Source organism: Lepisma saccharinum, chromosome 29 (assembly GCF_977018435.1).
Source record: "Lepisma saccharinum chromosome 29, izLepSacc3.1, whole genome shotgun sequence".
NCBI classification, from domain to species: domain Eukaryota; kingdom Metazoa; phylum Arthropoda; class Insecta; order Zygentoma; family Lepismatidae; genus Lepisma; species Lepisma saccharinum.
Genome location: NC_139257.1, coordinates 48,287,628 through 48,355,700, shown reverse-complemented (window position 1 = coordinate 48,355,700; position 68,073 = coordinate 48,287,628). Strand labels below are relative to the sequence as shown.

At 39.0% G+C, this 68,073-nt stretch overlaps 2 protein-coding genes across 2 annotated transcripts; one reads left to right on the top strand and one right to left on the bottom strand.

The window, feature by feature from the left end:
• Window positions 1-25,091: 25,091 nt before the first annotated feature.
• On the bottom strand, window positions 25,092-38,157 carry LOC145981485 (metabotropic glutamate receptor 4-like). The gene is made up of 6 exons (XM_083114715.1): window positions 38,147-38,157; window positions 34,396-34,631; window positions 28,990-29,103; window positions 27,332-27,486; window positions 25,225-25,534; window positions 25,092-25,120 (listed from the first exon to the last, which is right to left on the bottom strand). Exons 1-6 carry the CDS (start codon window positions 38,155-38,157, stop codon window positions 25,092-25,094), a joined length of 855 nt encoding a protein of 284 aa, XP_082970841.1.
• Window positions 38,158-39,875: 1,718 nt separating this feature from the next.
• On the top strand, window positions 39,876-63,604 carry LOC145981201 (uncharacterized). Its single transcript, XM_083114325.1, has 7 exons — window positions 39,876-39,954; window positions 45,567-45,699; window positions 49,249-49,377; window positions 54,156-54,263; window positions 56,032-56,284; window positions 60,286-60,431; window positions 61,674-63,604. Exons 2-7 carry the CDS (start codon window positions 45,579-45,581, stop codon window positions 63,233-63,235), a joined length of 2,319 nt encoding a protein of 772 aa, XP_082970451.1. The 5' UTR covers window positions 39,876-39,954; window positions 45,567-45,578; the 3' UTR covers window positions 63,236-63,604.
• The last annotated feature ends 4,469 nt before the right edge of the window (window positions 63,605-68,073 follow it).

Sequence of the window (68,073 nt, the reverse complement as noted above, 5' to 3'; positions counted from 1 at the left end):
GATCAGGATAGGAAAGAATACCGAAATATGTTGTTTTATGTAAAGTAAATTAGCAAATATGTAAAATATGTAATATCCTGGCAAATATGTAAAAATATGTAATATAAAACTTATTCAAAATCATGCCAGTTATATTTATTTATTTATTTATTTATTAACGCCTTGTTTTAAATGGCGGAGTTAAGGCCGTACAAAGCCTTTTCTTCCACTCAACCATACACATAAAATTATACATTAGCTATTATATTATACACGAAGTACATTAAGTCGTTTCACATAAGTCCACACACACACATTATACTCATACACACAAGTCTTAACGCCCTGAATATAACACACAAAATACAAAATATATAATACACAAAATACCATATTGGAATGCAAACTTTAAAATTGTATAGTAGTAATTACAAAGTATTTTAAGAATTAATGCACTTGCATATGTCCTTTGGTCTGCTTGACAGGGGAAGATCTAAAGAGAATTCTGAAGAGAGTGGCGAACACGTCTGCTAAAGGAAGCGACGGAGCTTACTGTTCTAGTGCTTTCTGGCAACTGATTCCATAGTCTTACAGCCGATACAGAGAAAGAGTTGGAGAAGAAGTTTGATAATTCGTTGAAAGTTTTCTGTTCAAGGTATGTATCTGGAAAGGAAAAGAACATGTAATTACTAGACCTCCGATTTTTAGGTTCTAAAAAGTGTGCTTTCAGGTTCCTAAAATAGGCTCTAAAAATCCTAAAACAGGTTCTAAAAGCTTAAGTTAGGATCGAAAAATCTTGAAGTACTCTATGTGATCAAAAATATCCGGACACCAGTCAAAATGTGTGTTGTGCATAGTAGGCCACTCTGTGGTGCCATCTACAGTGAGGCGAGGCAAGCAAGGGACCACTACAGGCAACATAGTGCACAAGACAGCAGAATGGGTACGTTGAAGGAACTTACAGACTTCGAACGTGGTGAAGTGATTGGGTGCCACAGGAGTATCAAGTCAGTGCGCGAGATATCCACCCTCCTAAACATCCCGAAGTCCACTGTCGCCGATGTGATAGTAAAGTGGAAACGTAATGGGACGTGTACAACCTCAAAACGTTCTGGCCGAGCGCTCATGTTGACAGACAGAGACCGCCGAGTGTTGAATAGGGTAGTACGAGAGAACCGGCAATCAGCGATCGCCACCATAACACAGGAATTCCAAACCATGGTAGGATGTAATCCTAGCAGCATGACTGTGCGACGTGAGGTATACGACTCGGTTACCATGGACGAGCGGCTGCCCATAAGCTCCACAACACCCAATGAAATGCGACGCGCCGCCTCGCATGGTGCAAGGAGAAGCGCAACTGGTCGTTAGAACAGTGGAAATCCGTGATGTGGAGTGACGAATCGTGTTATACCATGTGGCGATCCGATGATCGTGTGTGAGTGGGGCGAATGCCTCATGAACAACATTTAGCATCCTGTGTTGTGCCGACAGTGAAATTCGGAAGAGGTGGGTTGACAGTGTGGGCATGTTTTTCCTGGAAGGGACTTGGTCCCCTCGTTGCTTTGCATGGTACTATCTCGGCACATCATTACGTTGACATTTTACAAACGTCCATGCCGCCTACCATCGAAGAACAGTTTGTGGATGATGATTGCGTGTTTCAACATGACGATGCGCTCGTCCACACTGTGGGCCGTGTGGGGCGGTGGTTTCAAGAGAACAACGTCCCACTTATGGCCTGGCCTGCGCAAAGCCCCGATTTGAATCCCATTGAACATCTCTGGGATGTTTTGGAACGCCGACTTTGTCCCAGACCATGCCGACCAATATCCACTGCTCTTCTCATCTCGGCACTCCGCGAAGAATGAGCCTCCATTCCCCAAGATACCTTTCGCCACCTGATTGCCAGTATGCCTGCGAGAGTGGAGCCTGTCATCATTTAAATGTCTATATTGTAAACAATACCTAAAGTAAACATATAAAGAATTTGAGTAAATAATTCGGGATAAGGGGGGGGATGGGAACTCCTCTGTAAACGCACAATTTTTGTTAAGAGAAGAAGACTGCAAAATCTACTTTTGACTGTAGGAAAACATTGTGATTCTGGATTACATCGTTTGGACTTGGAAAGAAATGTAAAAGAAATCTTGTAGGAACGTCACGTACAGTTGCGTTTCGAAAGGGAGGAGTTAAGTACACTTTTCTGGTAGTCGGCTATCATTTTGCCTTCTTTTCCTACCTTTGACGTTCTTTTTTAAGGAATACTGAGCCAAAGGGGGGTTATAACCACCACCAACTTACCCCCTTGGGCACGCCACTGGTCACGTATGATAGGTTTGGGTAACGCGCTCCCTGGGTAAGGTAGGATGCAAGGTCAGTTCTGTGGTGTGTTCGTCCAATCATTCATTTCAACGTCATGTTTAGCACAACAACGGTTCGAAATGGAAATTTTCACGAAACGGAACGCTTTTTTTCTTTAACTTATTGTTGTTATTTTTTGTCTGGTTAGAACGACGAGTGTTCTCGAATTTTCTTCCCTTTTTACACTTTAAACAGACGAGAATCGTGGATTGTAGTCAGCTGTTCCAACTGGGGAATTTTTTAAAAAAAAATAAATGTACATATCCTAAATATTCTGTCAATATTACTTATTATAAAATCAATTTGTGCTTGTAAAATATACGAGGGTTGGGAAGTAAGTCATGGCAACCCAGTAATCATTTAACAATCGAAGGATGTATTAAAAATTTGTTATAAACAAGTGAAAGAGTATGCATTATAGATATTTTGTTGGTTGGTAGGAATAATGAAAGAAAACCCAAGCAACCCTGTGACATACACATGTATTAATGTACATGTTGCAAAAACCTGCCTGACCCTGTGACATACACATGTGCACATGTTACAAAAAATTGTCTGATTATGACAAACCTTCGAAATAATCTCCCGTTAGTTCCACTTCCTGTATATGTAATATGTCGTTAACAGATTTTCAATAATGGCTATTTTTCTTGCAGATGATAGATTTGCATAATTCTCTCTAATAGGTAGAAAGACAGTGTCCTAACCTAACCTAACCTAAAGTGGGGAGGGGAGGGGTGAAATCTATGAATTGGGGAAAAGGTTCTGCACGTGTCACACTACCGGTAGCGGACTCGTTGCGCAGGTGGAATCCTTTTGCCATGATGGCTTGGTGCCGGTTGGAATTGAAGACCCCGGTGCAAGAACCAGACAGCTCCAAATTATAAAAGTTTTCAGGAGACACGAAAAACTGAATAAAAGAATGAATTGTCGAAGACGTAAGGGACATTCTCGTGCAATAGCTAGAAGCAAAAGTAACATATTGAAGTGTGCGGTCTCGATAGGAACTGCTGCACTCCGCTGAGTGGCCGAACACTGAACTATAGCCGCTGCAAGAACCATACTGCTCCAGGAGCCGTCTGCGATGATGTGCCGACAGAAACACGCCAGACAACTCCTTTTTCATTCCTACTACGCAACACATCTGTGGAGCTGTCTGATTCTTGCACCAGCAGATAGAGATTTATTTCATGATGTATTACAGCAAAAAAACAATTTTGATCAAAAAGTGGAGCTGTCTAGTTCTTCCACCGGTGTCTTCAATTGTGGTCTTCTTGTAAAAATAACGACGGATGCACCAGCGAGTTGTCCATTGTTCATATATCCTTAGATACCGTTGCATTAGTGTCTCACAATATCCGAGATTAGTGCTTGCTGTAAAAACTGCAGTGTCATCTGCATATACTGCGACTGTGGTTTTTCCTATTAATTGGCATATCCGCTTTAGAATTTTTCTAAAGAGTTATGCCATGACCAAAATGCTACCGTGTAAATTGAGAAATGTTCATTTCACATACCATCATAGGCGCCGACTCCATTGGGCTTGAGGGGGCTCGAGCCCCCCCCCCAATGTTAACGATGTGGGAGCAGAGCCCCCAAATGATTTTGCTTAAGAGGATCTAATGTATTATTTTGCTTCTCTTGTAAAGTTTACTCTGAATTGTGCCACATGAACTTAACTTTAGATACACATTTGAAATGTTCTAAACCATCAACTTTGGGGGGGGGCTATAACCAGAGACAGCAAAACACAAGACATATTACTATATACTAAGTATATAATTATGAGTATTTACTAAAAAGAGTTTCAAAAGAAGATGTGCATGAACTAGGAGAGTGGATGGGACATTCGGGCTACAAATGGCTCTCACATGACATTCAGAACGAGATCATTGATATATTAGGGAGATCTGTTTTGCGCTCCGTGGTAGCAGATATTAAAAGTCGGGAATATTTTCCTATTATGGTTGATGAAATTTGTGACATATCCATCCGTGAACAATTAACATTTTGCATTCGAACTGTGAAAATGTTAATATTTTTTAGGAATTCATGGACTTTTACGAGATTCCGAACACTGAGGTCAAAACTTAGAAAAGTGAAGGAGTGAGGCATTAATTAATTTATTTCAGTGAGCAGATCCGACTCAATAATTTTGACAAGTCGGCGCCAATGGATGCCATGGCATATTTCATGGCATTTCTCAAGGATAGAACCCGTCCAATTTCCGTAGAATAACCAATCAGAAGCGACCTCTAGGTCACGAGTGCAGCTGTAATGGCGGCCGCGTGAGATGTAAACAATGCATCACTTCACATTTTTAAAAGCCGATAACTATTCAACCGAAAGGAATAACGTTTCGTATAAAATGTTATTAGGTACAAGACAATGGCGCTGCTTAAATATATACTTTACAACGTTTACTGTGCACGCATGAAATAATATTTTAGTTGTTTCAATTGTAAACACCGTGCACTCAGCATAGATGGTGTAACTCGGCGTGCCTTTCATGCTGTATATGTTATACACTGTAATCACAAAAGCTAGCCGAAATTTTACATGAAATGTTCCCGTGTAAAAGTACTATCTGCTATAAGATTTTTGGAAGAATTGACATATCATTTATGCTATCAGAAGTGCTGAAGGAAATGCTTTCGTCTAATGCCGGCCTAAGGGTGATAGAATAGAGCCCCACAGCACTCCCGCTGTGGCGTAGAGGTTGCCCCATTAACCTTTACTCGGCCAAAGGGTCACATGTGACCCATAGAAAATATAGGCGTAGTCGGCCGATGGGTCACTGGTGACCCATCGTGCTGATTAAAAAGTTCATGTGCTTTTAGGACCTTCATACTTGTATGTGAGGTTGCAAACGCTGACAGATGTTGAGATAAAACTTTGAAATGTCATGTGGAAGAAAAAACGCCAAAACGCCTCGGCGAAACCGAAACAATGTTATAACTCGTAGACTATTTGACCAATCTACTTCGGGTAACTTTTGTTTTGCAGCTAGAACATCAGGACATGCAACCGTGCAGGAATCAAAACGACAAAGCCAATAAGCGAGGTTGGGTGTGCCGCGGCCTTCAACTTTCAATGAAAATATGATAAAAATGGGGAGTTTGCCCCACTTTCCCCGCTATTTTGGGAAGGGGAGGCAAACTTTAGCCTTATTTTCAAAGAATGGTCCTTCTCAACCGAATGAAAGTCATTTCATGTTCCTGGGTGCATTACATTATCGAATATGTGAAAAAACTCCCCATTTTTATGATTCTTTCATGGAAAGTTGGGCGCCGCGGCCCACCCAACCCCTCTTATTGGCTTTGGCGTTTTGGTTCCTGCACGGTTGCATGCCCTGATGTTCTAGCTGCAAAACAAAAGTTACCCAAAGTAGTTTGCTCAAATAGTCTCAGAGATATAACGTTTTTCTGAAATAAGTGTAAAATTTGAAAATCGCGCGCAAAGGCGGCGGCCAGAGAGAAGTTACTTTCGAAAACCAGCTCGGCGGTCTAAAGGTTAAATGTTACTATGGAATTGTCTTCCCATCAGGAAGGATCCTTGCTGATTCATCTTGTATAGAAGTCCTTCCAACCAAACTCTATCGAAGGCCTTTTCAATGTCCATAAAGAGTCCAATTGTAAAATAATTTTCGATAGAACTTCACCGCGATCATTAAAGCCAATGGCACTTAAATGGCAAATGTTCTAAACGAGACATCCTTATTACGTTCGTCTTTGTATACACAATGACCTAGTGCAGTCGAGAACCACGTTGGCTGACACTTCACATTATTGACAATCGTTCCTTCTTTGTTATCCTCTTTGCAGTAAAACCGGATATTCTTTCAAACAGTAAATGGCAATATTGCCGAGGTGAACTTGAAAGTGTCTCTTGAACGGCTCCAACCGTTATTAGGTCTCGATAATGTCGTTCTACTTCCAAGGTGATTGCGAAAGTGACAGAGGGTTGGGGTTTCCCAAACAATCACCTCTTGCAGCAAAGTCAACAATTACAATTTGAAGGTAAAGAAGATTCATGTTAACAATGGAAAGATCGAATTTCCAAGAATAGAGTCGCCTTGGTGATTCGGCGTTCTTGGTAAATTGTGTCATGATGACGCCACCGACGGTCCCAGGTTCGAGTCCTTCCGTGGGCACGTGAGTTCCTTTGCGAGCGTCTCTTCAGCAATTGCATCCAATCATGGATCATTCTCATCGTCGCGATGATATAACGACGCCAGGAGTACCGGGTCCGATACCCGGTGGAGGCACATAGTGGTATTGATCCCACTTTAAACTGTAGGTCCAGTCCCGATTAGGCTTACTGTGTATAAAGTGGACTTAAAACCCGGAATCAACCAACCAATCATCGTCGGATCAGCCAAAAATGGCAAAAACGACACATATTAAGAAAAATACTACTAACCAGAGGCGTCTCGTGAACGCATGCGTCAATTGTGGGAAAAAGGACAGCTTGCTCTGCGACATGAATGAGCATTTCTACATTCTAATTTCTTCATATAGGAGAAGTACTTATTTTACACGAGAGCGCTGAACTAAGCTTATATTACAGTTCTTGGATCTGAAGTGACGTCAATTGTGAGAAAAGAATTATTACTTTCTTTCATCTTTGTATGGTATGTACAGCTGAAAAGGCTCATACTGGAAATAAATTCTAATCTATTCTACCCTCTTAGTCCTAACACACATGGGTTCATTTTGATTATGGCAAGGGGCTTGGCTCCATATAATGTGACGGAAGCAATCCGATGGCGTAGTGGTATCGTCGTCGCCTTGTAAGGAGGAGCTAGTGCCGATTGGCCTATCTGTGTGTAGAATTACCAATTCAAATTGATCAATCAACATTCGCGTATCTTTGCTCTTGACTGTACTTCTGTATGGCACGCAGTCGAGTGGATATTTCGGATAAAAGATCATGTAATTACTATTTTGTTCCTCGCTGAAGATGGCCTGTTGGAGGGAGGTGCGTTTCTCTACTTTGTACCACATCTGGATTCTGTGTTTTCGCCGACCGCTTTCTAACCATGTTTTAGCTAATTTTGAAATGCTGGTCGATGTAAAGATTTCACTTTCCTGTCGAAAGCAATGTTTCGCCTGCATGGCTCGCAGTGAGATTGTGTGTGGGTAGCGTGTTCGTTAGAGAGAAAGCGGAAATCTGGGCATAAGGAATTGTCGTTCGTTGGACGATACGCGGGTTTTTATCTTGCCGATATTGTGGAATGATCCGTACGCTCTGGATAGTAATTACCTCATTTAAGCGATGGTAAATCTGTTCACATCCACTCATAGGAGGAGTTCTGGAGGGGCCAGGGGGTCTGGCCCCCCAACTTAAAGATGACTAAAAAAATAATACATGATTAAGTTCAGTAACTACATTTTTTTTATGAAGCCATACCACAAATCTTGACGTTTGGCATGATGGCATGTGAGGTAATTGAGCCGCAATATCGGGTCTTAGACGATTTGATTGTGTACAGTTTGAAGAAAGAAAAACGTAAAATGACTTTGTGTTGAGTCAACAGTTACTGCTGAGGCATCAAAAGAACTTTTCAATTTAATTTTTCTAAAATTTCTGAAGCTTACTATTGTACCGTAACTTCTTTAAAGTAATACGAGTATCGTATCAATAAAAAATTAATGAGATGCAAAATGCAATAATCGTAATGTTTTGCTTCTTTTAAAACTGACAACCAACGTACTAATTAAAAATTGTTTACTTAAGCGAGGATATTTAACATTTTCAAATGTAAAAGGCCTAAAACTAAGTGTTTTTAAGTTGTTGTTGTTTTTATTTTTTAATTTCCGGGGGAAGGCCTCCGGACCCCTTATACACTAGGGGATATTCAATAACCCTCAGGTACATCATATGCTTCTCCCAGAGTCTGCCCCCCCAAAGCAAAAGCTCAAACTCCGCCCATGCATCCACTAGGACCTAGGCCAAGAATGAGCCGAGGGAGAGGGGGGGGCGTTGGGGCTTGAACCCCTAGGAAACTCTTTAAGACAGTAAGGCTAATACGAAAGCATGAAAAAAAAATATGTCTGTAATTGTTCATCTCTCTACACATCCACTCGCACACACACACTATCGGCCTATATATGACACATAGGGGCTGCGAGATAATCTTGTACCGGCGTGAGGCCATTGATAAGTACAAATAATAATTATTATGGTTATTATTATACAATAATAACTACTATAAAATAATAAAAATAAAACTATTAATATTCTTATATTCTTGGGAAGACTTTTCTACTTGATTCATCAGATGAAGAAATGTGCAACATTACTTGATTTTACATTTTGTACAGTTAGTGTACTGAAATGCATAGTTATTCTATTTTGTTATTAACTTTTACATACATACAAGAAGAAGTTTCAATAGTTAGGAGATAAGTTAGCCATTAAGTTGTGTTGTTTGAACTTTCACGTAAAGTTCTATATGTTGGAACTTTGAAAACTGTGGACTCAATCGTTCTTTGGGTTAAATGGTAGAATGTGAAGAAAAACATAGCCTGGTTCCTGCATTTTACACTAAATTAATTGGATCTAATAAAGTTTAATTTGTTATTCTGTTGGAGAACTAAGTAGCTGAACTTTATTTCTGCTATTAACAATAAAAATACAATTCTGACAAAAGATTGATTGATTTGGTGTTTTAAGTCCACTTTATGCACAGTAAGGCTAATCGGGACTTTTTTTCTTTTGAAATTTTCTTTATTGAAAGAAGCTAATTACTTACACAGAGTTTACATTTGGGCGTGAATTTCAAAGGATGACATGTAGGAAATTTGCATACAAGGCTTTACAGGTTATCTGATCATTTTGATAATATTGTTCACGGCCATAGAATTTGAATGACAATTTTTGTACATAAGGTTGGTTGCCAAGCACATAATAAACATAATGTCCTATGAGAAATTGCCCCGCACGTGTTCTTGTGAGAGGAAAATACTGAAACTCTGCAGTTAATATATGGTTCACCGTGAAATCGTTCGGGGATCTGTGGCATATGATTCCAAGTAACTTCATGAGGTGTTTCCTACTGGACCTACAGTTTAAAGTGGGATCCGAACCACTATGTGCCTCCACCGGGTATCGAACCCGGGATCCGTTGGTTACAAGGCGACGACGCTACCACTGCGCCATCGGGGAGGCCTTCTGACAAAAGAAATTAGAACTTCAAAAGAACTATGCTAATTTAAAGGGGATTGACCTGACCCGTTCGAAATTAACTCCCACCAGAGGCGTCTCCTGAACGCATGCGGTGCATGCTGCGCATGCGTTAATTGTCAAGAAAAGGACAGCTTGCTCTGCGACGACATTCATAAGCATTTCTACATTCTAATTTCTTCATATAGGAGAAGTATTTATTTTACATGAGAGCGCTCAACTAAGCTTATATTAAGCCCCTATCACACGGAACTGGATTTCTGGTAGGAATGCCCTAGTTGGCGCTGAACTGACTTTCTAGGTAGCAATCATGGCCGCCTGGCTGACTGCTTGACTGGTTTGGAGGAATAGGACATGTTCTAATTGCTACTTGCTTTCATCGACTGGATTCTGTGGAACAGCCAATCAGAGCAAAGTTTCGCCATGTGAAGATAATCTGTGAGTGTGCAAAGGAGTGTTTTTGTATGTAGTTTCCGAGTGTTACTCCAGCAATGTATAACGTATACAGCACGAAAGGCGCGTTGAGTTACAACATCTCACGGTGTTTACATTTGAAACAACAAAAATATTCTTCCATACGTGTACAGTAAACGTTGTAAAGTATGTATTTAAGCAGCGCCATTGTTTTCTACCTAATAACGTTTTATACGAAACGTTATTCCTCTCGGTTGAATAGTTATCGACTTTTAAAAATGTGAAGTGATACATTGTTTACATCTCACGCGGCCGCCATTATAACTTCCCTCGTATGGGAACAAAAGTCTATCGACAAGTACACTGATAAGTATCGTGTGAGGCGAAAACTAGCAAATTGGTAGTCAGTCCAGCGCCAACTAGGGCATACCTACTCGAAACCAGTTCCGTGTGATGCGGGCTTTACATTTCTTGGATCTGAAGTGAAAGAAAGTAATAATTATTTTCCTACAATTGACCCATGCGTCACTACAGATCCAAGAAATGTAGTATAATCTTAGTTGAGCGCTCTCGTGTAAAATAAATACTTCTCCTATATGAAGAAATTAGAATGTAGAAATGCTCATGAATGTCGTCGCAGAGCAAGCTGTCCTTTTTCCCACAATTGACGCATGCGCAGCATGCACCGCATGCGTTCAGGAGACGCCTCTAACTCCCACCTCCCGTTCAAAAGAAGATGAGCATTTTGATGGTTTACACAGAGAAGGGGAAAGGGGCAAAGAGAGCAAGAGAGAGCGAAAGAGATAGATAGATAGAGAGTATGTGTGAGAGAGAGAGATGAAAGAAGATAATGAAGAAAAGGGATACAAATAGACCTTGCACTTTATGCACAGAAACAATAATTGGGACTTGTCCTACATTTTAAACAGGGACCCGAATGACTATGTGCATTCACCAGGTATCGTACCCGAGACCCGTTGATAACAAGGCGATTACGTTACTCGTGAAAGACATAGATATAATCTTCGCATCCATGGGGCCACAGAAAAGCTGTCTTCGTGTGAGCCTGCCCCAAAAAAAATATCTTGCTCCATATGTCCATATGTCACATGCGCGTGCAGTCCGGTACAGCAAGGCCAGCAGCATAACTTTTGGTTTTCTTTATTCCTTCCGTGTTGTCTCAACAGATTCAACCTGCAAGCCTCCAAGGTTCGTCCTTTTCCGATATGGGCCATCAACACCCTCTCGCGGCGTGTTGACAAAACATCTGCGTAACATCACCCTGGCCATCCTAATGCCACCAAGGGCCCGAAAAATCAACAGGCGACCTTGAAGGATCCAATGGGAGGATACGTTGTGTGGAGGCAAATTATTTTTCCCAATCGGCAAGGGCGGAAAAAAAGCCAAAGTGGCATCGCTTCAGTCTGTTGATGTCCTCAGTATTGCGAACTGCACAATTGAGTGTCCAAGTGTACTGTATACTGTCAGCGATGTAGCAAGCTAGTTTAAAATTTATATTTATAAATAAACTATAAAGTTTCGAAACACAGGAGAAACACAAAGATATGATTACTGACATGCGGATGACATATTCTATGTGAAGATAAACGTTTCAGGGCGTTCGGTGTCCATGGACAGATCCGCCAAATAGAGTTGGTAAAACTCGCTGGCCGCGGTCACACTCTTTTCAAGCTCTTTGCGAGGTGAAAAGTTACGGTTTTTCAGGCGGGTGAATTTCTATTTGTTTGCTTCATAAACTTTAGTGTTGGCATTGTTTACTATTTACTACGGAAAGAACTACATGGTGCCAAAGTGGATTTGTGTGAAAATCTTGAAGATAGTTTCAATCATCCGCGATCGTCTGTTGCATTAAATACGTTTGACAACAGACCAACTGGAATTCGAAAAAATGAACAACTTCGCCAGGACATTCATCTTTCCCCTAAGAGACGTTATGGAAACAGTATCAGGTAGAGTGCTAATTGTTTTCAGTATAACGTACCATGTAGAAGCAATGAATTCTTGGTTTTCTTAATTTTTCTGGATCTGCTTCCCCAACGGATAATGTCACCGTACGCCAGTGTCACTGAATTTATGCACTTGGCAGGGCAGAGTTCAAGAATTCTTAGTTGCTCTAGGTAAAAAAAGAGAAAAACAAAAGAAAGCATTCGCTTGTAGTGTTTTACAAATTGCTGTTGTGGTAGAAAATGCCAATTTGTACAGGCATCCTTTTCACGATTAAGTAGACATTAGCCATACGGTAGTCGTAAAAAACACAACCTCCAACATAGGTGCATTACGCATTCCATGAACATGAGTCGTAAACAAGGGTGGCCTTGTGAGGGAAAGGCTTATCGTGACGAGAAATGAGTTAATTTAGCAACATGGTAATGAGTTGTGGTGAAAGTGTTTTATGAGCCTGTAGCTAAATGTACTCCGACTTGTAACTGAATAAACGTTTTGTTGTGTTTGACCTTCATGTCACTAGTATTTTGTAATGGAGCTCAGTTATATTGTCAGCAGGGACAGCATAGTTATAATTAGGGAGCAGAAGTTGATGACCTTAAAAATATAGGTATATGACCTATAGAATGTCCTTAAAAAATGGGGGGAAAATGATGTAGAAAATTACCATTAAATTTATTAGTTTCCGGTTAAAAATTGAAATGAAAAGGGAATTAAACAAAATGCAATCTTGCTTTAAAATAAAAGGCACCAAATGATGCCACATGCACTGAGTTTGCCTCAGACGAACACCTGGTGGTTTCCCCCCACACAACAGGACTGTCATCGGTTCGGTTCAACATTTCTTTTGCTCGTAAATTGCAATCCGGCGAGATATAGTATATAGGGCTATGTTCATCTTGGTGAAAAGACTCAAGAATATTACCAAAATGAAAGAAATGACAAAATATGACGAAACAATACACCGAATATTGCGAAAAATTACTGGAAAATGCCGAAAATCGGGGAAAATTACCTAAAACCTGAAAATTGGCAAAAAAAATGCACTTTAAAATTACCTTTTTTGGTTCTAGACGAAGTGTAATATTGTGTATATTTAATGGGCATCGTGTCCGAGATGTCAGAAAAAATATGACATTTCAACTTCCGCTCCTTAGTTATAAATATGGACCGCATTTTGCACACTAGGAAAAATTAGAAATTTCATTGAATTAGGGTGTTGGGGACGTTATACCTGAATTTCATGTTGTATACAGCGTAAGTCAAAATGATGTTTACGATTTCGTTCATTTCTTATACGAAAGGTAATGAGCTTTTCTTGCATATGTAATTCTTTTATGGAATATAATCTCAAAAAGTTTTTTTTGCTTTCTATTGCAGACTCGTAGTTGCGCTGTCGGTCACCAGGAGGCAGTTTAGTCACAGTGAGGAAAATGGCTACCACTGTACAGCAGAAAGCGTTCTGTTCTCGATTTTCGTACCAATAAGTCTGTCGTGCTTGTTCAGCGACATTTCCGAACAAGATTTGGGGTTGAACCACAATCTGGCAAGTCAGTTAGAAATTGGTACGCGACATTTGAAGAAACTGGTTGCACCTGTAAGGGACCGGCCGGCCTTCAGTTTTCTGACTGTGACTAAACTGCCTCCTGGTAGCCGACAGCGCAACTACGAGTCTGCAATAGATTGATTGATTGATTGATTTAGTTTATTTTACTTCGCGTTTTGTGCCTCTTGGCTAATTTGCGAAGATGGGATGAGTGATGAGAGGATGAAATTGATGAATGGACATTCACAAACAACCAAACCCGAGCGGGATTCGAACCCGGGACCCTTGGCGTCGAAGCGATGTGCTAACCACTTTATTTTTTTTTTTTAAAGGAATACCCCTATTCGGCAGTATCCCCCGTCATTCACACATTCGTACACTTTCACTTTCACTTTCACACATGTCAATTTCCACTTTATCCACATTGTTTCTCATTATTCGGACGAACACAAACATCCAAGCCCGAGCGGGAATCGAACCCGGGACGCGTATTTCACATTGAAATAGAGATTGGGGGCGTGGTTTGTGTTTGAATGCTCCCTATTGGCTAGCAGACTGCCTCAATGATATAGGATAGGACACTGGCATTTATTTAATTGACTTGTGAGAACACTTTCTGTAAACCACAGACTACAAGCAGAACCATCTAGTGGGAAAAATGCAACGCAATCGGATAGTAATCAATACTCGCAAAGCGAATAGACTTTCTTATTGGAAATAAAAGCGGCAATAATTCTTAAAATGTTGCATGAAAAATTCTTATACAATTATTTAATATATTGGGTCATTTTCAGCTTTTCGTCAGATGCAAACAAGGAGAATTTTTAATTCTTAATTTAAAAATCTTTCAAATCCTTGAGTTGCGCCAAAACCTTAAGCGCGTGGCTATTTGTTTTGTAAAAAGTTGTTACAAACAAGATATTACATACTGGAAACAACACAAGATGAAAAGAGATGAGTTTCAAAACAGAAAAATAGATGGCAGCACAAGGTGAAGGAATATAAAAAAGTCGCTGGAGGATAAGTATCGATTTAGTGAAAGTGAACTATAACAGAAAGGTGTAGAAAAGATCAAAGCAATGTATAAAAAGTAGCTAATAGATGGGAAAGGAAAATATAAGTGGTTTAAATCATTCAACAAGTTCAAACCTGTAATCAATTGTAAGGCACGCCATAGAAGTACTCAATAAAGAAAAAAATAGACCAGCCAACCAGAAACTTCTCCATTACAAACCACGCCCCCAATCTCTATTTCAATGTGCACATGTGAAATACGCACCGGGGACCCCTAGCGTTGCAGCACGATGAGCTAACCACTCGGCCACAGGGTCCGGGGAGTCTGCAATAGAAAGCAAAAACTTTTTGAGATTATTCCATAAAAAATTTCATATGCAAGAAAAGCTCATTACCTTTCGTATAAGAAATGAACGAAATCGGGAACATCATTTTGACTTACGCTCTATTTTGAGATATATTCTGTTTATAGTTCATATTATTACATAAAATTATAAATTTTCTCTAGTTTTTATTAACACATAACATATTTGTGATTTAGTTTTTAAGTTCAGTTGATGAACAGATAGACAAATCGGGACTAGACCTACAGTTTAAAGTGAGATAGAGCCACTACGTGCCTTCACCGGGTATCGAACCCAGGGTCTCTTGATCACAAGGCGACATAAACACTACCCCATGGAGGAGGCTCTTTTCTTTATTAACACGCCACTGAATACATTCACTTTGTGAGAAAGCAAAAGTTCCTAACATGTAACGATGATGACCAAACATGCTGCCTGTGTGTGTGTGTGTGTGTGTGTGTGCCCCTGTAGCAGATTACAAGGCAATGCAGGAGGTGAAAGTGGATCAATTAGACGTTGTTGTTCTCCCTTCCTGACCTTGGCTCCAAATACAGATATCTCACCATCTGATGGACTGGAATCCTGGTTCTCAGCTGACGAAACAGCAGGAAATCCTGTCTATTTATTTACACCAAAGCAAAGACAGCTATTAGGAAATGCATTGAAGGCCCTGATTCTTCCCTCCCAACTCTCTCATACGATGATTGTAATTCTAGTAGCATTTCTTATGGAACGTTTTGTATTTCTTCTGTCTGAGCTCAGAAGAATTGAAAATCATTTACCAGTACCAATGGGTATCTAAAGGATGACTGTGGACCTTTGACCAGTGATTTGCAGTAGACTATTAGTTTACGTCTACATGCGTTGTCTACACGTAATCTACGCGTAGATTACATTGGCTTGTAGTTTACATAGACTACGTAGACAACTAAAGTGCATTAAAATTAATTTTCAAGGGTTTCATGAAGGGAAAGTGACATTTTCAACTATATTGGTTTCTAACGAACTGAAAAGAATCCTATTTACAACAAAATTTATCTTCTTTTCTATTATCAACTATGGAAGAAGATAAATAGTATGCAAAAAACAACAACAGATGGCAGTCGTGAGGCAAGAGTGGTCTTTCCCCCATAAAACACTAGAATATGTCCTATATTAGGTTTTTCCTAGGTGAGAAATTGTTCGAATTTGGAAGAAAGAGTATGAAAAGTTCTCTTCACACATCAGCAACTGATACGCAGTATAATTTTCTTTTAATTCCACGGCGCTAAATGATTTGCAGGCGAAGGAATATCGCCACGCCAGTTGGAATTGAATTTGCTGCTGAGGCACTTACCTACTGGTGTTAGGTGGCTTGTGCGGTGGGGCTTCATCTTGCTGGAAAATGACAAGAATATCTGCACCAGATCATTGTATGATCCTGCTTGTACTATTTTGATAACATTTCCTTTTTATATTTTAAAAAGGCAATGGAAATTTCTGTGAGCAAACTTGAAATATTTTCTAAAACTATTTAGAAATTAATTTCAAAATTCAGTCTCCAGGCGCCATGTGGACCGAACACCCTGTATTTTTCTACCCTTGGCCAAAATTGAGTACAAGATGGAATTAGTTTTCATATATTTCTTGTATTTTTCTTCCATACGACCAAGAGCACCTGCAGGGGCACAGAGGGCAATTGGCCCCCTTCTCGATTTCGAATTTTATGCAAATAAAAATACGTTTCGTAAAATTTCCTTGCTCGCTTGGCTCGCAATGCCTGCTTTTCCTACAGTATCTACAAGTTCAGAGCCGTAGCTAGGGGGCGACATGAGTCGGAGCTGGACATCGAACGATCTAAATTTTTTTTAAAAAAACTTGTAACAGAGAGAATGCCTTGGCGCTATATCATTTCTACTTATATTTTATTTGTATTTTTAAGTCGCTTTTCTTCAATTTTGGACGCCAAGGGTCCCGGGTTCGAATCCCGCTCGGGCTTAGTTGTTTGTGAATGTCCATTCATCAGTGTCATCATTTCATCACTCATCCCCATCTTCGAAAATTAGCCAAGAAGCAGAAAACGCGAAGTAAAATAAACTAAATCAATCAATCAAATCTTCAATTTTGGCCAGGGGTAGAAAAATACAGGGTGTTCGGTCGGCATGGCGCCTGAAAATTTTCGCCTGGAGACTGAATCTTGAAATTAATTTCTAAATATTTTAAAAAAATATTGCAAGCTCTCTCACAGAAATTTCCATTGCCTTTTCAGAAGATAACAAGTAAATGTTATCAAAACAGTACAAGGCAAATCTTTTAGTGGATTCCATAAGAATTGTGGGAGTGTGTGTCGTGGGACAATTATTTTATCAGCCAATGACGAAAGGAATCTTAAACATCAAACAATACGTTGATTTTTGATTGATTGAGTTGATGTTTTAAGACCACTTTATGCACAGTAAGGCCAATCGAGACTGGACCTACAGTTTAAAGTGGGATCCGAACCACTATGTGACTCCACCGGGTATCGAACCGGGATCCCTTGATTACAATGCCACGACGCTACCCCTGAGAATATGTTGATTTTCTTCCATTGGTTTACTCATTAACTCAAATAACGTTCAGGTGGATAAAGTGCGCTTAACCAAAACAAGCACTTATCTGCCATAGTTTAACAGTGGCCATTACAACATATTGCACTCGATGTCAGCTGTGAGTTTGAAATGCCGGAGTAACGCTATATATAAATTAATTCGACAAGTTCATATATTTTCAACGCACGCACTTTTTTATTTTCAATAAAAAGCCATTTTCACTTGATTTTAAATCAGACATTTACAGATGGAAACCATGCTTAAACAGTTGAAATAAATAATACATAAAAAAGGCAAGACACAATATTAAAACAACTCCAGTTACAGTTAAAATCGATATAAAATGCACAAGGTCCATCTCCCTTTGCAATTTGTGATTGTCCGAATGGCGTTCGTGATCTGTGTTGCGAAAAATCCTGGACTTCAAAACGTTCGCAGTGCGCACTTCTTCTGCGCAATAGGATGCGCAGTCGGGTGCGCAGTGGCTGACGGGAAGCGGCGAGTCGAGAAAGAGGCCTGTTGCGTTGTGAGTTCCAACCTGCAGCAGAAAACAACAGATGATGCAACAATTAACGAGCACAGGAAATAATTATATGAAATGTGCAATCGTGACTGACAGGCAACAACGCCAGACGGTAACGATTTTATCTGAGAAGAAATGTTACTGGTTGCGCAGTCTTTTAAAGCACGCAACTACTTTCTTGATTTGGAACTTAGATTAGCTTATGGGAACGGATTTTAAGGTGCAAAATTATGATCGGGAAAGGGAAGAAAAGGTTCTGAAAAAGCTTTCAATAAGATGGAAAAAATAGGTGCTAATAAAATGTCTCTATTCAGGTCTAAACCAGTTACATTAGCATTCTTTATTCAGCACTGTAGCAAATAATATAATTAGTAATAATTACATAAAGTGACCAGTATTTAGGAAGTAAACGTAGAATTTACTGGGTTTCAATCAACTTGTTATACTGGGTTACGCTCAACATTTCTATGTTTTCGAATGTAAGTCGCTCATGCTTTGAGCTCAGGAGGAGTCCGTGTCGCGTGCGCCGAGTCATTTGCGCCGAGGGTTGTTATCGGTTCATTTCCGCCGCGACATATGTCAAGACCTTCGTTGGTGGGTTTTCCCACAATCCGGAGTGTCATTACCGCCGCGCGCACCTGTGTTTATGACGTTGCACAGCTGCAGCTGTGTTTATCTTCGATTGAAAAGGAAGGTGATTGTAAGATGAAAGTACCAGGTGGTTATAATTAAAGTGACGGTGTTCAGAGTAGTACAGCACGGGCTGTAATGAGAGTAGCAGTCTGAAACTTCGTAGATATGCTAATGAAGCAATGCGCTCGCGAATTATGCAAAAAAAAAAAATAGTTCCAATTCTCGCCACCAGGGTAAAAAATGGCGCTGTAAGCAGTCAAAACGTGGTATAGTTACAGGAAAAACACTAGAAATCGCAGAAAACAATACTCTTTGTAATAAAATATCGCTACAATTTCACTATTCGAATTACATGAACATTACTAAAGGAAAAAGCAACAAGCGTCACCAATGACAACCAGGGAGCTCACACAATGGTTAGGCAATGTCACCGACTTTGACGTCAGAGTTACGGAAAATTCTACGTTTCGACTGCTTACAGCGCCATTTTTTACCCTGGTGGCGAGAATAGGAACTATTTTTTTTTTTTTTCATAATTCGCGAGCGCATTGCTTCCTTAGCATATCTACGAAGTTTCAGACTGCTACTCTCATTACAGCCCGTGCTGTACCACTCTGAACACCGTCACTTTAATTATAACCACCTGGTATATAGCCTATGAGGGATCTACATTGGGAAATTAGTATTTATGTAAAACTGAGACTTTTAAGATACGACAAGATGGCTGAGAATATGAAAATATCGATACATCGAAATGAACAAATGTGTTGAGTGTGTTCTTTCGAAGTACAGAAGCTCAGGCGATCTTCGAGGAAGCCTTCGAGCATTTGCATACCTACAAAAATTCAAATAACGTTTGTACTGTTCTTGTGAAAGTGTATGGAAATATTGTGTTTATGTATACGTAGCTATTACTTATATAATATTTGCAAAAAAAACACTGTATTTGCAATGTTTTTTTGATCATTAACGATAAATGATTAATAGCTAATAGGCTGATGCTGACTTATGTATTTTGTGTTGTGGAATAAGATTGATACAAGTAATCCTGCGTAACGTCTTTTGAAATAAGTAAAGAAAAGTCATGTTTGACTCTGTGGATAGGTTTAACATTTCAATGTAAACACAGCTGTGCAACGTCATAAACACACGTTTGATTTTATGTTTTAAGTCCACTTTATGCACTATGCACCATGTAGCTATAAACACACCTGCACGCGGCGGTGATGACACTCTGGATTGTGGGAAAACCAGCTAAGAAAGGTCTTGACATATGTCACTGCGGAAATGAACCGATAAGAAGCCTCGGCGCAAACGGCAGGACACCCTCAGGAGATCCTTATGTATGGAGAAACTACATTATCTTGGGAACTATTGTGGCTGCAATGATTATACGTGGGCAGATCGGAAAGTAACGCACAATATTTTTTTTCGCAAAAAGTTTAATATGTAACAAAAACCAAACAAATCACAAATGAACTGACATCTTTGACCTACTTTTCTACATAGTCACCAAGTTTCTCAACACATTTCTCCCATCGTGGTACCAGTTTCAATATGCCCTGTTCGTAGAAGTTCGTTTGGTTGGAGTTTAGCCATCTGCGGACTGCTGATTTCACTTCCGCATCTGTCGCAAAGTGTTGGCCGGCCAGGAATTCCATCTTGGAACCAAACAGAGGAAAGTCCGATGGTGCCAGGTCCGGACTGTATGGTGGATGCTGGAGCACCTCCCACCCAAATTCGGTGAGTTTCTCACGAACAGGAGCAGCAACATGGGGACCGGCATTTTCACGAAGAAGTTTGACACCATCAGCATGAATGTTGCGGCGTTTGTCACGAAGGGCACGACGCAACTTAACCAAAGTTTTAATGTAGACTGCAGCATTCACAGTGGTCCCGTGTTCAGCAAAGTCCACCAATAACACACAAAACATGTCCCAGAACACTGTCACAAGCACTTTCCTAGCAGATTGAGTCACTTTGATTTTTTTTCGTACTGGGGGACCAGCATGTTTCCACTCCATAGAGGCCTGCTTGGTTTCGGGCGTGTAGTGGTACGCCCACGACTCATCACCAGTGACGATTCCTTTCAGAAAGTCATGCCCTTCTGCGGCGTAACGCGTTAAGTGATCCATGCTTGTCATCATTCGCTTGCCCTTGTGGTGGTCTGCCAGGATCTTAGGCACCCAGCGAGCACTAACTTTACGGAATTTCAACGTGTCATGAACAATGTGGTACACCGCACCATAGGAAATGTTGAACGTATGCGATAAGGTTCGCAGGTGCACACGCCGGTCGTTCACAATTGCTGCCTCAATGGCGCGGATATTCTGCGGAGTTGAAGCTGTAACCGGCCGCCCGGAGCGTGGCGAATCACTAAGGTTCACACGGCCCTCTTGAAAGAATGCACACCACCTGGAGACATTGCTACGGTCCAGACAGTCGTCCCCACGCATGTCCCTGTGAATTTTACTCGGTGTATGGTCTTTGGCTCACAAAAATCGAACCACACTTTGCTGCTCTTCACACGTGGACGACAGTAACATGCGCGCCATGTTTGTTTCGTAGTTCAGGCTTCTATCGCTAGAGCTGCAGAGGGGGAAAAAATACCCTCTGTGGTGCAAACTTCAAACTCTCTTGTCGTACAATTTCAGCATTCCAACTGCAATATCTGGGGAGAAAAAAAAAATATTGTGCGTTACTTTCCGATCTGCCTAGTATTATAGCATTTTACAGCTCTCGTTTTGCTCAACAAAATGAGATTTTATGATTATATCTAGCTTCTAAAGAAGAGTAAAAATAATTTATTTTTCTGTCTAATTTTTAAAAATAAACATGAAAGAAATGGGAGGAGACAGGTGCTGAAGTATCAGAGATGGGTAAAATGGGATAAATGTGCTAATCTCTTGAAAAGGTGCAACAAAGTGTGTTCATTTTACTTCATTTCATGTCCTAAAATGATCGGTATGAAAGCAGCTATATTTTTTGAAAGGCGCGCAACTTCTATAGAAATTAATGTCAAGGAAAAAAAACTTGCCGTTAAAACTGTATGGAAATGAAGTGAAGTTTTTATACTTATTTTAGCATATTTCACACTACATTGCTCTTAAAATTGATTGCAGCGGTGAGAATAATTACAAACAGATATACGTATCCATGTTATCCCCCTTCGGAGGATAGATGGTTAGTCAGGCAACTAAATCTCTCGGCCATAGAGGAGACGGTAACTGAAATATTATGAGCCATTGCGATTCTGAAAGTCAGTAGCGTACGCAGGATTTCATCAAGGGGGGTGTTATTTAGAAAACTTTCTGCAAATACACATTACCATTGTTTTATTATACTTTAATTAATAATAATAACAATAAATTAATTAATAATTATTATAATTAATTAATTGGTTTAATTACTACTAATAATTACTACTAATGCAGCTGCTATTTATGAAAGAAATACAACAAAATTACATTTCTTTTGTTTCTTTGTTACAAAATAATTGTCTAGTCAACGGTTGTATATGATAAGTGAGACATTTTAAGTGTGAAGAAAATCCATAAAAACAAGCAAGAAACTCATTCAAGGAGCCGCGCTGGTCTAGTCTGACAACTTCTTGGGATATCCGGGTTCGATTCCCGGAATTGGTTGGAATTTATCCAGCCTTTTCTCCGCACCCAGCCTCATAGCAATGGGTATCTGAGAGCAACCCTGGGGGATGAAGGCTGCTAGAGCATGGTGCTGATCACATCACCTGCAAAATAGTTCGAGATCGAGAATCTTTGGGTCCCACCACACCACTACGTGTGCCTTCATGGCACGGTGCTATATCCACGGGGGAATTTACATTACCTTTACCAATGGAACTCGCCCAGGATGATGATGATGATGAAGCGCGGGAATACATGTTGCTAAATTCCACTGAGTCTATGTTTTCGTTGAAAAGTAAGTTTATAGATATTCCAACACATTTATCACTTCTAGGTGATTCACAAAGCCCTTCAACATTATTTAATGATGTGGATGTAGACTCAGCATCACTTGAGAGTTCACAAGGGGATGTGAAATCAGTACCGGGAAGAACGTTTACAATAAGGTCGGCACACTGCGACGAAGCAAGGAAATTTCACAATTCTCGCGAGAGTCACTGCGCGACTTTTTGCAAAAAAAATTTGCAAAATTGAACTTTGCGGCCGCTTAGATTGTGTTTGGAATGTTGTGTTTTTCTTCATGCTGCATGGGAATAATAATTCAAATTACTATTATTATTATTATTATTATTATTATTATTATTACTGTCGTAGATCTTTGACTGTGATAAATTAGCCATCTTTAATTTTTTTACAGCATTTTCCATAATATTTCAAAAGCTCAAGGGGGGGTTTAAACCCGGTAACCCCCCCTTGCGTACGCCACTGCTGAAAGTACAACTGGGACAAGCCAGAGAACTACTCCATGAGAAATAGACTAGGAAGAATGGTATGATGAACGCTTCGAACACTCAAAGGAAAATTTGGTAATATGCTGATTGTGTGGCGTGTTTCATAACTACCTTGCACTGAAACTATGCTTCGACAAACCCACTAGCGTATGCAGGATTTTTGTTCGGAGAAGGCTGGAAATTGATTGATTGACTTGCTTTATTTTAATTCGCTCTTGTGCCACTTTTGGTTAATTGCGAAGATGGGGATGAGTGATGATATGATGAAATTGATGAATGGACACTCGCAAACACCCATCCCCAGGTCGGGTTTCGAACCCGGGACCCCTGGCGAGAAGGCTGGAATTGTAAAAGTAGATATTACAGAGAGGGGCAGAGTACACAACACCAAATTATTATTTTAAATTTCGTTTTAAAATATGTTCAAGGACAAGAATGATAATCTAGGGTCAGTTTTTTGGGGGGGTGCATTCACCATTCTGTTTTTTTGAAGCTATTTACTGCTTTCATTTGAAAATGTTGATTTTTTTCAAAATTTTGTGGAACGCTTCAGCCCCATCAGATCCCTCTGTTTACGCCAGTGGACCTGTTATCAAAATGGACAGATTGAATTATCTGAGTATTCGCGAATAGTGCTCTGTAAAATCTGATGACTTCAGATATTGGTATACAGGTTTTTGTCGGCTTTTCGACGATTACTATATAGTCTATGGGCCAGCCAAGAATTCGGTATAATTTGGGGGAACAAATTTTATTTCGTGCTACAGTTATGTGGGTGTGTACAGGATAGCGAAAAACCGTGATTGCCATCTCAAAGTAATGGCGAATGTTGACTTTTGAGAAAAGTACTGTATCTCTGAAACAACTGTGCGAATGAAGCTTTTTGCATTGGGAGGTAGGTTTTTTTGCGGGGTATGCAAAGTTTGAGTTTTTTTTTTTTTGAGAGGGACAATTTCCCCTAGGTCTTTCTCGCTGGGGCAGCTGCCGATCACTGTTGCCAACTTCGCTCTTTTGGAGCCAGATCTTGCTCTTTCGTGCACTCGCTTGACTGTGAACTGTGGCACCCTCTCTCTGCCCCACCACTGGCTCCGGCCCATAAGAACCAACCTTTGCCATGAATGTACATTTTGCACGTGACGTGATATTCATATATACGCTGCGTCACCCACCCCCTCTTTCCTCCCCAGGTATCTTTATATATAGCGCTGTGGCTTAAGGTGAAGATGACAATATTGTTATCCGGGAATCCTTTATTTTCGATTTCATATGAACATCGTTGGATTATTGAGATTATTGTATATACACGATGTTTGTGTGTATATATATCGTCCTGTTTTTGTACCTTGTTACATTTGTACTTGGTGCAGAGTCTGAAGAAGACCTTGCTAAAAGGTTGAATCGTTACGTTTAGTTTATGTTTTATAATAAAATAAATTACTGCCTTTGTCAGCATATTGAGTTTTTAGTTTCCTAGTACATAAATAAGGAACAACTCGGTATAGGTGTAGTATGTGTCCACATTGGAAGAAGAAGAAAGACAATAAGTGTAGTATGTCTCCACATTTGAATAGGTAGGAAGTTCTTCATTTTTGTATGTTTTCTTTTACTTTCACGTAGGTTAGGTTAGGTTAGGAGTGTTCATTGAACACTGCAAATCAGAAAACTGACTCAAGTTTGCAAAGAACATGACTAGTTATCATCAGTGAACCTAACCTAACCTAGCCTTACCTACGTGAAAGTAAAATAAAGAAAACATACAAAGCATCAGTCCTTCCGGTTTTCGTATGTCGAGAATGTGGAGACATACTATACCCAACAACTAACCTTATGCAGTTCGTTGGAAGCCGCATCCAAAAACAAAATGTCCACGATAGGGGACTCTTTCATCTCAAGTTCGATATCTGAGGTCAGGAATTCTGAGTACTCCTCCCTGTAGGTAAACCTTGAGAACCTAATATACTCCTGCCACTCTTGAGCCATGACGTCAGACAACTTGTCGCAGAAGCCTGGTCTCCGACTGCAGCTGCTAAAGTGGGCTCTAGCAAGGGCGGCAGCGTAGAGGAAAATCGAGTTAACAACCCCTCTGGTAGATCTACCCCTCCATGCCAGGGTCGAATCAGGAGTGCAGTGAGTTCTGTTTACGTGCTGTGGCGATTTGCAAAGTTCTTCATGTAGATCTTGACTAGTATTCAGGACAAGCAAGTTGCCTTGATAACTCTTCATGAACTCTCTTCCTTCTGCAGACCCACCTGCATCCACAAGCACAATTGTCGCCCTGGTAAAGTTATTCTCTTTCGCAAACGTGAAGAAGCTGCTAATGTGTTTACGTTCAGCAATTATAACAACCCCTCCTGCTCGCTCCGCGATTCTCATCTTTTTATTGATTACGGCAGCATCTTGAGGTGTTATTTCGCTTATGGTTGTCACAATATGTCCACAGATTCCCACAGATCTTGCTTCAGACTCCACAGCCCTGGCAACATTGATATACTTAGGAGTGTTGCTTGCCATCATGACGAAATACGTCCAGCTCATTTGCTTCAAGATTGATGCTATCATCTGAAAAGAGCAAGTGAATAGATTACAATTTCTATTTATCTAGATATTGTTAATGATTGATTTGCTTGATTTTACTTCGCTTTGTGCCATTTTGGCTAATTTGCGAAGATGGGGATGAGTGATGATATGATGCCCACGCTGGGATTCGAACCCGGAACCCCTGGCGTCGTAGCCCGGTGTGCTAACCACTCCGCCATGTTAATGATATGAAAAATTCAATATGCTGACCAAGGCAGAACTTTATTTTATTATAAAACATAAACTAAACGTAACGTTTCAAGCTTCTAGCAAGGTCTTCTTCAGACTCTGTAGCCAGTACAAATGTAACAAGGTACAAAACAGGAAGATATATATACACAAAAATTACTCCCCTCCAGACTATTAGAAAGTAGTTCTGGAACAATCTAGCAGGTGGCTTTCCCTTGTCAACTGTACTTTCACCTGAAAGAGAAAATGTGTTTGGACTCTTTATCTCACGCTCATTTTCCTTCATTCTTCTCTCCTCTTTCTCTCTTGTCCTTTCCACTCTTTCTAACACCTTCCTCCAATCTTTGTTTACCTTCAGTCCCCCATTCTAGTTCATTGTGTCTTCTTCTCCTTTCTTCTCTATTCCCTTGGCCTCCTTCCATTTTCTCACTAGTATTCTCTTCTCCCTTCCTATCTGCGTAGCCTCATCCCACTCTATGTCATGTCCTGTTTCTCTCGTGTGTTTAAATATCGCATTTCTCTCTCTCTTAAGTCGTACATCATCCCTATCTATGTTGTTTCAACCTGTCTTTCAGCCTCTTTTTTCGTTTCTCCTATGTACACACTCTGACATTCTTGACCTTTCTAGAAGGTTGAAACGTTACGTTTAGTTTATGTTTTATAATAAAATAAATTTCTGCCTTGGTCAGCATATTGAGTTTTTCATATCATGGAAACAAGGCTTAATGGTGTTATAATGTTAATGATACATATGTATATTCTCTCTTGTGCGCAATTAAATAGACTTATTAAATAACATAGTAAAGAGCCCTATTTTTACATACTGAACTTCTACACTCTGTAAAGAAAAAATGGCGACACTTTCTCGGATATGGTTTTCACAAGATTATAAAGTGAATTAAAACAATAAGAAAAGCAGGATTTGTCCACCAGCCGCAATTGTGAAGAAGCGTTCTCGAATGAAGCGTTGCAAGGGAGCGGATAGGAGTGAGTGAGAGAGGCAGGAGGCATCGTCGGTCGTGTTCGATCGATGGAAAACCTCTCGTCATGTGATGCCTCTCTCACTCCCTCCTATCATCGCAGAAGAAACTGGAGGTGGTTTTGCGAAAACGATGACATTTATCCAACACCTCCAGTTTTTTTCTATTTTCATTTATTGCTTTATGTTTCAATGCAAGAGGCTCCCTCTGGTGCTACTCTGTTGCTTTTGAGGTGCATTGTGCAGGCGGGAAGTTCGCATCGCACGAAGCACTCATCGGCCTCCATGCAACAGAGTAGCACCAGAGGGAGCCTCTTGCATTGAAACATAAAAAATAAATGAGAATAGAAAAGAACTGGGGGTGTTGGTTAATGAATCTTGCGAAAACCATAACCGAGCAAGTGTCGCTATTTTTTTCTTTACAGAGTGTATTGTCCATAAAGTATTCGGTTATGATTATACAAAGTTGCCTTATGTTTGGTGGAAAAGCGATTCTCATTTCAAGGACCATACCGGTCAGTGTGGTGTTACAGGGACAAATTAGCTGAGTTCAGCCAGCATTGAAATTGCATCAGCGGTTGAGTAGCTTGTTAAGAAGGAAATGCACTAACCTTTCCTGTTGCCGCATGGTCTATGGCGACAGCGTAGTGGACATTTTGGAGCCGTGTGCCGTCCATCTCCACTGCAACTACGTGCGGGAGGTCGAACAATTGCGTCACTTTATGAACAGCTCGTAAGCTCACCTCGTTCATCGGACCCAGGAATCCTGCAAGGATTAACAAATATTAGAATACATTAGACGGCATTTCCTTTCGTATTTCTGCTAGTGTCAAAGCTACGTGTCCTCCTCCGTGGACTCCGACTGCGGGACGGCAGGGTTCAGTCTCTGAATTCTTGGCCTGTGTGTAGGACCGCTGGCAACCCACCATCGTGAGGAGATTGGGGAGCTACGAGTGAGTAGCGTAACCCTGTCTCGGAAATCTCCTATGACGGCTGGGGTTTCGACGTGCTGACACCCCATTACCGATTGAAGATCTCCACACCTCTTGGTAGGATTGTGGGAGGGAGACTGGCAGTCGGGAGAAGGGCCTAGGCCCTTTAAGGGCTGTCGAGTCACGGGTTATTGACAGTACTTTACATGGCATAACTTCATGCAACATTCTGATTAGCATCTGCTCTGTTTTAAGTAAATTCTATGATTATAGGGGCTGGACCTATAGTTTTAAGAGGCATTGAACCACAATGTGCCTCCACCCGGTATCGAACCGAGAACCCTTTGATGATAAAACAGCGACCCAAGTAAAGTATGGGGACCCTTCCCTCCTAAAGTTGTACAATAAATGAACTTTTACTCCAAATACCCCGCGCTCCCGGAAAATATGGGAAATGTATCTTAGCTCTTATTTGAATATGAACGGGTTTGGGGGCACCTTGATAATGTTTGGTGCGAAGTTATACTTTAAATACCACACGTAAAACTATCAGTGGTAAAAATACATGTACCAAGTCAGATTTTTTATTGTGTAGCAATAAGAGACTGAATCATCCTATTAGATTCAAAACTGTAAACAACATACACTCTATAAGTTTACGACAAACGGTGTAACTATAAAGGTATGCAAATAAGTTAATACAGTGTGTGTCGGAAGGAAGCCGCATGTCAAGTTGTCCAGATCCCTGTGGCTCAGCCAGTTCGAGTCAACACATTATAACAGACATCGTGGGCCTCCCCGATGGCGCAGTGGTATGATCGTCGCCTTGTAATCATGGGGTCCCGGGTTCGATACCCGGTGGAGACACATAGTGGTTCGGATCCCACTTTAAACTGTAGGTTCAGTCCCGATTAGCCTTACTGTGCATAAAGTGGGCTTAAAACACCAAATGAATCAATCAGAGACATCGTCTTATGATATGTTACTGAACTCACTCGACCACCTCTCACAAATTAATAATAATAATAGAGTGGTGAAGCTATTCGTGGTACCCATTGAGTCATACAATACAGATAACTGTATTTCAGTGCTCACCTCAAACAACTTCGAGTTCGAATTTTGTGTAATTGTTTACCCACATCTGTCTTGTAAATCGATTTGTTTCAAAAGCGACATTATATGTTGAATTTCTGGAATTATATAAAATTTCAGGAGCAGAGAGAATATTGCGTGCCCTCTATATCTTCCCCCCTCCCCTCGCATTGCGGGGGTTACGGTGGCGGCCGCTAAGCCACTGAGACAAACGTTAGCGTTACGTCTGCTGCTGGAAGACTCACCAAGAAAAACTTCCTTCGTTTGACCGCACAGGCCTGCATCTGCCTCCACTATCGCCTTCAGCGCCATCTGCACTGAGTGTCCCGGGTCGCCGCACGTATCGAAAACCCTCAGGCCTGAAATAAGAAAAAATATATTTTAATATTTCAAAATAGTTCAAATAGTTCTGTGTTCCGCAAATTAACAATGCTTTCAAATTTCCATTAGTTTTCTTGTGCCAGCGCCATTGAAAAGTAATAATAATTCTATGTTTAGAAAATAATATATTTATAAATTAAATGTTACATTCGCAATCATTATTACAATAAAGAATAAGTCTAAATGTGAGTTAAGAGAAGAAAATAATAAAGATACATTTTCGCATCCCGATTGCAGTTCGAAGAAGGTGGGGACAAAAGTGAAAGGTTATGGACTATTCTGATTAGCGGACGTTTGGTAGCCTTGCATCAATGGTTATACTAACTAAATCTACCCAATATTGACCTTGCAGACTTCTGTTAGCTTTCCTCTCTACACAACAAACGCATTCATTCATGCAAGAACATTTTTTTTTAAAGTTTCGTAACTTTTTGTAAAATCAATGTAAAAATCGTTTGTCATATTTATTTTAGCTTAATTTTGTTGAGTTGGCACCACTCGTAGTCTCAAGGCCAGACCAGTACGTAGAAGAGTGGTGGGTAGGATGACGTAATAGGAAGTGCTCCGCAGCGATCTGCGCATATCTGGACTTAACTTGTCAGGCTATAGTAAAAATAGAAGTGTTTTCGGAGAAGAAAAGAGAGAAACAAAATGGAGAAAATGAACTCGACAGAAAGCAAGAAAAAGGGAGACAAGGGAGAATAAAAGGAGAAGGCAAGATAGAAAACCCAAAAGAAAAGAGAGTAGAAAAGAGAATCATACAATAGAGAGAGAGAACCAGAGTAAAAAAGAGAGCATGAAGGCAAGAAAAGTAGCGAGACAGGAAAAGAGAGAAACCAAGAGAAAATCAGTAAATCAAAAATCAAGAGAGAGAGATAAAGAAAACAGAATAAGAAGAACCTTGGACTACTGCTATTTCTTGTGATTGTTAACGATCTTCTACATTCCAAGAAACTCCTGTACGCGGATGACCTGAAAATAATTAAGTCTATAACGAACGATAATGATACCTTGGAACTGCAAAAAGAAATTGAAAATCTTGTAGAATGGTGCGCTCAAAACAAACTAAAACTCAATTTTAACAAATCCAAAATGATGACTTTCACTCGAAGGAAACAACCCTACACGCACACTTACACAATCAGTGGCCACACGTTAGACAGAGTGTCAAGTTATAAAGATCTTGGTGTTCAGTTTGAAAATAATAACAGTTTCCGAAAACACATCGACCGCATTGTAGCAGAAGGGTATCGAAACCTTGGGTTTATAATGAGAATGGGAAATGACCAAATGCTATGCAATGCCTACGTAAGGTCGAAATTGGAATACGCGTCTATCGTCTGGTCCCCACAAAACCCAAATGGAACCAGCAGAATAGAGAATGTACAAAACAAGTTCCTTCGATTCCTAGGACTGAAAAGAGACGGCGTTTACCCCAAATATACTCCTTATCATACCCTAAAAAAATACTTCAATGTACAATCCCTAGGCGATAGAAGAAACATACATCAGTTACTATTCTTGCATAAACTTTTAAACAACTCATTAGACTCCTCTCGGCTGCTCCTAGAAATCCTTTTTTATGTACCATATAATAAGGTAAGACCACGGAAAGAGCTGTTTCAAGTACCGAGAGCTCAAACAAAGTCAGCTAATGCGGCACCCACTCGGAGAATGTGTAGGTTATTGCAAAGTCATATGATAAGATAGACATCTTCCAAAGTTTTAGAAGGTTCAAAAGGGAAAGTGAAACTTACTTCCAACACTAGACTTAACTTTGTTTAGTAGTTCAGTATCTTTATGTACAGGCGAAAGAGTCCATCCTATTTTTCTTTTTTCTTTTTGTGTTATTTACTAATTACTATCATTACATCTATATATCATCGTTTATATGTAACGTGAAGCTCATATGTTTTTCCATAGTTATTTTCTTGCTTATCATGTGTAAGTTCTAACCCCAACTGTCAGGTTAATACTTTATACTTCTTTTTCATATCTAATCTTATAATAATTTTTATATTACTGTAACACATATTATCATAGTATTGTAACTTATGAATTCTGCTGATTGCATATTTTATGTACCAAACAGTGTTATAATACAAGACACGTAAGTGGGCATTTGCCTGTAGTGTCATGTATTTAAATAAATAAATAAATAAATAAAGAGAGAGAAAACACAATTAGTAAAGAAGAATTAGAAAGAGAGAGTAAGAGAAATTGTGCAAAATACAAAGAACGATGAAAATATAGAGATAGAAAGTATGGAAAAGCAGTACAAATATGTACATGGAAGAAATTAACCCAATAAGTAAGAAATGTTTCCATGCTTTTAGAGCTCATGCAATATTCTTGCTCTCCAACATGAGCCTCGCCTGAAATTTTTGTTTGTTTTAAGTCCACTTTATGCACAGAATGGCTAATAGGGACTGGACCTGCAGCTTAAAGTGAGATCCGAACCACTGTCCCATGTGCCTCCACCGGGTATCGAACTCGGGACCCCATGGTTAGAAGGCCACGACGCCTGAAATTGTTGTAGGGTGGTCAAGCCATTTATGAAGCTTTAATGGTAGAAATTATATTAATTATAATTATTATTATCATGCTTACGATTATTGTATAATAATAACCATTATAAACCAGGGTGCGAAATCCCGGGTGGACAGGGGGAATTCCCCCCTTACCAACGATCTTGTCCTGAAATCCCCCCCACCAAATTCTTCCGGGGGGAGAGTTTTTGTTTTAACAACAAACATAAACAATTAGTTTGGGATTCGAATATACTTTACTGGAATAATATCGAAAACATACAAAAAGAACGGACAAGAAAGAGCCTCATCTCTAAGGACACTGAACCCAGCAATCCCCAGAACACAGAAATTAGACCGACTTGATATTTCTTCTTTCATCGTCTTTCCTTGGCAACCGCGAAGTATATAAATATATTAATAAAACATGTAATAGCATTTATATGTGGATTTTATACAGGAAACTATTATCTTCTTAATGTCTCTTCATTTTTGTCCCCCCCCCCCCTTTTAGGCAAATCACTGTTCATAGCATCAGAAGTACATCAAAATCTTCAATTTGCTATTACCCTTTGAATGAATAACAGTCGATATAATATATTGTATATTTTGTAATATAATCATTTAATGACATTATATATATATATATATATATATATATATATATATATATATATATATATATATATATAGTGTGTGTCTGTGTGTGTGTGTGAGTGTGTGTTTGTGTGTGTGTGACAGTCTGTCTGCTTCTAGTATCTTTATTTTTTAATGTGTTGTGTTTGTCTTTACAACCTTGTACTTTTAATTTTTTCCAAGGGGTTTTTTCACCCCTTGTTTATTAGTTTAAATAAGGGGATATTTCCCCGTACACATTGAAGGGTGCAAAATGGCCATGTGTGCCGACGCACCAAATAATTTTAATTCATTCACTCATTACTATTATTATTATTAAATTAATTTATTGATACAAAAATTTATTGATATTAGTCGAGTTTGGAATATCTAAGAAGCTTGTTAATATGATAAAAGTATGCACCAGTATGCAATTCATGATGAGTTAAAACAAGGAGATGCATTATCTCCATTGCTCTTTAATTTTGCCTTAGAATATGCTGTTAGGAAGGTAAAACAAACTAACGAAGGACTAAAATTAAATGGTGTGACTCAGTTGTTAGCATATGCAGATGATGTAGACTTATTAGGGGATGATGTAAATACAATCAAGAATAATGCTAAAATATTTTTCAAAGCAGCAAAAGAGATAGGTTTGGAAGTTAGTAAAGAGAAAACTAAATATATGCTTACAGGTCGAAACCAAGTGTTAGGTAATAATCAAAATCTAATTATTGATAACAACTCGTTTGAACCAGTTTCGAAATTCAAGTACTTGGGAGTAATATTAACAAATGAAAATGATATTAAAGAGGAAATAAAAAGCAGGCTTAATTCAGGAAATTCATGTTACATTTCTGTTCATAAACTTTTGTCTTCTCGTATAATATCTAAGAAACTAAAAGTTAAAATATACAAAACAGTAATTTTGCCTGTAGTATTATATGGGTGTGAAACTTGGTCCCTTACATTGAAAGAGGAACATAAATTGAGAGTATTTGAAAATAAGATCCTTAGGAAAATATTTGGACCTAAAAGGGATGAGGAGACAGGTGAGTGGAGAAGGTTACATAATTTAGAACTACATAATTTGTATTCATGTCCAGATATTATTAGAATAATTAAATCAAGAAGATGTAGGTGGGCAGGCCATGTGGCACGAATGGGAAAGGAAAGAAGAGTTTACAGGATTCTTGTTGGGAAACCTGATGGTAAGAGATCTGTAAGAAGGCCAAGACGAAGATACGAAGATGGAGGGACAACGTTGAGATGGACCTAAAGGAAATCGGAAAGCTTATATAGATCTTGCTCAGGATAGGGACAGATGGAAGGCCTGTGTTGTTGCAGCCATGAACCTTCGGGTTTAAGAAGGATAGAGAGTTAGTTAGTTAGTTAGTTAGTTGGTATAAAACATTTTGTCAAATAGGATTGATAGTGAATACTTTATACATACAATAGTATATAACGTTCCAAAATAGAAAAGAAGAAAAAAATCATTATTATCAGTATATTTGAAGAGTGGTGGTGAATTTATAAAAAAATATTTATCGATGATTTTAACTATGACTTCTCTTAAAATATTATCTTAAGTACAAGATGAGGTTTACTGTAAAAACCATTATGAGTTAATCCTTTGATATTACTCTTTGTGTAAAAGAGGTGTATAAGGTTTTATTTTAACTGTTCTCAGTACTTTAAATAAACTATTATATTATTATTATTATTATTATTATTATTATTATTATTATTATATCCTTCGGGAGAATTTATACTTGATCCATAGATGAGTAAATATACAGCAGAACTGAAATGTATAGTCTATTTTGTTATTAACTTTTCACATCTCGTTCAAGAAAAAGCGTTAAAGATTAGGTAGGAGAAATTTTCAATCAACTCAAAGTTTATGTTGTTTCACCTTTCACAAAAACTCTAATTTTTTGAATTTCAAATTGTATAACCATTTATTATTTTTATTAAATGGTAGAATATGAAAGCATAACTCGGTTCCTGTATTGACACTCAGATGAACTTTATTTCTGTTATTAACAATAAAAACAACAAGCTTTCTGATTGTTGTAACTTGAAACGAACTATGCCAATTTCCTCCAACGCTCCCCAACCTCTTACCTATCGAAATTCCGCTCAGATATCTCTCGGCATTGAGTTTCCGTACGGCTGCGTCAGCTGCTTCCATCTGTTGGACGGCTTCGGAGTTAACTTCTCCACAGCCGCTACCCGTGTGCAGAGGAAAGAGTGCCGTAATGACAGCGCGGTTAGCGGTTGCGGAATTTGCTTCGACCGTTACCTGCGTGCAACACCACAGCTGCAAGCAACGGACAATGGCGCTGTTTATGATTACCCATCTGTAACGGAAAACAAGAAAAAATGAGCAAACAGGAAGAATATTAACCGCGTACAACAACCCCCGCCCCCTCCCCAATATACTTTTCAGGTCGCCTCATTGGCCAGTCGACTTTGTGATAATAAAAATATTAAAATCGTCTTTATTAGAGCGGGCGTGTTTCAGCCTCTAGGGCCGTTCTTACAAAAAAACCCTTGTCTGAAATATTAATACATAGAGTGTATACATTGAAAAAAAGAAAAAAAAAACTTTAAAAGGATTACATATCAATAAAAATAAGAACACGAGAAAAAAACAAAAAAACAACAGATTTACCTAAAATTGTTTAACATAAGTATAGTGCAAGGACGTATTTAGGGGATCCAGGGGGTCTGGACACCCCCGAAAGATTTATCAAGTACGAAAATTAAATAATGAAAATATTCTCGTTTAGCATTTGTTGTCATTTCCTCTGAACTTATTGGAAGACAAGGATTATATTGGGATCATACGGCTTTGAAGGACAGGAAGGACGTATTTAGTGGGGTCGAGGGGTCCGGACCCACCGAAAGACTCACCAAGTACTAAAATTAAGTGATGAAAATATTAGCATTTGTTGCATAATCGATGGTAATTAATTTCCTCGGGACTTTTTAGAAAAGCAAGATTATGTTGGGATCATACGGCTTTGAATGGCATTACAAAAGAAGATTTATGTACATTACTACTCAAAATAATGGGCATAAAATTTTAATCAGACACTTACTTTTCTCCAACTACATGTAACATCATTTTTGTTATTCGATAAATATTCAATTCTTCATCTATTTGACATTAATTTCATTGCCAGGGCACTTGTTTTTATGTAAATTATTCCGATCTTAACTACAGGTAAGTTACGTAATGAATATGCACTCTTATATCTCTATTCTTATACAGTATTTTTACCTAATCGTGTAATAATAATAATATAATATTGATTTATGTATTGTAATCAGTATTAATTTGATTTATAATTATTTTATTAGAATTACTATTATTTTTATTATTCATGAGACATTTGGTTTGGACCCCTCCAGAAACATATTTCTAGATACGTGCCTGGTATAGTGGCTAGCGCGACTATCACAGCAAGGGTCCTCCAGGGTTCGAATCCTGGATACGACATGATATTTGTGTTTGTCTGACCTCTTGAAAGTTAAGAGTGAAATGAAAGCAAGAAAACTATTTTTTCATATACGAATTCGTGGCTAAGTATGTGTCAAGAATATGTTTAGTTTGTCATTGCATAACACCGTAACGGTGTATAGCTACATTTCCAAATCGGAGTGGTTAGCAGAGCGCACTACGATGCCAGAGATTCTGGGTTCGTATCCGAGCCTTGCCTCTTCATCAATTTCATAACGTCAGTCATCCCCGGGCTATGTGGCAGACAGTGGCGTGCCCAGGATTGTCGAAAAGGGGGGGGGGTGTTTGGTGTAATTTTTTGTAGTCAGTTCTCATTTTGCCATCTTTTCCTACCTTTGACGTTCCTTTCTTTTAGGAATACTAGGCCAAAGAGGGGGGTTATGACCCCCCACTACCCCCCTTTGAGCACGCCACTGGTGGCAGAACAGCCTCAGGCTAAACCTCGCCCACGCAAATGGAGACTTTGAATTTGAAATTTGAATCCGCCGTTGTCGCCTTGTAATCAATGGTTTCCGGGTTCGATACCCAGTGGAAATACATAGTGGTTCGGATCCCACTTTGAACCGTCAGTCGAAATTAGCTTTTCTGTGCATAAAGTGCACTTGAGAACAAACTGAATCATCTTCATCTTCGCGATTAGCCAAAAGTGGCAAAAAAGTTACTCTAAATAACAGAAATACAAACAACTACATAATTTATCAATACGCAAGATAAAATTTCAATATTCAGGTTCAAATATATAAAAAAAAATCGTTGCGTTCCGTTTTTTGTAAATTAACAGGCACATTGTTAAATTTTAACGGTAAATTATTGTAACTTCTAACGGTACCTAATTAGCCCGTGTCGTTATAAATGCGAAACAACACAAGGTAGCCATGCCTTCAACGACAAAGAAAAACTGAAAGTGCCAATCAAATAATAATGTTTGTGAAACATAAGTTAAAACCAAAGTGGATTGATTTAAATAAGGTTGATTTAAATCGCGATAGAAATTCACTTTTCAATAAATTATGTATAGAATAATGTACATAAGGATTTTGTAGATATCAGAATCGCTTTTCGTGAAAGTACATTAATCTTGTAATCCTTTAATGATGTTTATTAGGGTATAAGAAAGAAAAGGAAAATGAACCCAATATATGTACTGATTCTGTGAAGCTCATACGAAATGAAGTGTAATTTGTAAACTGTGAACATACTTACATTTCTCTTGATTTAAAATGCAATCATTTTATGGGTAAAAATAGCAAACAGTTTGTGTATAACAATATACAAGATACTTATCAAGTTAAACCGAAATTGTGTAATTATAATTAAACTGTAAATAAACATGGCAGCTGATATTTTGCAAACTATCAATAAGAAAAGTGCCAGAAATTCTGCTACATAGACTACAAAAATATTTTAAGTTACAATTATAGAGTACATCTAGGGTTGCCACATTTTTAAAATAAAAAAAACGGGACATACAGATTATATAGGCATGGATATATTTAAATATATTTTTATAACATTTTTAAACATTACAAAATCAATTGCTGTTTAAAGCATTGTTAATCCCTAATTTTTAACATTTTGACAAAATATATTAATATTTGAGTGAACTCCTGGCGTCCTTTAAGAGGACATTTTTTTCCAATGTATTACTATAAAATTCAGAACATCACTTATTCTCATTCACTTATTATTTATTTAGCTAAATACGGGAGAAATGGGCGTCCCGAGAACATTGTCCGGGATACCGGGATATTTCTTTAAAAAAAGGGAACAATCTCGTCTGGCAACCCAAAGTACATCCAGAATGTTGTATTTTTTACTAGAATAAAAGTTACTGAAATTATTATAGAATCATTAACACCCTCAAGAAACATTTGCATAGTACGTACAGTATCAGAAACAGAAAAATATATATTTACATATAATCTTTTATTTGGTTTAATCAAATATTTACAGGACCATTTACTAAAAAAAGTATTTCTATAAAGAAAAATATGTGTGGTGACAAAACCCTTACAATCAATTTTAAGTGAATTTTCTAAAAAAACAAAGAAATCGATTAAAATAAAAAAATGTGACAAATTTAAAAAATCATGAAAAGTGATTTTCTAATTAAAAATCATTAGTACTTTTATCCACCCTTGTTAAACCCAAGAAGCACTCACGCGAGAACAGACGAATGGTCTGAATTTGGCATCCGGACAAAATTCGGTTGAGTCCATTTACAGCGTAGGTGAGTCAGGACTGGCCTTATACAGTTTACAGTTGAATCCAATCCAACTTACCGAGAGATCAACCTGCAACCGAACTATCTCAACTTAAAAAAGCGAGACTTGCAAGCAAGACAATTACCTTTTTGACATGGAGATCGTTGCTTTGTAGGTTCACGAGCAGAGAAGCTTCGAAACAACGGTTCTTGTAAAATCTGCAGAAGAGATTTTAAGTAGCATTTGGATCAATGCACCGAAGCCATACAAAGCTCCTCCATATTCAAGGAGCTGATAAGACTTCCCCTGCCCTAAACACGGTCCTCTCTTTCTGTGCAACGTCATATTTCACATGATCTCGGATCTGGTGAGGTAAGCAGTTAAATTTTGCGTTCATTTCTTGATTTCTCATTTATACAACTTCCACGGGCGTCCATGGGAGGTTGAACAGTCAGTCATAGGCCCATTTCAGTATCTTTGACAGGTGATTCTTTCAAAATTTCCTTGCATAACGATTTATAAGTTAGATTTTCGCATAATATAAGAGGATTCGAGAGTGTATTTCTTTAATGTGACTGTGAAGCTGTTGCAGGGATTGAATTGACAGAATCTTGAACATTTCCAAATTCGTTTCCTACCGTCTACGCGCCAAGGGTTCCGGGTTCGAATCCTGGCCTGGGCGTTTTCTGTGAGTGTTCCTCCATCAGTTTCATTTTCTCATGTTCATCGTTGCGATTAGCCAAAAGTGGCAGAAAGGTGACGCAAGGTAACCTAAAATAAATCAGTCGCTTCCAAACCTTCCACATTGTATGTTTATTTATCGATGTGTTCTTGTCAAAGATATCCAGCAACGAAATCTAAGTTAATGCAGTGTAATCAATAATTGCAATAATTGGCGGCGATTAGATGAGGGCGTGGGGGGCAGTTCCCATCCCCCACGTTTTGCTCCCGAACTATGATAAACCTTATCTACCAAGATAAAGTACGTATATTGTCCTTGCCCTTCCAGTCTTGGCACCTTGCCCCCCCCCTCCACGTTTTTGAACCCAATCGCCGCCACTGATTGCAATCCTGGCATGTCAAATATTTGCTGAAAACGCGATAAATGAATAACGAGTATTGTTTCCTTATTTTAGAAAAATGGACTGTAGCATATATCTAGCCTAAATATGACATAGTTGCTTTGAAATCAGCTATAATTAAACAATTTGAATTTAAAAATTTCATTTTAAAATCAGAATAGGTCTGAAGCCAGGACAGGGAGAAACAGACACGAGAACAAGACGACTATTGGTAACTCGAGACGAGACTGTCAAATTTGATCTCGTCTCGGTTCCACACCTATTTAGCTTTCGTTATTTGGCCAAAGAACCGAGTGAAGGATCCTGTTGATATCCTACTTGCGTGGTTTATGCATTCTGTGAGAAAAGAACGTATTGATTCTGACGAGAGCGGATGTTCCACACATGGACTTTCCAACTCCCGATTCGCACCTGCCACCAGGTGTCGCCAGTGTTCCGTGAAGAACAATTTGAGGACGCAAAATGGGGAATTGGCATGAGAGCCGGGCTGTATAACATATTTTATTTTTAAATGTTCACTTCTTACAAACAGGGCACGACATTGCTAATATACGAACTCATATGCTCAATTTTAGCAAAAAACTTGATTGATTTTAAGTAATCTGTTGAGACTAGAATCCATCCATCTGCCGTGACAGTCACCAGCTCCCTCCGAAGGGAATTTATCGATCTTCAAACCCCTACACGCGCGTGCCGAAATGAGTCTTTGAAACTCGTTACCTGAACAAAACAGAAGAAGGCTTCGTCTGATGTTGGGGGAAGTTAGTAACTGGCCGATAGCCATGCGTTACACGTGCGTTCAACTGCCTGTGTTAGTTTAGTCAAATTTCGCTGTTGGAGATTTCAAGTGTCGTCATCCGTTCGTCAGGAGGTGAGAGTTAGGTCTGTGGTGTGGTGTGTCGAAGCTTGTCAAGTATGTAAAAAGGGTCGTTCCTGTATGTTAGCCTCTTTTCTGGGTTACACACGTAACGAGGTTGTTGCCATAGGCGCCGACTCCATGGGGCTTGGGGGGCTCGAGTCTCCTCAATGTTAACGATGTGGGCGCAGAGCCCCCGAAATAATTTTGCTTCTCTTGTAAAGTTTACTCTGAATTGTGTGACATGAACTTAACTTTAAATACACATTTGAAATGTTCTAGACCATCAACTTTGGGGGGCTCAGACCGCTAAACCATCAACTTTGGGGGGGGGGGCATGACCAGAGACAGCAAAACACATGACTTATTACTATATACTAAGTATGTAATTATGAGTATTGTTAAAATTTTTACTAAAAGAGTTTCAGAAGACTATGTGCATGAACTAGGGTAGTGAAAGGGACGTTCGGGCTACAAATGGCTCTCACATGACATTCAGAACGAAATCATTGATATATTAGGGAGATCTGTTTTCGCTCCGTGGTAGCAGATATTAAAAGTCCGGAATATTTTGCTATTATGGTTGACGAAACGTGTGACATATCCATCCGTGGACAATTAATATTCTGATTCGAACTGTGAATAAAAATTTTGATATTTTTTTGAGGAATTCATGGACTTTTATGAAATTCTGAACACTGAGGCCAAAACTTAAAATAGTGAGAGAGTGCATCATTCATTCATTTATTTCAGTGACAGAGGGCCCCCCCCCCCAATAATTTTGACAAGTCGGCGCCCCTGGTTGTTGCTGTCATTTGAGGAACTTCGATATCTTTTTAAGTGTCAATACAAGTCAATTCAGAGTGCAAGGATCGATCTTCTGGAAGGGCACTTTCTCCTGTACAGTTTAACCAAGGTGAGAATTCTCCCGGCAAATTCTCGAACTAAAGTGCATATTCATTTGTTTTCTCCTCTCGATTCCCCCCTTTCTCGTGCCTGTGAGCCCTGCGACTACAGTGCCATCTATACACACACCTAGCATAAACCTCTGCGTGTCTTGTGTTCTGTGTCCTGATTATTTGTGAGTGTCGCTTCATCAATTTCATCGAATCATCACTCATCCTCACCATCCTAATTAGCCAGAAATAGCAGAAAAGTAACGTAAAATAGGATCAATCAAGAATTCAATTAAAACTATGTCGTTACAGAAACAAATGTGTAAATTTGAGGTACAGTTACAGGCACATCTGGGTTGTAACAGTCTCATTGACTTACGATGGTATTGTTACAACCGAAAAGTGTCCACCGTACACTATATACAAAAAAAAAACCGACTCACATTTTTTTTAAAACAAAAAATGAATGCTTGTAGTCATAGTTCCATGGTTAACATTCGTATAGATGTTATTGATTCCCGGTAAAGACGAGACGAACGAGACTAGCCAGTCTCGTCTTCTCTCGTATTGAGGGAGCCATTATCATTCTCGATCTTACAATCGGTGATGGCGGCAGATAAAAATGAGTGTGGGGGCAGTGAGTGGGAATATTTTCTGTGGGTGCTTTCGCCTTCAATATATTCCTAAATACCAAACATATAATGATTAATCGTGCTAAAAGAGCATGTATTTATCTACTTTTTATTGCTCATTGGGGGCTTCTGCTTCTTGCCCCTGGCGTCGCCACTCTTGGTTCGGTATTTAAACTCCAGTCTCGATCTCGAGTAGAGTCGCTATAATTCCACTTTTGGATAATCGCGGCGATGAGGATGAGTGATGATATGATAAAGTTGATGAAGTGACACTAACAAAGAACACTCATGCTCAGACCAGGATTCGAACTTGAAAGGAAATAATCGTGTCCAGGGAATTTTCCTTGTTTAAAACAGTGGGGTGTCAAAGGGGGGGTTGGGGGTGGAAGGTCATAACCCCATCCCTTTTATTCGGCATTCCAAAAAGAAAAAATAGGTGAAATTATTTAAAATATGGCAAATTAGAACTAACATATAATGCATACAGCCACGTACGGTCTTAATATTCTCCCCGTCGAAAATCCTTGCCACGCCAGTGAATATCAACACTTTCTTTATTTATGTTTGGGTTATTTTACGCCTCTTTTATCTCTCTTTGGTTAACCACAACGATGAAGGTGAACACTGAAAACGTATATGGTGAGACACATAGGCGTAGCTACGGGGTGTGCCTAGGCACACCCTAATGGGCTGCTTTATCAAAGAGAATTAAAGACAGATATTTCAATAAGAGAGAAAATAAGCGGCAGTTTGTAAGAAGTTGAAAATATCATTACTTGGTACAAACGTGTGCATTATCGCTGATGAAACGAGTGTCTGTAGTTTTTCGATTATTTGATGTCATTGGAGAAAGAAGATATTTACTGCATTCTACTCTGTACTACAGCGCCTTTCTTCTATACCTGTCACAAACTGCACGTGTGAGAGAGAGCTTTCTCCAAGCTTAAACAAGTTAAAACTAAATTAAAAGCAACTCAGAAGCAGGATAAATTGGAAGCCCTGCTTTTGCTATTTGTGGAACAGGAAAAAGCTTAGTCTATTGATGAAAATGAAGTTATTGATAAGTTTAAGAACATTGTACCTTTTGACAGACGTCTCTTGTTATAGATGACGTGTATTTTGATGTATTTGTTTGTAACATTTATGAACATTTTGTGTGTGTGTAATTTCTATGCAATTTGATTTTTTTCTACTACATATATTCAGAAATTTTCAACACTGTCATTTAGTGAATTTATTCCTTTACAAACAACAGTGCAGTTAAAGAGCCAAGTGATTGTGTTGCAAAATATGCTATTAAAAAGGTACAAGACCTCATTTTTTTCTTTGTGCACACCCATGTTAAGCTGACCCTTCTGGTAAGGAATGCATCACGTGGGAACGAAAATATAGATCGGCTTGTCGCTTTAGCAGATTCTTAATTTATGAGGAATCAGGACTCTTTCTGTTGTCACTCTCTATCTCACTTTCTTCACTTTGTTCCCTTCTTTCACTCCATTTGCTTTATTCTTTTCCATTGTATCTCTTTCTCTGTCTTTCACGTTTTCTCCTTTCTCTTGTTCCGTTTCTTATCCTTTCCCTCTGTTGTTCTTTATCTCTATCCCTCTTTTTTGTTTTTCTCTCTCTGTATCTTTTTGCTTTGTTTTTATTTATCTTTTCTCGCTCTATTTCTTTTCTTTATACCTCTGTCCTTTTCTGTCTTCCACTCGTTTCTGTCTCCAGTTCTTTATTAGTTGTTCTCTCTCTCTCTCTCACTCTCTCTCTCTCTCTCTCACACACACTCTATCTCATTCTTTCACTCTCTCCCCCTCTCTCTCCCCCTCTCTTTCTCTCTCTCTCTCCCTCACTCTCTCCCTCTCCCTCTCTCTTTCCCCTATATTTCTTTCTCCCCCTCTCTCTGTCTCCCTCTCACTCTCTCTCTCTCTCTCACTCTCACTCTCCCTCTCTCCCTCTCTCCTCCCTCTCACTATATCTTCCTTTCCGTCCTTATTTTACTTATATTCCTTGGGTCAAAGCATAGTCTACGTTGAGCGTGTTCTTGTGCCAAGGCGAAAGAAGCGAATTTAAGTATGTATCTTATTTTAAATAATTTCACCTTTTTTTCTTTTCGGAATGCCGATCCGTTGGGAACAAATTTAAGTAGTTCTCATCCTACTTTAAAATTGTTGATCATTCAAGGCAGTGCCGTCGCCACCGGGTGGGCTATAGCCCACCTTAAAATAGTCTCAGCCCACCCGTCTGCCCACCGAAATAGAAAGAATCCACGATATATATTATTTAGATAAGTCAAAGTAACAAGCTAGTAAATAATCTATCTATACAGGGTGTCGCAAAACTCTTTCAACAACGCTTGGGTGCTGGTAGATATCATAAAAACAAGTAACTCTTCCCTATAAAGTTTACCTGGAAAGCGCTTAGTTTCTGCGCTATAAGCGCTTAAAATCTATCCTGTACGTATGCAACCCAACACAGCAAACGCTTCCTCTGACATAACTACCAGGGACGCATGGCAGGGTTACCACTAGCGTTCCTCATTAAGGGAGACGACTTGAAAACAACAACTTGAGAGTTTTGCCTGAGCAAAATCCAAAACTTTGATGATACTTGACATGTTGTAAGAAGCATTGACAGTATTTATAAACTGACCGAGACAAATAACGGACAGACTGAAATTCAAGATTACTAATTCTAAAATATCTCCATAATTGATTGATTGATTTGGTTTATTTTAATTCACTTTTCTGCCACCTTTGGCTAATCGCGAAGATGAGGATGATATGATGAAATAACAAATGACACCAATGTCTAGACCAGGATTTAAACCCGAGACACCTGGCGCCGTAGCGAGCTGTGGTAACCACATCACCACGGAGTGTTTTGTGCATCATGCAATATCAACAATTGCAAGGGACATGTGACATAGGTGAAATCCACGAACGTGCCCAGGATTTTCGAAAAGGAGGTGTTATGTACACTTTTTCTGGTAGTCAACCCTAATTTCGCCATTTTTCCTACCTTTGATTTGATGTTCTTTTTTAAAGAGTACTGAGCCTAAGGGGGGGGGTTATATCCCCACCAACCCCCCCTTAGGCACGCCACTGTTTAAATACCTCCACTCTTTTCACACATCCAATTACATTAGAAACAGCGCCCCCTTCCCTCAGTGCTTGGATCTTTCATCTCCTTGAAAATGCTTTATCTTTTTAAAGGAGTATAATATTGTTTAATAACGGAAATAAAATCCCTCTACACCGGATTTCTAAGTGAAATCATACGAAGGGGGACCCTTTTCCTCCGCCCCCTTCGTGTAACACATATGCATCCGGGTACCAGAACTTCGTTGCCCTCCAAGAATGCGGTTTCAGTGTTTACTACTTGGAAGACAACTTTATATTTCAGACCCTTTTCCTAAACCTCAAACCGAGGGTTCAAACCTGGAACCTCTGTCCTCGTTTAGCTTTATACTGATCACTAGGGAGCGGATATTGATGACATAAAAAATATAGTTATATGACCTATAGAATATTAAAAAATGGGGGAAATGACGTAAAAAATGCAAAAAATGACGATCAAATTTGTTAGTTTCAGGTTAAAAATTGAAATCAAAAGGAAATTAAACAAAATGCAATCTTGCTTTTAAAAATAAGACACCAAATGATACCATATGCACATTCAGTTAGAATATGCAACGAGGATTTACTATGGAAACAACCGAATAATTTTAAGACAATTTAATGAAAAAGCTCGTAAATTGCAATCCTGCGAGATATATATATGTCCATGTTCACCTTGGTGAAAAGACTCAAGAATAATACCAAAACGAAAGTAGTGACGAAAGATGACGAAACAATACACCGAATATTTGGAAAAATGCCTAAAATCAGGGAAAATGACCTAAAACCTGAAAATTGGCAAAGAATGCAAAAACAAAGATGTCAGAGATGTCTGAAAAAAGATGACATTTCAACAAATTCCGCTCCCTACTGATCTCTCCGCCACAGAGCGTGTGTGTGTGTTTGTTTCCGTGGGGATGAATTGATAGAAATACTGCTGCCTGGATTTCACACTACCGGAATGATTTTATAATTGTTTATTCCAGGTGACTCCTAGAATGCTGTGGAGGGGTGTTGTCCTGACGCTTTCCCTGGTCACCGTGAGTGGACGGGAAGACCAGGCGGGCTGTGACTCATCGGGACCCGCCATGCTCATGGACGGCGACGTCACAATCACAGGTGATTCTTGCCTTTTCAGTCCTCTACTAACTACAATTGGAAACTTCTGATTATTATCCATTGCATTTTGGTATCGTACAGTCGTGGACGCTTCTGGATTGTAACATTCCCATTAACTTCCAATGGAATCCTTACAACCCAGAATTGGCCGTGACTGTACGTCGCTCTTCCATATCTCCATCGCGACCTGTGGCGGCGCTATGTGGTGTGGGTCAACCATGTATGCCTGTCGAAGACTTGGATGGGCCACTGTTTAAAAGAGATGTATTTCCATATTCCTATAATTATTATTATGTGATCCAAACAAGGATTTACTAACCATGGCACGTTCTCTCAGTCCAGAGAACAAGATTTAAACCAAACAATAAAAATGATCACATGAAGACTCGTAGCATTCACGTGATGCCTCTCAGGGTAGAACCTGAACTCAGCAACTTTGGCTAGAAACTGCAAACGCGGTGTGAGCCATAAAATAAAGAAGAAGAAGAAGCCTCTCAGGGTATTGGGTAATAATATCTCTGTTCGTTCGTTGGTCAAAATGAATCAAAGTCAAGTTTTCACTAAGAGAAAAGAAGTATATATCACTTCTTAGCAAAATAAATACTTGTGTGCATAAATCCATTTCAGTCAAAGAAATAACAGCTTCTTACAATTCAGATTGACCACTATTTTTAAAACCCAAAGCCCGAACTAAAAATAAAGACAAAACACCATCGTAATTCTCATGGCAACAGCTCATACAAGATATGTACATAAAGGTCAGTCACTATCCTGAATCAGTGATAGGTTTAAATATTAAATACTACAAGAATTACAAAATTAATAACAGAGATTAACATTTGTACAACGGGGAAGGTAATTAGGAAAGAACAATAACCATTTGTACAAGAGGAAAGGACGTGTCAACCAATAATAGGAAGTTTACATGTTGGAATAAGTGAATGTAAATTTCATATGTTGTATTGAAAAAACTAGTCAATGGTGCAAGATTCCTTATAGAGGGGGGGGATGGCCTGTCACAGCGACTTTTTCATTGAGTGACACGTGGTCAGCTAATCGAGTCCCATCGCCGCTGTTTTCTTACTTTCGAGACTGCTGTTGCATTGAAAACGTGTTAAATTTTAAGAACGATTACATATCTTTATATGATATAGTAATATTAAAAATATAAACTAATTTACATTACAGTGCGTTGATGGGAAATATGGAGAAATAAGGTGTCTAATTTCATTTTGTTCCTAATTCCACAGCAATAAAGACAAGGGAATATTATTCACACACATAAGTCTTAGGAGTATGAAGTTTGTAAAATAAACATCACAACACTTCCACGTGAGACCTTGTGGTGACAGGAAGTATTATATTAATTACTCTGTATTATACTACAGACCTTCAGCTTCCAGGAATTAATACGCCAGCTACGAAACGAGAAATACTGATTCGAATTATGTAAGGTTTTCAATTATATTCATATTGTACAGGGTGTTTCAAAAGTTCGATCCTATAGCACAACTCCGTTGTTAGGTCATATAGCAAAACAAATGTAAAGGGAGGAAAGTGCTTGAATTTATTAAATTAAGCACACACAGGAGATTTACTACGTAGATTTTTCAGCGAGAAATCTACGCAAAGTGCTTGAAGTTTCAATAGTGAACTGTTGAAGCTGTACACTCAATGATAGCCAATATTATCACGTAATTACCGTGTGGATTATAGGCAAAGTAGAATAGTGAAAACCATGAACATGTGACCCACCCCCAAACCACTACAATAGGGTAGACATGATTACTAATGTCATTTACAACAATACATCATCATGGTTTTTGTATTAGGAACATTTAAAAATACATTAATCATTTTTACAATGCCGTAATAATTCCACTCAAACTACACCATAAGGCATTGTAAATTAACAATGGAAGAGAGAAATAAATAATGCCAAATGTACATTTTGAACTTTTTGTCTCAAAGGCATTTGATTTTACTATACCTCGCGACAGGTTAAGTTTGCAGCAGGTTTTATGTATTAAACCGCGCGAGAATGGCGCTCAGCATCTCCCGTGCGAGTCTTGCCTCGGCCGCCGAGCTGTTCATATCACAGACATTGAGAAAATCGGCAGTATTGCAGCGGAACTATATTCTGCGTGCACGTTTGGCTCTACATGGGTGAAAAGTTGCTGTAAACTTAACTTGTCGCGGGGCTTAAGTGAATTATGTTACATTTGACAGGCAAACTAGTTTTGTTGATGTGAATCTCGCGCAATTGAAACAAAATTGATAATAGCTTTTCTTATGGATTCCTTACGACGTCAGGGTCAGTGAGTTGTTGTTTTAAAGGATTGTAAAGTATGAAAACGGCATTTGTTTTGAAGAGGGAGGCTGTCCGGAAGGGGGTAAAGGAGTGCCACGGCCCCCCTGGAAAATGAATGTCCGCCTAAAAGTATATAATTCACACAAAATTTCATTTCAGACACAGTAATTTATGTTAATTATTATATGTGCGTTGAGAGAACATGATTATTTCAGACTAGAACAGTGTTTTTTGGGCATGACTATTATGGGGGAAAATATGACCCCTTTGCCCTCCCCTGGAAAAAATTACCTTTCTTGCCCCTTCCTGGAAAAAATCCTGTGGACGTCTATAAAGGGGGGGGGGGCAGAATTAAGTGGAGGGTGCGCTAATTATAATTTCTATTATCATAAAAAGACCAAGGGTTATGCATCTGGCCATTAAACTGTTTCATTTTGTAACATTTTTATGTTTGTTAATCTGTTATCATTGCAGAAATGTGACATCAAAGTAGCATGTTTGTGCTAAAATGTATGTTTATGGGGGGAACAAGCTGTAGTAAATAAATCACCATGTGCAGGGCCGGATTATGGTGGGTGCTATTGATGCTGCAGCATTAGGCCCAGATGAAAACAGACGAGAATTTTCCGAAAGATGAACAGTTTTCTTTTGTTATATTAACCTGAAAATAAATCTTGGAATGAAATTTGGAGCCCCAATGTCGGACGCCTAGACACAGCGTTACTTATTTAACAGTTACTATTATTCTTTGCGCAGTGGCGTAACTATAACGTCGTCGTGTTTATTGTTCACCGAAGATTTCAGACATCAGGCCCAATTTCGTCTTAATCCGGCCCTGACTGTGTCTCTTACAACTACATGTAGGGAGAATATCTAATGCATGAAGGCTTATTGTAATTTTTGTTTTCTGTACTACTCACACTTCATCTCTACGAACGACATTGTGAGTAACTGTATATGAACCCAATCTTAAAGTTTGTTTTGACTTTAGTCCATTCATGCTTATTGCTCAGATGTCCCCTCAAAAAAACACTATTTCAGTCTGAAATTATCATGTTTCTTCAACGAATTTATAATAATTAAAATAAATTACTGTGATTGCAATGAAATTATGTGTGAAATATATAATTTTTAGGTACACATTCATTTTCCAGGGGGAACCGTGCCCCCCCCCCTGCCCCACCTCCGGACGCCCATGTTGTCAGTCTTATTCAACCCTTTCTCGTTTTTCTCCGCAGCACTGCTGGACATGCACGCTGACGCGAACTGTGCCGCAGTCGTTTCGGAAGGGATCCGCCAGGTGGCAGCATCAGTGTGGACAGTGCGCCGCTTGAATGCTGTGGATTACGTGCAAGGGATGAACATTGGTGAGTGTTTCAAGTTCTGATTTTTTTAGTTTTGCCCAAGTTGTTTGATTGATTTGGTTTGTTTTACTTCGCTTTTCTGCCACTTTTAGGTTATCGCGAAGATGAGGTTGAGTGATGGAGGAAAAATCCCCGAAAATTTCAATAAGTCGGGAGAACATTCGGACAATAGCTGAGAAATTTGGCAAGCATGTCCACTTTCTTTCATTCCCTTTAATTTAACACAGAACGTACCTTTTTCTGGACTTTTTCGTAATAATAAACACTGATTCAGTCTTATCATTAAAAGTCAAAATAAGGAACGAATTTAAATATCGTTCGTTTTGATAAGTGCTAACTAGAAATCAAATTCATTTTTATTGTAACAACAACGGACACGTGCTGAACGACAGATCTGGTGTAATGTAAGCTTCTTATTTTGTAAGCAATTTCAATTTATTGCAGCTACAGCAAAACCTCGTTAAGCCGGACTTTGCTTAATCCGGACAGGCAAAAATCTCCCCCCCCTAAAAAGAAAGCAGAGTGCAAGGTTTTAAATGTGACTAGAAGTCAAGAAGAGAACTTCCCAAAGAAAAGGTGGTCAACCACTGATGAAATTCTGTTTCCCGCAGACTTTGTACTGTACTGTATAGTGTATTTAGGTATATGCCCTTTAAATACACAATAATAAACGTGTTTTGTTGCTATAAACGGAGTTTTAATGCACTTTCTACTGTTCTTTTAGGTAATTTCAATTAATCCGGACTTTTGTTAAACCGGTCAACTTATCCCCCCCTTCATTAGTCCGGATTAACAAGGGTTTACTGTATTTTAGCGGTTAGTCAGTCAAGGAATTGCTGTGGAATGGTGGTGACGTGCTTGTGCAGTCGAAATTTACACTTAATTTAATTTTATTGCATATTAGAGGTTAGGGTCAGTTTTAAAATATTAATATTATTTCATTAAAATTATAATTTGATGCCTATGACATTCCCCCTGTGAGTTTGATATCCTCCCAGAGGAAGGTGGCTGCATTCAACACTGTGGAGCACCGTCGGAAGTCAAATGTTGTGTGGTAGAGGGAGATTATTTCCATAACATCTTTGGCTGTTATGCATTTGAAGCTTCGAGACGAGTCACAACTCGCGTAGCAGCCAATCAACGAAGCGAGCCACTGACGTCATCTCAACCCAGAACCTATCGCTAAGCCCCCTGCCCAGGCTCTACACGCCCACTAGGCTCGCTAGACAGACTCGCGTAGTCCGCTGGAGATGTTCCGAAAGTAATTCGACTCTATTTCGTTGTCTATCTCTCTTTTTCTTCGTTTCTCTGCCTTTCTGATCTTTCTCTCTTCCTTTCATTCTTCCTATGCTTCTCTTTTTCCCTTCCCCCTCTCCTCCCTTATGTCTATTTCTCTACCACTTTTAATCTTCCTCTCTCTTTCTGTGCGTTTCTCTGTGTCATCAGGCTCGTATCTAGAATTGATCTCCAGGGAGGGTTCATGGGTTATCAGGGAGCTTTGTAAACCAAGTCCATTTTCCAAAAATTCAACAGCATTAAATTAAGGTAAATGATGTGTATGAGGAGGCGTCATTAACTTATATAAATGTTATAAATATCACACAAGTACTAATTTTTTCCCACATCTTTTAAAACATCTCTTGAAGTGTTAATTGACTGATACTGAAATCCTCCTTTACACACTCCACACTACTTTACAGTGTAAATCACCAACCCTGAGACCTTCTGTAAACAAACCGTCTCACCGATTCGATGTATCACTCCGCGTCAGCTGATTCATGACAGCCGCCGGAGAACACGGAGACCTTCCCGCACGCATAGAACTCGCCATGTTGAAAGTGGCACTACTTCCTTGCTGTTAACATGATTATTTTTAGAAAATAACCAATGTTATAAAATATCATTATGTACACAAATCTCTAAACTCATTGAAAGTTACAATGCATATTACTACAAAATGTTCACACTTATCTTGCCTTGCCATGTCACCAAGTTATTTTACGAAGTGCCGAACAAAAATCGTTATTAGGATGCTTGTCAAAGTTTCCAACCGCAATAAATTTACGAACCTTCTTTGTCTTGTTTTGATCATCATCATCAATATATTTATTGGACTTACATCATTGCATATGGCTGTTTATGCCCATTATATATTTTATTTACATAAGATACAATTTACATAAAATCTACAAACAAATTTCAAATACACTCGTATCTATATCAAACTTAAGAAATATACATTACCATGTTATATCATTTTGTCTAAAAAAATTGCAAGTAAAATATATTCAATTCGCATGCAAGATTGAAGCCAAATTTATGGGAAATGATTACTGGTGCAAAGAGTTAACCATAAAGGTGAAGCAATAAGTACAAAAGAAAGAGCATTGGGTTTAAAGTGGGACGTCATTTGCGGCAGCGTATCCCATACTACAAATTGGCAGTTCTTTTACCTTACGTAATGAATCCTGTAACAACGCTGGATTTTCGTGTGGATTATTTTACTTCTATGTGTTTGCAATGCCTTCTGCATGCACGTGGTTTTGTTTACAGAAGGTCTCAGGGTTGGTGATTTGAACTTTAGATGATACAGATGTTTATATCGCACAAAAATGCATAATATTCAATCACAGTGCCTACAGTACATTCCACCCTCGGCCGAAGCAATAAAACTATCCTTCGTTTCCAAAACTTGGGAGCTGTTGGACTTTGATGCAGATGAGAAGGAAATTTGCATGATGACATCAAAGTCACAGATTTCTGTCTAAACAGGAGGTCGCAACAAGGACAGTGAAGGTACAGATAAAGAAGCTCCCATGTGAAAGAACTTACAAAGTCTAGACAATCTTCTAAATAGTTGCTGTAATAGCTGCTGTTCATGATTAGTGAATTTATCCTTAAAGTTGTGAGCTGTCGACATTTTCACTCTTCACTGCAAACAAATTATACAAAATAGTTTTACCTAATGTCACGGGGGGAGTCCTGCGGGCTCTTTCTTGCTTCCTGAATTTCTCCATCGCTTTCCATTTTTTATATCTGTATCTCATTAATTCTTCTTTTCTCATGCCACTTATCTCCCCCTCTCTACTCTAAATAGTTCTGAAAGTCTCACCAGCGTTTCACAATCAATATTAGAGAATATTAGAAACTAGCGGTTAAAAAATGTGAAGATATGATATCTACCGAACTTGTCTATAATCAAGATCTACAGCTGGGGGAAGATTGGTTATCTTCCCTGTTGCACTTGGGGGATAGATAGCCAATCAACAGCCTTCTGCGAATGGTGATAGAGAGTCACCGAAACTGATAAGGACAAATTAAATAGACTTGCCGGTTACACGGAATAATTATGTATTTGTGTAATAAGTGTTGCAACCGCGTTTTGATATGAACATGGGGGTCGCCAGAAATTTTTGCGGGGGGACGGTGTCGGGCAAATGATAAAAGTTCAATAGTAGAAGAACAATAAGTATTATTGCCACTGTTATAAATGATATTATACAATAATAAATATAAACTAACAAAAATATATTTTATTCGAGATAATAATAATAATTATTATTATATATAAATTGGGAAACTCGATCCACCAAACGAGTTAATACCAGCAAAACTACTTTCAATTATTTATTTTGCATTTTATGCAGCTAGTATCTGAAATGCATTTTGATATTAACTTTTGCACGTTTCGTTCAAGATCAGGGTTTGAATGTTAGAGGGATTTTTATATATAAAGTGTGTTGTGTGACATCTCACCTATAACTGCAATTATTAGAATTTTGAAAACTGTGGAACCAATTGTTCTTTGTAGGAAATGGTAGAATATAACCTTGTTCTTGTATTTTTCACTCAATGTTTTGGATCCAATGCATTTGTACTTTGATTATTCTGTTCGAATACTAACTAAATTAACTTTATTTCCGTTCTTAACAATAAGAGTAACAAGCATTTCGCTTTCTTGTATCTTTAAATGAACGATGTCAATTTCAAAATTTCCAGGGGGGTCCACCGAACCGTTCGAACCCCCCTCCCGACGCCCATGGATGAATTGAGCGGTTCGGGAGTAAAACATTATAAATCACAAAAGCATGTTTCAGATAAAAACGCACGTGAAACTTCGGCCATTACATTGTGCCCCACAGTGGCGTATACTGAGTCCAATATATGGGCTATCTCACTATGTCACGTGGTCCTAGGCTATGATTAGAAATAAGTTTACCAACTACTAAGAAATCAGGTTGCCAACCCATAGGAAATCAGGTTGCCAACTCATAAGAAATCAGGTTGCTAACTCATAAGAATTCAGGTTGCCAACTCATAAGAAATCAGGTTGCCAACTCATAGGAAATCAGGTTGCCAACTCATAGGAAATCAGGTTGCCAACTCCAGAATAACCATCATCATTTCACTGACATGAATAATCTTATTTAAAATTTCTGATCGATCTTCCTCCTGTATTTTATTCTCTAGACTTCAGGCTTCGGATATGGCCTAGCTAGCCTAGAATATACGCTCCTGGTGGCTCATGTGTTACCCAGATGTCCCGTGTGTTTCTGACCGCCACCAGCTACTAAAGGAAATGTTACGTTAGACTGTGCAGGAACCGAATACAATGTTAAATCAATTTTGAACGAAGTGTGGGTTATCAAGTTTTACTCCCGAGCCGCTCAATTTAAATATAGAGATTCAGACTTTTTAAAAAATCCGAGGGAAGTGTTCTGAACTGTTGCTCCCAACGAGGAACGTTCCTGCGTCACTGATCGGGTTGCTTTCGTTTCCAGGCCTGGCTGTGTACGACGCTTGCAGCTCCAATTACACGTCGCTGAGAACGGCGACCAGAGTCATTGTTCAGCAGAACCTTTTGGGCTGCAGTGATGGCGACCAGATAGGTGAGTATCGATGAAACCATTTCAGGGGTTGCATTTATAACAGCAGTAGCCGCGAAAAGAAAACTTCGTTCTTTGGTAGGACCATGTAGTCGTCATGATTTACAAAAACATAAATAAGGTAATGAAGCCGTATAAAGATTAACATATTAAATAATAATAATTATAAAAATGTATTCTATGATGTACACTTGGGATATTTTCTTAGTAAACTGGCCTAAATGCAGTAAATACATTTTTCTTCCGCACATTATCACCTATTAAATGACGGTCGTAATATTGAATTATTATAACTGAACAAATATATGTTCAAATTGACAAGTTAATACAAGTTTGGACTTGCTCCAACAAAAAAATAAAGAAACAATATCGTGCCATCTTTTCCTGTCTGTTCAATGGAAGATCATGTGAATAGAATGTCAGCTATGACGAGTTGAATTCTGGTAGGATCCAAATCTGGTATTTAACAGTTCTTTAAAATGTTGCATTTATGATAGTAAAAAAACGTTAAAAAATGTCTTGGGCTGGAGCATACTTCAGGAGCTCTCGGTGCAAATTAGGCCCCTATGCATTGACGTCCGGAAGGGGGAAAATGAATGTGCACCAAAAAAAGTATATATTTCACACATAATTTAATTTCACACACAGTAATTTATGTTAATTATAAGAAGGATGTTGAAGGAACATGATAATTTCAGACTGAAGCACAGTTTTTTGAGGGGGCATCACTATTATGGGGTGGAAAATGTGCCTCCTTTCCCCCCCTAGAAAAAAATACCTTGCTTGCACCTCCCTGGAAAAGATCCTGCGGACGTCCACGCCCCTATGTAGAGAAAGAAATACGGGGGTGTAGTGTAACTACACACTCGCAGACTTCACTACACTGCACTTAAGTGACACCATTTCTTCAAAATTTTAAATTACGTTGATATTGGTATGTCCTCGAACCGGGATTTTTTCCACCTGTTCGTGCTGCTCTGGCGCCCACTCAGCGTAGTAAAAAGTGTGTATCTGGAGGAGACTCTGAGGGGTAAAAGCGACCAGAGCAGTGTTGCCACAATATGAGGGCACAATTTCCCTTTCCAAATGGCAAAATTTCCCTTTTTGGACAATTTTTTCCCTTCACCTAAGCAAGTTATATAATAATAATAATAATTAGTAGTAGTAGTATTAGCAGCATTATTAGTGGTGGTGGTGGAAGCAGCAGTAGTACGTAGTTAAGTATCCCGTTGAATTCGTTATTCTATTGAATAATTATTTTTTTAAAAAAGTCACATTTCAGTTTCATCACTTCCTGACCAGATGTCCCAGGTTTGAATCCTGGTCAGGAATCTATTTAATCGTTAATCCTCATCGTTACTATTTATCCAAAGATGCATAAAAGCAACGTACAATAAACTTAAAGGAGCAGAAACAAGTTGGAATAGTAAAATAAATAACGTAAAAATGTGGATATGAAATTCGAAATTAACATAAACTGTAATAATTTAGTCAGATGACCTTAAAATATCCCTGCAATTGTGGTATTTTCCATCGAAATTTCCTTTTGGCTAAAATTTCGGTCCGAATTTCCCTGCAAAACGGAAATTTCCCTTCATGTGGCAACACTGGGCCAGAGGCGTGGTGATTACATCACCCCAACTTCGGCCGTGATCAAGGAAGTGTGGGGCCCTAAATCCACACCCTCTATACGCCTTCATGGCGTGGTGCAAAGCACAGGGGAACACATTACTTTTTTACTTTACTGTAATAAAAAATGTTCTCTTTCCAGGGCTTGTCACAACTCGTCGAATAGCAGGTCGCATCGCTGCTTTGACGAAGGTGCTGGATGTTCCAGTGCTGGAGATTCCAGAAGCCCCGCTGGCTGACTTGTTGAATGCGACGCTTCTTGTCCTCCAGGAGCTCAACTGGACGTCGGTGTCTGTGGTGACATCTAGTGGCAAGATGGAAGCTTTCCGTGTAGCAGCACCGACGTACGGCATCTGCGTGTCTGAGGCCTTTCATTTCTCGGATGTAGAGAGCTCGTAAGTATTTAATAGAAATACCGGGACAGAATGTAGCTACTTGGCCCGTCCTTGTGGATGAAGGTTGCTAATATATTGTGACGTGACTCGGGTATAACAGGGATCGGAGCTTGGAATAAAAGAGGAGGCTTTTGATTGACTTGCTTGGCTTTTGAGGATACGAGAGGTTATATCGTTGATTGGAAGATGTCACCACCATCGTGTTCCCTGGACAGCAGTGTTTGGAAGTAACTAGTTACAAGAAGTTACTTTTGAAACCAAGTAGCTGTAACTTTAACAGAGTTACTTTTTCCAACAGAAGTAACGTTTCAACAATTACTTTTACAGTTACTTCATGAGACTTAAGTTGCTATATAAGTGTCGTAAAATATTCGTGATTTAGGACTTAAAGTGAACAGGAACCATCCATAAACTACTAGTCTCTGCTGCGTTACAAATGTCCATCCTTTGTTACATTTATTCCTGCAAACAATGGAAGAGGAAAAGAGAAAGTTGTTGAACTAAATTTGTCTCCTGTCAGTGGCCAGTCGGTAGGCACTGGGTTCCAGGCATTTCAGAGTGACAGGTTTATCGCATGCTTCATCTTCCGTTTGGTAGTCCTCAATTCTAAAGCGATATGCATACCTCGGAAGAGGGTTGGATATCCCAGAAGCAGGAAGATGAGATTGGGAGGAGGATTCTTTCCTATTGCTGTCAGTTTGCCATTGTCAGTTGTGTGCTGTGAAGTGTCTAGTTTCTGTAGTTCGTTCATCTGTGGGCTCCTAATTGTCCACCTTGTGGAATCCGATAGTTTTCTATCTTTTTTATTATAATTAGTAATCCATTTGTGTCATTTGTTTGCAAGAAAGTAACTGAGTTACTTTTTAAATTGAGTAACTGTAACTGTAATAGTTACTTTTTAAAATGACTAACTGTAACTGTAATAGTTACTTTTTAAAATGAGTAACTGTAACTGTAATAGTTACTTTTTAAAATGAGTAACTGGAACTGTAATAGTTACTTTTTAAAATGAGTAACTGTAACTGTAATAGTTACTTTTTAAATTGAGTAACTGTAACTGTAATAGTTACTTTTTAAAATGACTAACTGTAACTGTAATAGTTACTTTTTAAAATGACTAACTGTAACTGTAATAGTTACTTTTTAAAATGAGTAACTGGAACTGTAATAGTTACTTTTTAAAATGAGTAACTGTAACTGTAATAGTTACTTTTTGAAATGAGAAACTGTAATGCAATAGTTATTTTTTAAAATGAGTAACTGTAACTGTAACTGTTACTTTTTAAAATGAGTAACTGTAAATGTAATAGGTTTTTTTTTTAAATCTGTAACTGTAATTGTTACTTTTAAAATGAGTAACTGTAACTGTAATAGTTACTTTTTGAAATGAGAAACTAACTGTAATAGTTACTTTTTAAAATGAGTAACTGTAACTATAATAGTTATTTTTTTAAAATGAGTAACTGTAACTGTAATTGTTACTTTTTAAAATGAGTAACTGTAACTGTAGTAGTTACTTTTTGAAATGAGAAACTGTAACTGCAATAGTTATTTTTTAAAATGAGTAACTGTAACTATAATAGTTACTTTTTAAAATGAGTAACTGTAACTGTAATAGTTACTTTTAAAATGAGTAACTGTAACTGTAATAGTTACTTTTTTAAAATGAGTAACTTTAAGTGTAATTGTTACTTTTAAAATGAGTAACTGTAACTGTAATAGTTACTTTTTAAAATGAGTAACTTTAACTGTAATTGTTACTTTTAAAATGAGTAACTGTAACTGTAATAGTTACTTTTTGAAATGAGAAACTGTAACTGCAATAGTTATTTTTTAAAATGAGTAACTGTAACTGTAATAGTTACTTTTTAAAATGAGTAACTGTAACTATAATAGTTACTTTTTAAAATGAGTAACTGTAACTGTAACGCTGTTACTTTTTAAAATGAGTAACTGTAACTGTAATAGTTACTTTTTAAAATGAGTAACTGTAACTGTAACGCTGTTACTTTTTAAAATGAGTAACTGTAACTGTAATAGTTACTTTTGAAAATGAGTAACAGTAACGCTGTTACTTTTTTAAGCAAGTAGCTTTCCGAATACTGCTGGACAGTCAACCTGGCGGTCGGTTGTCGATGGACGGCGGCGGCTGCGGCTGTCTGCTTGGGTCGTCGCGGTCAGCCCGGCAGAGGCAGTGAGCGACTGGAAGAGGCAGGCAGCAACCCGGCGAAGCACCGATCGGCGTGCAGGAGAGAGAAAGTGAGACAGATAAGCGATGGTAGTGATGGAAGTTCGTCGACGATCGTGGACGGAAGTAGAGCAGGCTGGTCCCAAGTGGCTGTGATTCTCGGATGTTCCGAAGGGCTCTTCTTCACCTTTGCGGGCTTCTGTTGTCTCTGCCGAACTACACCTAGGTCAGTCCAGGTGGGAACCTCCTGCTCGGAGTGTCACCTCGGGTAGTGATCTCTCAGTTCTCTCCATGGCCGTGTTTAGAGGGGGATTTCTATGGTTCAACCCCCCCCCCCCCGAAACTTCTCACATGTTGGATTAATGGAAGTTCAGAAATCAAAACATTTTCAAAAATTTATTCGAAGTTTCACAGAAATACAACAAGGAGACAATCTTGAAACGATCCATTTAGAATTTTCATAAATTTGGAATTCTGAAACTTGAGCGAAACAGTATTTCATCTCGGAATTGCAGTCCCCCCGCGCGACCCCTTCAATTTCACTTCTGCTGTCCAGTATTTTTCCTGGGTCAGAGTGAAAATTCCCTTACGACTGTCCCAAAATTCCCTTTCCAACTTTTAAATTCCCTGTCCGATAAAGTTTAAAATCCCCCTTGATAGGAGTTCAAACCTCGGATCTCCAGTTTCGTAGCGCGTCACGTTCGAGATTGCAGTTACAATACATACACGGGCAAGGTTTTTAAAAAGAATAACTGGTTACATAGTTTTCAAAATTCCAAAAATTAAGTTCTAAGGTCAAACAACAAAAACTTTATGACTAAAATTTCCATCTACCCTTTAAAGCTTTTTCTTGGCCTATTTAAAATATAATAACAAAGTATATTAATTGGGCATTTCAGTACACACTGTATGATACGTAAAAAAAATGTACTGGATATTCCCTCATCAGCTGGACTGAGTAAGCCTCCTCAAGAATATAAAAACAGCAATAATAATAAAAATAATAACTATTATTATTATTATGGATTAAATTGGTTTATAATTATATTTTAATTATTATTATTATTATTATTATATAATTATTGTTATTATTTATATTATTCAAATTTCTGACGACGCCCATGAGAACAATTGAATGAACCCCCCCGAAATCTTTCCCACGATTGCAACCCAGCGTTGCGGCGTTATTCAGCTGAAATAGCGGAATTCGTTGCTATTTCTCTTCCTGGTTTGGGCGCCGCAACCGAATTGCGCACACTTTAGATCCAGGATTGCGCACAAATCTCACTGACCTGTTTTGCGCACAGATTTGGATCGAACGTTGTCACTTTGATAGCTTTAAAGTCTGTGCGCAAAACTGTTTTTGTCTTTAGACAAGAAGAGAGAGAGAGAAATTAGAAATAAAATAGTAAATCATACCAATTTACTCAAACTCAAAAGTTTAGGTTAGGTTAGGTTAGTTTAATGACTGCAAAAACTCGTGTAAGTCCACACACAAACAAACACAACAGAAGTGAGAACGGCTTGAGAACATTTTACATGTGACAACATCGCCTCATTTTTTTCTGCGCAATCCTGTACATTGTGACAGCTACCACTAATAAAACCGGAAAAGTGTGCGCAATCCGGCTGTCCCGAAGGGTGAGCGACTCTCGATGTTAGAGGCTCGGATCTTTCTTGGGGGTATGATCCTTCATCAATATATATATATTCAAATAAGCAGTTTAAACAACTGTTCAGCAAATCCCATAGATTAGACGGATATAGGACTTAGAGTCCGGAAAACAAATTATAGTTTTTTTCGTTCTTTCAGGACTTTCACGAGGCAAACGGCCATTGTTGTCATTGGAAGCCACGACGAGATCGAGTCAGGACTTGTCCACATGAAAGAGTCCGATGTGAACGATGGGGGCATGCTCCTGGCGTGCACCGACGCTGCTTCCGAAACCTTGATCACAGGTAAGAAATCATATTTCAACGCATTCGTCTTAGAATTCCTGAAGAAGAAGAGGAAGAAGGCAATTAATCTACCTCCCTACTCTGTGCCTTTTCTTGTCTTCTGTTTTCACACCATTTCTATCTATATCTCTTCCCTCTCTCTTTCTCGCACTTAAATTCAAATATGATTTTTTAAAATTTAATAATGATTAGATACTTTTATTAGCTCTTCACTTTAATCTTACAAAAACATGTAAATTACACTCAAACAACTTTCTACCTATTTTTATAGGAATCTTTGTGATATTAGTTTAAATCTGAAATCAATAAGCAGTGTACATATTTGAAAATAATTACTATACACTTCCACTCCTATCCTTATTGTTGTAAAAGTGGGGTATTGAAGTGTGTATATGATAATCAAAATCGTTTGAACCAGTTTCCAAATTCAAGTACCTAGGAGTAATACTAACAAATGAAAATCATGTTAAAGAGGAAATAAAAAGCAGGGTTAATTCATGTTACTTTTCTCTTCATAAACTTTTGTCGTCTCTTTAATATCTAATAAACTAAAAGATAAAATATACAGAACAGTAATTTTGCCTGTAATATTATATGGATGCGAAACTTGGTCCCTTACATTGAAAGAGGGACATAAGTTGAGAGTATTTGAAAATAAGACCCTTAGGGCCTAAAAGGGATGAGGAAACAGGTGAGTGGAGAAGGTTACATAATTTAGAACTACATAATTTGTATTCATGTCCAGATATTATTAGAATGATTAAATCAAGAAGACTTAGGTGGGCAGGCCATGCGGCACGAATGGGAGAGGAAGCAAGAGTTTACAGGATTCTTGTTGGGAAACCTGATGGTAAGAGACCTGTAGGAAGATCAAGACGAAGATGGAGGGAAAATGTTGAGATGAACTTAAATGAAATTGGTAGGGATGGAAAAGATTGGATTGATCTTGCTCAGGATAGGGGCAGATGGAAGGCCTGTGTTGCTGCAGCCATGAACCTTCAGGTTTAAAAAGGCTAGAGAGTTAGTTATTTTGAGTTATGTGAAAGGTAGTCCGAAGATATCAAGCTGATAAAACGTTTCAATACTCTCTGCCAGTTGTCCTGTTACCATATTGAGCTGTGTATAAATGTTAAACAGGAAGAAATACTAATTCTCATGCTGTTGCAATTTTTATTTGCGGAATTTTTCGCGAAAGAAAAAGCAATTGACAAACATTTTTAAAAAAATCATGTTTATTTACAGATCTCGGCGAAATGATCCCTACTTCAGTTCTCCTCTTGGGAAGAAAGGCTTCAGTCCCTAATCTTGAAGCATTACCCACGAGCCATCCCAAAGAAAAGTTGCAACCTGGAGACTTCAAAAGCTTGAAGAACGTTCCTGACTTCATACACACTGCCCCGGAAGTTGTGAGCAGTATACTGTACATTGCTCAGCATTTGAAGTCAACAGCGCCACTCAATTGCAGCGGAAACTCCCTGAACCCATGCAGAAACATTACATTGCCGCCATCTTCTTCAGTTAGAGTGCTAAGCGCTGATGAAATGTCCTTAGAACTTGGAATTCTTGCGACCAAAAGCAAGAACTCGTTCGTGATGTTCTATGCAAAGCGACAGGCGAACAGTAGCGTTTACCTAAAGGAAGTGGCAACGTTATCCATTGATAGCAGCGAACCTTTTGAAGGATCAGTTTTGTGGAAAGCAGATCATCTTCAGAAGAGCATATCGTCTTCTTGTGCGGATTGCAAGTGTGTGAGAGAAGAGGTTCCCATTTCCGAACCGTTCACAGGAGTTCAGTGGCGCCACCATAGTTGGATCGCAGCTTGCGTGTCCATCTCAGCATTAGGTGTCTTGTGCAGCGTGATCATCATAGTCTTCGTCGTTGTGCGAATGTGCAAGGGCGACCTTTTGGAAGGCAATCCGGGGTTCTCCTTCGTTTTGCTGGTCTCTATCATTTTCATGTACTCGTCGGTCCTTCCGTTCGGGTTGGAGGGCAAGGCGATGTGCTGCACGCTCAGGTACCTGGGAACGACAATGAGTTACGCCGTCGTGTTCTCGGTCATTGTTGCCAGGAGCTTATTGTTGGCGTTTTGCGACAATGGAGGATTCATGAGCCACGTGAACGGATACCTGCAAACTGCCTTGTACATTTTCATCGTCGGGGTGCAAGTTGCTCTCAGTACGCAGTTCTGGGTCATGAACTCCGGAGTCTTGTGGAACATGGAAGGCTCGAGAATTGTCTGCACGATAGACAATACGCTGATGATCTTCTCGCTCCTGTACGATATGTTCCTTCTCGTCGTGCTGCTCTGCGTGAGTCCGTTCGTAATGCGCTCCAAACGGAACTACAGGGAAGGAGGCTTCTTCTTCGTCGCTGCCGTCCTGAGTTTCATTCTGTGGATCTGCTGGACCACGTGCTACATGCTGCTGCCCGCGGAGTGGCAAGACGCAAGCATCGTTGCCGGTTTGACGGGCACAGCCACCGTGGCTCTGGTGACCATCTTCATACCTCGCACGTACCTCATGACGTCGGGAATGGTGAGGGACGAGCTCACGAGCGTTCTTCCGCCGATCAACAACATCCCGTCGGTGACAGTCAGGGATGTGAAGTACAGAGGCTCCACTAACGCCCTCTACGACTCCATCAGCCACCTCCAGAGGACCCAGGGGCCTACGGGTGTCTACAACCCTAACTTCTACTCCGAGCAGCCCCCTGCTTGCAAATACATGTCATCAGACAGCACCCCTGAAAACACTTACGCTCGTTACGACAGTCCCCCCTCGCCTAGCAAGGTTACGCACTTGTGAGAGAGACTCCGTGCCTTACTCGTCCGTCCACCTAATCGTGTGATATACTAGTCAGCATTTAGCCAATGCCTTGAACCGTCCGTAGGTATGATATAAATGTTACTGCCAGTTCCAGAAAATGTGTGTAACCATTTAAAGTGTAATATGTGTATAGTTCTGCCCTTTAGTGTGACAAGTGATGCTATTGAACACCCATGAAAACCTTAAAACGGCGCTGTGGACTCAACATGACAACTCTCATTCAACAATAATAAAATTTACGCAAAATCTGGAGGTATGGAGCATATCATATACTTGTCTAACGTTAACCAACAAAAACAGAAATTATAACACCATTAAGCCTTGTTTCCATGATATGAAAAACTCAATATGCTGACCAAGGCAGTAATTTATTTTATTATAAAACATAAACTAAACGTAACGTTTCAACCTTCTTGCAAGGTCTTCTTCAGACTCTGCACCAAGTACAAATGTAACAAGGTACAAAAACAGGACGATATATATACACAAAAATTACTCCCCTCCAGACTATTAGAAAGTTGTTCTGGAACATTCTAGCACAGTTGAAAGTACAGTTGACAAGGGAAAGCCACCTGCTAGAATGTTCCAGAACAACTTTCTAATAGTCTGGAGGGGAGTAATGTTTGCGTATATATATCGTCCTGTTTTTGTTGATTGATTTAGTTTATTTTACTTCGCGTTTTGTGCCTCTGGGCTAATTTGCGAAGATGGGGATGAGTGATGAAATGATGAAATTGATGAATGGACATTCACAAACAACCAAGCCCGACCGGGATTCGAACCCGGGACCCTTGGCGTCGCAGCGCGTCCTGTTCTTGTATCTTGTCACATTTGTACTTGGTGCAGAGTCTGAAGAATACCTTGTTATAAGATTGAAACGTTACGTTTAGTTTATGTTTTATAATAAAATAAATTACTGCCTTGGCCAGCATATTGAGATTTTCAAAACAGAAATATTTAATCTCTAAATAATATCTAGGAATGTGGATAATATCCAGTGAGTATGACAGGAATTTCTCAGGGCCGAATTAAGGTGGGTGCTATTGATGCTGCAGCATTAGGCCCATTCCTGAAATAGGCCCAGATGAAAACAGACGAGAATTTTCTGAAAGCTGAACAGTTTTCTTTTTTTGCCATATTAACCTGAAAATAAATCTTATAATGAAATGTGGAGCCCCAATTTCGGATGCCTAGACACAGCGTTACTTATTATACAGTTACTACTATGCTTTGCGCTGCGACGTAACTATAACGTCATTGTGTTTATTGTTCACCGAAGATTTCAAGCATCAGGCTAAATTTCGTCTTAATCAGGCCCTGTAAAGGACTCAGTCAGTTCTATATTTTGTCATCCCTTTCAGCAGTTTGTGTTTTTTTAGTTAGTTCGATGGGGATATTATGGCTTTTACTAACCCTAGTCACTTGAGCGCGCCACCGACCAGGGATCTTTCTACAAGTAGGGCCTCATCATTCCTGAAATTGTATTTTAGTTTCATTCCGATATCAATCGTGTCCAGTAACAGACATTTGGTACCACATAGACAGAATTCATAGTTGATACCTCACGTGTTGCTTGCACACGACTATACGATACAAAAATGTTGATGTGATTATTGGGTGAGGGGTATGTTTGTCGAGCTTTAGGGATACATGTATGGTTCAACAGGGGTGACAACGAAATACTTGTTCGGAGATGTTTTATGAAAATGTTGGCCGCTACTAACAACCTATTCTACTTGGAGCAATTCCTACTTCAGTCTAAGGAGTGATCAAATCGCATGGCCCTACATACATACTTCTTTTACATCACCCGTGCGGTTTAATGTTATTTATCCTTCGTAACGATCCACTACATTCCGGAAGGAAGACGAAACTACCTGGAAAGGACGATTCCAAACGCGAGAGGGGAAGCAGGGAGAAACACTCGCCAAACTACACTGTGGTATTTCGCTTGCGTGGGTTCGCTTATTGTGTTTATTACCGCTTTCTGTGTTGTGTTTGATGGCTCTTACAATTCGCAATAAACCGTTTCGAAGTGGAATGAGGAAAATTGGGACGTTTTGGTCCCTGTTGCACATTGTACAAAACACCCTCGTTTTGCTAGAAAATGTCACAAGTCATTCAGTTACTACATTTATACTTATAATACTATATACAACAATATTATTATTATTAAATACTATCCTGATTAATGTTGTGTACATTTGTGCTAATTATAATATTTACTAAGAAGATCAATTTAATTGAATGATCTAAAACAAAGCTACTGGTTTACAAACAAGTTTATCTACTAATGTGACGATATGAATACTTTCCTGATATGTTCTGTTTGCTGATATAGTATATGACTGGCTTACCTAACCCTTACATAATTCGTAAACATCTCTGTATGTATTTTGGCGGCGACGTTACTACGTTGAAACTTCATTGCTGTTTCTACAGCAGACGATTTTCAAGGAACCCGCTTCCTGTCCAAAGCTCCGTCACCCCTATTTAGCCACTGAACGCGTCCGGTTGGCGCATGCGCACTTCCGTCCATGGTCTCGGCTAAGGCAGCCAGACAGTAAGTGTCTTTCATGACATTAACACAGTACTTGGTGAAATATATTTTTCTATTTGGTACCAAATGTCTGTGTGAAAAGCGATGTGCATTAATGAAATACGAGACTCGAAATGCTTATCTTTCCACCACTGAACAAGTTGGGAGTCTCACTTATCACACAAGACTTAAACAACCTTTTGCTGAAGCCCCACCCTTCGTCTTCTGACATATTGGAAAAATGCTTTCGCTCGTAGGTTAGGTTTTCTAGATTAACATCCCTTAGCATAAAGAACGTTTTTAGTCAAAGCTCGAAAAATTAGTGTATTTATGATAAAGAGAACTAAACCTAATCAGCGTAACCTAGGAACTAAAGCATTCCGCATTTAAAGTCAGAAGACGAAGGGTAGGTCGATCAGTTGTACACTCACTTCACTTAGTACTCCGGTAGTTTGTTTCTTCATACAGCATGTTTGCAGAAGATCCAATTAAACCTGCAAGTTCAAGCGTATCAATATACGCTGTATAAAACACACCTTATTACTAACTTCGTTGTTCCTGTACCCATCGAACTTGATAACATCGACCTACAACTCAAACATGGATGATTAGCGTACTGTTTCGTTAAGTTTACATCTAGTGAGCTGAAGATTGCAGCTAATGTCTGCTTTTAGTGCATTCGTATCGCTACCATATTTGAGATTCCCGCAAAGCAAGATGCGAGGTTTCATCTGTGAACTGATCACTTCCGGAATGATATCCGATGTCTGTGCTACAGGTAAATAATATATCTCTTGAATGTGCCTGGGTGTAAGGAATGTGTTTCTTGTGCTAGTTTTCTAATTATAGGACTATGTAAATGTACCAGTGAAATACATAATAAAGAAATAAGTTAATGAATTGTATATAGTTTTTTATCATATGCCATTACCACATCCTTCAGCTTTGGACAATGTCTTTGTCGATATAACCTTGTCTCATCTCTCTCAGGTATTGTGGTGTGTCCAAAAATATCTAGCAAATAGAACATGAAGACCACAGGATAGAAGGTGCTTTGTCCATATTTAGCCAAATTGAGGTAAAGCTGTTATCAGATAGCTCTGTGAAGGGTCTTTCTAACTGAATTGTTCAAGAATAGAAAGTGCTTTTTTCCATCCATTACAAAGAGGTTTTGATTTTGTATACAGGGAAAGAACATGCTCATGACCGTGTGAACATGAAAATTAGGTGGTCTCCTGTAAAATCAATAAAATGAACAAAGTACTTTCTTTTCCTGTGGTTTTCAAATACTTTTGAAAGAAAACTTTGTCATTTTTGGAAGTTGAAACATGGCATTTGCAGTACGCAATCTTGACACCTACGTATTAGGAGAGATGGTTCTGAACTACCTACCATAATACAGGGTGATAATAGTAAAATAAATGGTACTACAGTATTTTTGTGTTACAGTATTGACCTCCATCAATTTCAAAACAAGTGTGGCAACGGAACAAGGCAGCATTACACACCTTCTCCAATATAGCCGGAGTGATCATCTCGCATGCATTTCGTATGCGTTCTTTCAGCACTGTGAGATTGGCAACCTTAGTTTTGTAGATCTGCTCTTTGATAAAACCCCAAGCAAAGAAATCCAATGGGGTAAGGTCAGGTGAACGGGATGCCCACATACGAAGAGATCCTCTTCCTATCCACCTGTTGGAAAAGGTGGTGTTGAGATACTCTCGAACAGTGGTTGCGAAGTGGGGCGGTGCACCGTCTTGTTGGAAGACCACTGTACCAAGGATACCATTATCCAAGAACTGCGTCTCTAGGAACAGTTGCAACATGTCGATTTAAGTGTCTCCATTGATTGTTTGTTCCACAAACATGAATGGCCCATAGACTTTTTGTTTGGTCATGCCGAGCCAGACATTCACTTTCGGAGTGTCTCCTTGCCATTCGATGGTATCATTGGGCGGCTCATTGTCCCATATTCGACAATTATGACGGTTCACATGTCCACAATTGCTATAATATATATATAAATGGTAGCCTATACCAATCTACGAGCAATATGGCGGACTTTCATCCCGTACGGGAAATGGCAGCCTAACGCATCGTGTGTTCGCTAAAGGATATTATTTTCTCTGTGCTGAGAGGTTTACATACCTTTGCAAAGTGATTTGACTAGAATCACGTTAAAAGTTTCAAAATGTTGAAAGATATGTGCATTACGTAAGGGTTATCTTGGGTCTAGATCAGCTGATTTTATGCAAGGTCACGTGACTTAAAAAAAAAG

What these genes read in the sequence shown, in the direction of transcription:
- LOC145981201 (XM_083114325.1), top strand. Translation starts at nt 45,579, where the DNA reads ATGCTGTGGAGGGGTGTTGTCCTGACGCTTTCCCTGGTCACCGTGAGT. An exon ending in TTCTCGGATGTAGAGAGCTC is followed by an intron (nt 56,285 to 60,285) that starts GTAAGTATTTAA and finishes TCGTTCTTTCAG; the next exon opens with GACTTTCACGAGGCAAACGG. An exon ending in TTCCGAAACCTTGATCACAG is followed by an intron (nt 60,432 to 61,673) that starts GTAAGAAATCAT and finishes GTTTATTTACAG; the next exon opens with ATCTCGGCGAAATGATCCCT.
- LOC145981485 (XM_083114715.1), bottom strand. An exon ending in TCTGAGCGGAATTTCGATAG is followed by an intron (nt 29,104 to 34,395) that starts GTAAGAGGTTGG and finishes TTCTTATTTCAG; the next exon opens with GCCTGAGGGTTTTCGATACG. An exon ending in AACGAAGGAAGTTTTTCTTG is followed by an intron (nt 27,487 to 28,989) that starts GTGAGTCTTCCA and finishes TAATCCTTGCAG; the next exon opens with GATTCCTGGGTCCGATGAAC.